Source organism: Nicotiana tabacum, chromosome 20 (genome assembly GCF_000715075.1).
Source record: "Nicotiana tabacum cultivar K326 chromosome 20, ASM71507v2, whole genome shotgun sequence".
NCBI classification, from domain to species: domain Eukaryota; kingdom Viridiplantae; phylum Streptophyta; class Magnoliopsida; order Solanales; family Solanaceae; genus Nicotiana; species Nicotiana tabacum.
Window position 1 is genome coordinate 164,307,791 of NC_134099.1, and position 72,089 is coordinate 164,379,879.

A 72,089-nucleotide genomic window follows, 5' to 3' on the forward strand; every position below is an offset into this window, starting at 1 on the left:
CATACTAAATTGGATCGATGCCGGAACGGTTAAATATGCCTGATACATATATACTAAATTCGATCGAAAATCAACAAATTAAAAGGATTTATATAGTAGACTTCAACTTGTTTAATAGTTATTTTTGTACGCACTTAGTATAAATATTTATTATGGATTTAAAATTTAAACTCGATGGATTCGGCCGTTAAAGTTAATTCTTCGCACTAAACTTATTGAACTTATGAAATTTTGAGTACAAAATATATTATTTGTTAAAAGTTTAGTAGTTGTTCACATATGGAGTATATTCTAGTGTTTAAATAAGTAAATATTGGTTTCCATTAAGAGTACTCCGCTAATAAGCTACATCAGCCACTGATTAAATCCCTTATAATTTTTCAGGTTATTAATCTCATATATTATGAACATATATCAATAGTTATCTTGAAATAACATGTTTAACGGTTGTATTTTTTTTAATTACTTTGTTAGTGTACAAAAGGTAAACTTCTTGATTTGCATATATATGAGAAAAATAAAAGGGATTAAATGGTCTCGTAGAGGAGATACGATTGTTATTATTCCATTTTTCATAGCATCGGACCTTCTTTACTGGTTATTGTTATTGTGTTGCATCTATTTTCTAGTTCTTATGATGCTGTTATTATTTCTATGGTTACTGTCGATAATACTCATATATTATCTCTTTTCCTCTTTTTCGTTTTCTTGAGCTGAGAATCTATCGAAAACAGCCTCTCTATTCCGATCCATCGAGGTAAGGGTAAGGTTCGCGTACACACTACCCTCTCCAGACTCCGCACCTGTAGAATTTTACTGGGTTGTAGTTGTAGAGGAGATACCCTGATTTGCTTTAGTGAAATAAGAATCTACTCCTAAACAATTGGTATTTGATTATAGATATGATAAGCACCTCTAATCACCTTTTTAGGTTAATGGGTTCCAATAATAATTCTTCATTTCACTCTGGCTAGTAATTAGAATTCCTGATTTATGTGAATGTATTTGGATTTATACGAAAGTTCAAAGGCATAGAAACATTGTTTGGTTATAAGAAAAGATATATTCATGAATAAAAACCGAGGACTATACTTTCCAAAAATGGAATATGGTACATTAAATGCATGGGAAGCCATCAACATCAAACTCCCTTACCCTATTTTCTCTTCTCCTATCAGGCGTCCGATATTCGTATTGGGATCTCGATCTAAATATATACGCACTACATTGGCTTTCAAATATTTCTTTTTGCAGGTACAACAGTTTCTAACATAAGTACCAACAACAATACAGCAATAACATATTCAGTGTATTCCTACAAGTGGAGTTTGAAGAGGGTAGCATATACGCAGACCTTACTCCTACATTGTAAAGACAAAGAGACTATTTTTGATTGACTCTCGGCTCAGGCAAGCATACTCATAGCAATATAGAAAAAGAAATACAGCAATAAAGAAGGCAAGAAGGAAAGGAGACAGTAACAACGACAAAATAATAGTACGACTAAAGCAGACTTTACTCCTACATTGTACGGGCAGAGAGACTATTTTCGATAGACTCTCAGCTCAGGCAAGCATACTCATAGCAATATAGAAAAAGAAATACAACAATAAAGAAGGCAAGAAGGAAAGGAGGCAGTAACAACAATGAGATAATAGTAAAATCAAAGCAGAAACATCAGATAGTAACCTAAATCTAGAACAATTCTAACATACAAACCATGAAATTAAACAAAACTCCATACCAAAAACTAGTTACAACACTCTGAAAACCAACCAAAACAAAAATACAACATTTCAAAAAGACTAATCACACCTAGAATTAATTAAGAATTAGTTATCAAAACATAAACCTTGTGATTTTTGTCTTTCTTATCACATGTCTCTAACTTCAAACTCATTGCGATTCTTGACAACAATATCATACATATGCATGGTTTTAAATTTGTTGAAATCTTTTGGGAGAGAAATAAGATGAGTTGTAGATCTCTTATGGTATTGAAGTAATTCTGGATCATCATAGTACCTTTCCCAACCAAGATTATATAGTTTAGTTTCAAGAATTGCATAGGATGTAATAACTTCATTTGTAGGAACATGAACCAACACTTTCCTAGAACCTTGGAAATGATCTCCTGGATTTTCTACGAGTCTGAGTACTCCATTCTTGAATACCCAAACACCAGACATGATCTTCTTCTTAATATTTGTGGAGATATTAAAATATAAAAAGTTTGTAGAAGAAAGGAGAATAATAATATATATGGGAATATATCTAAGTGTGCGCTTGGGAGATATATAAGAGGGTCATAAGGGTTTATATAGAGAGCTTGACTACATATAATATAGAATTAACATACTCATCATATTCTCACAAGTAGGGTCTAAAAAATATAATGTGTACGTACAGAGACGGAGCTGAGATTTCAACCTTATGAGTTCTGGATTTTAAAATGACGATTTTAAGTGTTAGTGACTGAGTTTAAATTTAATATTTGTACATATATATTTAATGAATTCTATATATCAAATACACTGTTTAAGCAAAAACTGCTAGTTTCACCCGAACCCGTATTGCGACTTGTACTTTCGCCTCTGTGTACGCAGACCTTACCCTTATCTTATGCAGGTGAGAGGTTGTTTCCAATAAATTAACCGATAAAATGATAGAGTTAAGAAGCTTTTGCATTATCTGTATATTTTAGCCAGTTATTTGTTATATTTTTAAATTATCAAATTAGGACAACTATAATTAATATATCTAATGTTATGGATCATCTTAACCTGATGGTGTAAAAATCGTACACTATAAGTGTACAAAAATTACTCTATAATATAAGTTTTAGTTATATGCTTCGACAATATATATATATACACTATCAAGTTAAGTTGAACTCTTCAAATACTCTACGTTTCTCGTAATACAGATAGACTATGGACACGTACGTATATCAAAAGTAAATTCGTATACAATGATGTAAGACAATGAAAATGTAGTATGTGACCACATATAATTAAAAGTCTAGAAGAAAGAATATAAAATTCTAGAAAAGGAATAATTGGATTAATTGAGGAGAATCCAGTTTACCTTTTATATCCAAATCCTTAACCCCACCAAAGGGAATTAATCTTTGATTGGAGAGGAAACATTGGAATTGTCTTGAGACTTTTCTCATGCAATTGCATGGCTTGAATTGATCATATTCGTATGAAAAGCAAGCATATACGAATTCAAGATTTTAAGTTTATAGGTTCTTATAGCAATTTCGAGTTATATATATATATATATATAATAAATAAGTACACCGTAAATTTTTTAATACAAATACAAAATTTAAGCAAAAGCTATTAAGTCGACGAAAACCCAATAGGCTTAAGGCTAGATTCGCCCCAAAAAGATTGGTTGGAAATTTGATGATGAAAATCACAAAACAAAAAGGAAGTTGTTTGGTGATGTCGAATATGTACAAGTAAAATCATGAGGAAATTAAACTACTTAAATGCATGAAATTATAGTATACTTTTAAATTTTATTGACTTCTTGGTCAAATACGTGAAAATTTTTGGTGACAATAAATGATGAGACTCAAACCAAAATCTCCACTTGCTTCGATATTATGTCAAATTTTGTGAATCATCTCATTCGAAAAATTAAGTAGTTATATTCAGCGTTTGGACCTTTTTTTTAATGATGTTATTAATTTGTTTAGAGAGAAGGGAGTCATAAAGCAACGATCAGGTTATTTCCGTGTAACCTATAGGTCATAGCTTCGAGCCGCGGAATGAGCCAGTGATATTTGTATCAGGGTAGGCTGTCTAGATCACACTCACTTAGATTACGATTCTTTTCCGAACCCCACGTGAACACAGGATACTTTGTGAAAGTACAAGAGGGGGGGTGAATTGTATACTTTTAAACATAGTCTCTGTTAGTTGACTGATTTTCCAATTAATCGACTAGATGCAATAAACTGATAGTTGTAATAACATAATATAAGATGCTGAAAGTAAATGCAGGAATTAAAGACACCGAAATTTTTATACTGGTTCAGATTCAATGTGAATCCTAGTCTAATCCCCTTGGGTTGCAAGGGAGTTCTCTTTAGTGAATGTGTTTCTTCGAGTACAATGGAAATGACGTGATAGCTCAGTTCCTATTTCACTCGTCTTTTTTGATACAATGCCTCACCAGTGTTGTTCTCTCTTTCTTCTCTAACTTGTTATACAACAGGTCCTAGAGAGCTACAATGTTTGTTTGCAGTAGAAAAAAAAGAGGGTGTTTGGTTCGATCAAAGTATGTTTGTCTAAGCCTTAAGGATGTGTATAAATACTTTGTAGGAGGCCGTTTGCTGAAGAGATTTGACAACCCAAGAGATTTGATCCTTGGAAAGAGATTGATTCTTTCCAAGAATAAGGTTATTTGCCGTTGCTCTTCCTTGATGAGAGGGCATTGATAGCTTTCCTTCTACAGATCTTGATGAGTGAGTTTTACTCCTTGATTGTTGGTCCTTCCGAAATTAGCAGCTTGCCATTGCTCTTCCTCATTGATAGCTTTCCTTCTACAAGCTTTGATAACGTGAGTTTTACTCCTTGATTATTGCTCTTCCTGAAAATAGCAACTTGATTGATTATCTAGCAAGATCTTTCGATTGCTTCTTTTCCATTTAAATCAATCTCTGATTGATTCTGAATCTCCAGATGGTTAATTGATTCATTCCTCTTGATTCCTTCAATCTTGGATGCTTTCCTTCCTCTTGATTCTTTCAATCTTGGATGCTTCCTTGAGTTCCTGCACAGATATATTATTTGCATCATTAAAATCAGATCTAACAATCTCCCCCTTTTAGATAATGACAAAATAATATATATGTATAAACAATTGTTGACTTCCCTATGTTTTACTCCCCCTCAATGTATACGGTTGACTGGTTTATGGTACTCCCTCTCAGTTCATGCAGTTGACTAGTCCATGGTTATAGATGTTGTGGCCGACTCCTGCCGTAGAGGATGCTAGTTGACATTTACCCTTCAGTCGATGCTAGCGTATATTTACCCTTCAGTCAACTATACCTGTATACAAATACATATACTCTTCTCCCCCTTTTTGGCATCAGCAAAAAGGGAATAAACATAACAACCCACGAACTAAAACAGAACATATAGCATTATGCAGCAGAGTTATAGTACAAAAGAAACAACCAAAACAAAACAAAAACAGAAATTGTCGAATGGCTGAGTTAACAGCACAACAAAAAAAATTTGTCTTAAGCAACCACATTAACAACGCAGAAAATAGGTAAGAGTGTTGCAGATGGCCTCTTTTAGTTGTTCAAAGCTATCATTGGCCGAGATGCTCATTCCATCCAACCTGTCATGAATTCCCCTAAAAGCCTTGACAGCATTCTCCCTTACTCTGGAATGACAACTCTTATCTTGGACACATCAGACCTTGTTTCTTTGGAAATGGCATGAATGTCACCAACAGTTGACTGAGTGGCTGTGAGGAAATTTTTGATTTCAGAGAGTTGAATGTCAATGGTACGACGCTTCTCGCCAAGATCAGGATCACCAAGGCTGGGATGAGAGGCGGATGGTTTAGGTTTGGGATCTATAGGAGCATGCTTTACATCACCTTCGTGCTTCTTAACCCAGGAGTCTTTCACACTCACATATCCCATACTTGCAAAGGCTCTAGAATTGTAATATTTTGAAACAGTGATAAAAGGATAAGCGGACAGAGAAATTTGGTGAGCTTCCAGGATGTGAGTGATGGCCATCCCATAGGGTAGACTGGTGGAATCTTCTGCACTTTCAATCATGAAATTAATGACCCAGGAGGATAACTTAACTTTGAGTTTGGTCACAAGGCAGTATACTAAGAAAGTGTCTCTTTGAGAGAAGGTGGAAAAGGAACTAGTGCGGGGAAGCAGAGTAGTTCCTACAATGTGATCCAGGACTCAATTTTCGAAACTAACATCACTGGGGCCTAACTGGTTGGGAAGGGATTCAGAGGGACACTCAGCAATACACCGTTAGCTTGATCAAAGGAAATTTTAAAATCATCAGGCCATGTATTTTTGAAAAGCATAGGAAAACCAGAACATTTATACTGAAAGGGTGAATAAAACATGGCACAATCAAGAACAATGTGCTTACCTAACACTAAAGATTCCAACTTATCAGGTTTACTAGAGCAAAGATTAGCATAAAATATCTTTACCAGGGGTTCATAGACCTTAGGCGGAGGAATAAAGAAGAACTTATACCACCTTTGATGAACAAAAAGAATTTTTACCTTACAATTTAGTTCTTTCATGTCATCGAGGTCGACTACCCTTCCATAAGCAATGGGCTTGTCTTTCAAGAAAATGAAGAGATCCATGTTTGGAGAATCCGAGAAATTTAGGTCAGATTCTAGAGAGACAGAAAGATCTATCTTGGATTTCTTTGGAGTAGGGGGGTCTTCCATAGGTCGTTTTCTAGGGCTTTTTCTTCTAAGATTTGAGAAGGATCAACAAATCTCCCTGCGAAAAGGCAAAACCCTTAGAGTGGTCGCACCCTAGGTCTACTTGTTCTGGGGCATAGAAAAGGGTTTTGCTTTGGAGCAGGTACTTTTTCTGGTGGAGGCGGATGGGTTCTTGGGTTGTTTGGCCATTGAACGATAGTGGTTTGAGCAGAGCTTTGGAGAAGGATTTTCTAGATGATAGGGATGAAAGTGATTGAAAAGAGATCTCCGCCTTAAGAAGAGAACCTTCTGATGGTTGAGTACAAAAAAGGAAAAGGCATCAGTTGAATAGACGTGATGATTGGCTTTCCAACTTTGAACGACGGAACTGATGTGAAAGAAGAAGAAAAGAGAGGGAAAATGGAGGCGTAATTAATGCAAGAGTAAAAGACAATTATTAAACCTACAAAAGTAACTGTATTATACATAGGTCCTACAGGTTATTATTCAAGCAAGTAATACCAAGTAATTTTCTTAAAGCACAAAATCTATCCTCTAATAATGGCTTAGTAAAAATATCGGCTAACTGATCAGTTGTTCCAACAAAAGATATTTCTATGTCTCCCTTAAGAACATGATCTCTAATAAAATGATGTTTGATATCTATATGCTTTACTCTAGAATGATGCACAGGATTTTTTGAAAGATAAATAGCACTTGAATTATCACAAAAGACTTGTTTAGGTTTAAAGGAAAGTTCATAGTCACCCAGTTGATGGGACATCCACAGTAAGTGTGCACAACATTGTCCAATAGCAATGTATTCGGCTTCAGTGGTAGATAATGCAACTGATGCTTATTTTTTACTGTTCCAGGATATCAATGTCTTTCCAAGTAATTGTCATGTACCACTTGTGCTCTTTCCATCTTCTTTATCACCTGCAAGGTCAGCATCTAAAAAATCTTCTAATTTAAAAGAGTTAGAGCGAGGATACCATAGTCTATAAGAGACAGTCCCAATGAGATATCAAATGATTCTCTTTAATGCAGTCAGATGAGATTCCCTAAGAGCTGACTGAAACCTGGCAGAACATAATATCTGGTCGACTTGCAGTCAAATACAATAATGAGCCAATCATTCCACGATACTTAGTTTCATCAACAGGAATTCCTTGTTCATCTTTGTCTAGACTCGTTGAAGGACTCATTGATGTGCCAATGGATTTTGCATTGCTCATGCCAAATATTTGAATCAGTTCCTTTGTGTATTTGGTCTGACATATAAAGGTTCTTTCTTCAGATTGTTGAATTTGAAGTCTAAGGAAGAATGTTAACTCTCCCATCATGCTCATTTCGAATTCACTTTGCATAAGATTTGAAAATTCCTTGCACATAAGAGGGTTAGCACTACCAAATATAATATCATCAACATAAATCTGAATAATGAGATTACCTTCTGATGATCTTTTAATAAACAAGGTAGTGTCTACTTTACCTCTTGTGAAGCCATGATCAATAAGAAAAGAACTAAGTCTATCATACCATGCACATGGAGCTTGCTTTAGTCCATATAGTGCCTTAGTTAGCTTATATACATGATAGGAAAACTTTGAATCTATAAACCGAGGTGGTTGTTTCACGTATACTTCTTCCTTAATAAATCCGTTCAAAAAGGCACTTTTGACGTCCATATGAAACAACCTAAATCCCTTAAACGACGCATATGCTAGAAGGATTCGTATAGACTCCAAGCGAGCTAATTGGAGCGAAAGTTTCATCATAGTCGACTCCTTCCTGTTGTGAATATAACTGAGCAGCTAATCTGGCTTTATTCCTTATGACCTTTCCATCCTCGTTCAATTTATTTCTAAAGACCCACTTTGTTCCAATTACATAACATTTTTAGGTTTGGGTATCAATTTCCACACTTGATTTTTACCAAACTGATCTAACTCTTCCTGCATTGCTCGTACCCAACTTGAATCTTTTAGAGCTTCCTCTATCTTTTTTGGTTCAACTTGAGAGATTAATGCTAAATTTGCTTTATTTTTGAGAGCTCCTCTGGTTTTCATTCCTTCATTTGGATCCCCTATGATGAATTTTGAGGATATTCAGGTTCGCTTCTCCATTCATTTGGATGCACTACATTAATACTCGACTTGATCGGATGATCTGGTACACTGCTGCTGATTTCATTAGCTGACTCTATCGTAGCAGATTTATCAGTTGACTCTTGAGATTTGCTTGTCTCCTGAGTTTCTTGAGCTTGGTCTTCATCATCTGCAGTAATTCCTTTCTCGACCAAGGGGTTATTTTTGTCGAATATAACATGTACAGATTCTTCCACACATAATGTGCGTTTATTATAGACTCTAAAAGATCTACTATTTAATGAGTAGCCCAGAAAAATACCTTCATCACTTCTTGGATCGAATTTTCCAAGGTTGTCCTTACCGTTATTGTGAATAAAACACTTACTTCCGAAGGGATGAATGTAACTGATATTAGGACATTTACCTTTCCATAGTTCATAAGGAGTCTTCTTCAGAATGGGCCTTCTGAGACATCGGTTGAGAATGTGACATGATGTACTTACACCTTCTGCCCAAAAGTGATTTGGCAGTGAATGATCTAGTCACATGGTTCTTGCCATGTCTTGGAGGGTTTTGTTTTTCCTCTCAACAACCCCATTTTGCTGTGGTGATCGTGGTGCAGAGAAATTATGAGTGTATCCCTGATCATTACAGAAATCTTCAAAAGCTCTACTTTCAAATTCTCCTCCATGATCACTCTGAATTGTTGAAATCAAATATCCCTTCTCTTTCAACCTTTTTTGCAGAAAATCTTGAAATTTCTTAATGCTTCATATTTATGAGATAAGAAAATTACCCAAGTGAAACGTGAATAATCATCAACAATAACAAAAACATATCTTTTTCCTCCTATACTAGCAGTTCTAGTAGGCCCAAATAAGTCCATATGAAGCAATTGCAATGGTTTAGAAGTAGATACAATATCTTTAGTTTTGAAAGAGTTTCTGGTTTGCTTACCTATTTGACATGCATCACAGATATGAGTTCTAGAAAAATTCACTTTGGGTAGACCAATAACTAACTCATGTTTGGACAATTTTTCTATCAAATGCATGCTTGCATGACCAAGTTTCCTATGCCATAACCATGGATCATCAGACATAGATGTTAAGCAAATATGACCATCTATCTTTTCAAAACCATCAAGGATATAAACATTTCCATACCTTTTTCCTGGGAGGACTGTTTTACATGTCTCGTCTTCAATAGCACATCCTGTTTTCTTAAAATTTACCTCATATCCTGAGTCGCATAGTTGACGTATACTCAAAATATTGTAGTTGAGTCCATCGACGAGATAAACTTCAGTAATGTCATAGTTGTTATTGAAGGGAATTGTTCCAATACCAATTATCTTTCTCTTTAAGTCGTCCCCAAACTTATCGCTTCCTCCATCAATTTTTGTAACTTCTTTGAACAGGTTTTTATCACTTGTCATGTGACTGGAACACGCACTGTCTAAGTACCATTTTCCTTTGCGGCTTATTCTGTGGTGTTCCTGCAAAACATAATGATTACTTTTTTTTTAGGTACCCAAGCTTGCTTGGGTCCTAGAGGGTTAGTATTGCTAGATTCAGAATTATTTTTTGGTTTCCAAACCCATCCTAAAATATTTGCTTTACGAAAGTGACAAAAAGAATATTTATGTCCACTTTTGTTACAGTAGTGACACGTAACTCCTGACCCACCTTTAGGTCTTTCATTAATATTAGTACTAGTGGACTTTATTCTGGCTGGTCCTTTTTCAGTTGACTTGTAATTCGCCTGGTTTGATCTGTCAGAACTGTGACTGGTGGATTTGCGCATGCCATTGAATTTCATTTGCAATTCCTCAAATTCTTCTTGAAGTACTTCTTTTTCAATTTCACATACTTCATATTTGAGTTTCTAGTCTTTAACTTCTTCATTTAGTCTCTTAAGCTCATTTATCATTTTTTGAGACTCTTTCAAAGTTAAATCAAAAATATCATGCAATTCATTGCATCTTTCACAGTTGTAAGATCTTACCTCACTTGTTTCACCTCGTGCCATGAAACCGTTCTCATAGTCATCTTTGCATTCGTCATTTGAGGTGTCCTCGTCCGTGCAACATCCGAGGATTTGTTCATCTCGTTTTCCAGAATCGTCATGAAGCAAAGATTTGCTATCTTTTCGTATTCTGAACTGTCTTCATCGCTCCAACTTCCAAAAGATTTGTTCTTGTTAAAGCCTCTGAAAATTTTTTTTTTTAGATCTGGGCACTCAGCTTGAATGTGTCCAAATCTTCCACACTCATAGTATTTTCCATCATTCTTGTCTTGTTCGTTGTATTGCCTGGATCGCCTAGGTGGAATTCTTCCTTTTCTCGTATTTCTGAATCTTCTCGTTAAGTCATTCATGTTTCTTGATAGCATAGCAATATCTTATTGTAGAGCTTCAGGATCATCATCGATTTTATTTTCAACTACTTCAGTTGAGGCCTTGTATGCGACTGTTTTCCTTTTTTTTTTCTTGACTAGTCTTCTTGAGATGTGTCTTTTCAAAGGCTATGAGTTCTCCTCGTAGTTAATCATAGGATAAATTATTTAGATCCAGAGATTCAAGTGTGACTACTTTAGTCTGGCAAGTGGTTGGTAGGCTTCTGAGAATTTTTCTAACTTGATCACCACTCGTATATGGTTTTCCAAATGCTTTTAGATCGCTAATTATTTTGCTGAATCTGGAAAACATCTCTTCAATAGACTCTCCTTCTTTCATTGAAAAGAGTTCGTAATCATGAACCAACATGTTGATATGTGTTTCCTTTACTTTGTTGGTTCCTTCATATGTAACCTCAATCTTGTCCCACATTTCTCTGGTTGTCTCACAGCTAGAGATTTTCTCATACTCTTCACCACTTATGGCATTATAAAGCAGGTTTCTCGCTTTATTGTTAACTTGTATCACTTCCATTTGCTCTTTTATATTTGAGTCTATATCTTCAGGATCAACAAGTGGTGGAGTAGCAACTGGCAGGGGATAGTTCCCCTTTTTGATGACTCTCCAAACTTTAACATCATATGCCTTGGCATAGATCTCCATACGCACTTTCTAGTGAGAGAAATATTGTCCATTGAAATATGGTGGTCTAACTTGTGAAGTTCCTTCCTGGAAGAGAGCTCCTATGATAACTTGATTTGCCATAATTTTTTCTCACAAACTGTTAAGCAAAAGAAAAATGTGAGCCTTGCTCTTATACCAATTGAAAGTACAGGAGGGGGGGGGGTAAATTGTATATTTTTAAACTTAATCTCTGTTAGTTGACTGATTTTCCAATTAGTCGACTAGATGCAATAAACTAATGGTTGTAATAACAAAATATAAGATGATGAAAGTAAATGCAGGAATTAAAGACACCGGAATTTTTATACTGGTTCGGATTCAATGTGAATCTCAGTCCAGTCCCCTTGGGTTGCAAGGTATTTCTCTTTAGTGAATGCGTTTCTTCGAGTACAATGGAAATGACGTGATAGCTTAGTTCCTATATCACTCTTCTCTTTTGATGCAATGCCTCACCAGTGTTGTTCTCTCTTTCTTCTCTAACTTGTTACACAACAGGTCTTAGAGAGCTACAATATTTGTTTGCAGTAGAACAAAGAGATAGTGTTTGGTTCGATCAAAGTATGTTTGTCTAAGCCTTAAGGATGTGTATAAATACTTTGTAGGAGGCCGTTTGCTGAAGAGATTTGACAATCCAAGAGATTTGATCCTTGGAAAGAGATTGATTCTTTCCAAGAATAAGGTTATTTGTCGTTGCTCTTCCTTGATGAGAGGGCATTGATAGCTTTCCTTCTACAGATCTTGATGAGCGAGTTTTACTCCTTGATTATTGGTCCTTCTGAAATTAGCAGCTTGCCATTGCTCTTCCTCATTGATAGCTTTCCTTCTACAGGCTTTGATAATGCGAGTTTTACTCCTTGATTATTGCTCTTTCTTAAAATAGCAGCTTGATTGATTATCTAGCAAGATCTTCGATTGATTCTTTTCCATTTAAATCAATCTCTGATTGATTCTGAATCTCCAGATGGTTAATTGATTCCTTCCTCTTGATTCCTTCAATCTTGGATGTTTTCCTTCCTCTTGATTCCTTCAATCTTGGATGCTTCCTTGAGTTCCTGCACAGATATATTATTTGCATCATTAAATTCAGATCTAACACTTTGTGTATAGGTTGTGCCTTTACTTTGTTCGAAAAGATGCAATGATAACATTAGAATGTACTATATAGAGAGAAAATTACATTAATCTATAGGAGATATTTCATATGTCAAAGGGAGACGAAATTTCCAACATGTTGTAGCAGAAGCTGGAAAGGAATAAGAGGGACTCTTGATTCTGTATAGCCGCTTCAAAATAATAGGCGAAAAATGTATATTTTTATATATATACACATTTTTGTATATTATCCACAAAAAATATAATACAATTATTATACATTTTTATGGTTATCGGATGTATGGTAAGACCTTGGTTCCCTCGTTAGGGAAGAATTTGGCTTATCTCTGTGTACAAATTCCAAGCTCTCCCCTAAAAGCTAAGCCAAAAGTTAAAGCCACACGAAACAAGATAATATTCTTGCACAATGTATACATTACGCATTCAATGATGTAAAACAAGTGGCAAATATGTATCCCACTTAGTGTCTTGTACTATTTGGACAGAAGCGGAACCAAAACTTCAAGTTTATGGGTTCGGAATTCTAGTTGTTTTAAGTTACTTATTTAATTAATATTATATATATATATATATATATATATATATATATATATATATATATATATATATATATATATATATATATATATATATATATTTAATTTTTAAAGACAAATATAGGATTCGAATCAAAGCTACTGGGTTCAGCCGAACCTGCTCGGAACACTCTAACTCTGCCGGACTGACCCTGTATTCAGATTATGACTAATCGGGATTCGCATAAGGTAAGGTATAGGGAAAGCGCATTTTATTAGAATTTTTTTCATTCTAAAGACTCGAACTTAAAAGGATGGAGATCAGGGTCCTATTCATCCCATCACAATCTTTGGTAGTATAAATATTTTATTCCGTTAAAAAGACAGCTTGGTGCACAGGGCATCCGAGATTCACACTGGATCCGAAGAGGGCCGCACCCAAGTGGTATGATGTAGACAAACTAACCTAATGCAAACATTAGTGGCTACTTTCACGGCTCGAACTCATGACGTATAGGTCACATGAAAACAACTTTACTGTTACTCCAAGGTTCCCTGCAAACATTTTATTGTGTTATTGCAACATAGTCACTCCGTTTTGATGTTTTATCTTATTCTCAAGGTATAAAAACGAGTTCTACAATTTCCTTAACAATTTGATCATCTCCTTATTATTTGGAGATTTATATAAACCTTATATTCTACAAGCAAAAAAGTAGTGATGCATTCTTAATCGAAGAAAAAAGGGTTTTGAATTTTGATGCCCTCCTGAAAATTACATGCATGCAAAGTTGGCAAAACTTTACCTTTTAAAAAGTGGTGTACTCACTAGACAAATACCAAAAGAAGAAAAAAAACAAATTTTCAATATTTTTCACGATCACGATATACAATAACAACAATAAACAAAAAAAATTAGTATAATCTCACCGGTGGGGTTTAGGGAAGGTAATGTGTACGCAGACTTTATTCCTATCTTATGAAGGTAGAGAGATTATTTCCGATAGACCCTCGGCTAAAAAAAAAAAAATAAAGTAACAAATAGTATCAATAACAATATAATATAATAGGATCAAATGGCACAATATGTAATCACGATCAAGATATACATTAGCAAAATGATTCTTGCGTATAAAGATTTTAAGGCATCTCATAATTAGATGATGATTACATACTCTAATCTCATATATTAGAAGGCTTGATTCACAAGCTAATTGCTTTTTGCATTGGTAAAAGAGAATTTTATGATACCTTTACTTTCTTTGGCCAGCTATACATATATGTTTTGTTTAGTTAACGAATGGAATTTTCTCTTAATAAAGTGACAAATAAGCATCAACACTCTTTCTTAATCGTATTCTTCACCTTAAATTAGTAGTGAATCTATTCTCCATATTATACTGTATAAATCTCATTGGATATGCAAAAAGTGAGAGCTTTTTTAAAAGATACGTATAGTATTTGTTCAAGAATTTGATTGGGATTTTTCCTTCTGTGACACCCTACGCGAATTCCACATTGACAAAACACGGGAGAGATACTGAGTATATAAGTAGACATATTTTAAACTCTAGTGACGCGTTTTAAACTCGTGCGGGCCTAGGCCCAAAGCGGACAATATCACTAGTAGGCTAGGCTATTACACAGGGTATTAGAGCACTAGATTCAAGTATCCTATGGAGTTTATGAAGCTGTGTCGCTAGTGTATATTTGGCTATAAAAGAGAATAAGCTAAAAGAGATATTGATTTGGTTTGTTTACGTTTATTCCCCCAAAATCAAATTTTTAAAAAGTTAATTTGATTTATTAGACCAATTACATTCATATATTGAGAATAAAGTAATATACATCTAGGAATAAAGGATCAATTCCCTTGATATATTAAACATAATTAACACAACGGAGGGGAATTGCCTTATCCCTTACATTCTCTAATCTCAGTGATAATGACCCCTTGATTGTGTCACTAACAAAGTGAAAATGAGGATTAATGTACGCAAACTAAAGCCAATTAATGATATTCCTAGTTGGTTTAATTTCTTCTTTGAATGAAGTTCGTTCACCTCGTTTTCCCTTTTATTATTGTTTTTCTTTTAAATTCTAAAAGGATGTGCCCAAGTGCGCTAAAAAAATGTTTTTGATTTCTTTCCATTCGCCTAAGTCTTTATGGGCAAATTTAATCGGTACTTTTACTCGTGGGAGGTAGCAGGCATAGATGAAACTAGAGAAGTTTTTAATAACGGTAGTAATTGGACCGAGTTGCACGCACCTCGACCATTTCATCGGATATCTGTTATACAACTAGTACGGTTACTAGATAATTCTGCTATGCTTAGACAGATGCGAAAAATCACCTAGTATTTTTTTGTCGCAAGGATTCGACTCCGCTTGAAATCGAAAAGATAACTATTGTATTACAAAAAGGAGAAGAAAAAACAAGAATCTATACCGATCAAAAAATCCTTTCATGATTCTATTGAATGCATCTTAAAATGAAGTCTTTTTTGGCAAAAAAGACTTGAGCTGTCTGCAGAAATTCAGGACATTATATTCTACACTAAGGAAACAAAACATTAGCAAATGCTGAATAATGAGAATTTTTCTTGAACAAGGAAGAAATTCATTAATAATGGGGGATAAACTCCCCTATAGAAGTATACCAAAATGTAGAGAACCTACAAAAATGAATGGTTCTCTGCTGAAGACACCCATTCTTCAATTTAAATAGGAACCTTATGGGTGTACCAAAAAGATATCAAAGATAAGAAATTTTCTTCAAATGTACAAAAGCAAACTCACTTCCCTCAAACGCTCTCTTATTTCTCTCACTCCGTACAACTCACATTAAAGCCAACGGAGCAATATCCTACGCTCTATGTCTTCTCTTCTCTTCTCTTCCGTCTTCTAAATGCCTAGCTAAATCGAGCATCCTTCATTATACTCAGCATGGTCCACACTAACCCAAACCATCTCAAAATCTCCCACCATAATCAGAATGCCATCTCACAATAGAAGGTGATCCACATCCTCTCAAATTCGTGCACGTGAAACACCAACTAACATAGGAGACCCTCCTCTAACTCAAATTTTTGGCAGTCAAAATCGCTCCTCTAGCCGCCAACCATAAAGACCTCTGTAGGTGCCCTTGGGATCCATATTGATTAGTGTAGGAAGACTAAATTATAAGGTAAACAATTTTTATTACTGATGGAAAACCCTGTATACAAGCAAATTAAAGATTTTGAACAAAAAATTGGTCTTGCAATCATACAAGACTCCAGAATTCTTGAGAATTCCCTGCGGGTCAATGGTGCACGGTTCAGAACTCGGCCAATAATGAGCCCACCCTTCTATACTACTCCACTTAAATACCAGACTTTTGTATGCAGAAGGGTTCGAACCTGTGACGTGCGCCTAACCCACACATGTATGTGCTATGCTCTTATAACTGGACCAAAGCCCCCCATAAGACTCCAGCATTCTTTCTTTAACTAATCAAGTACCTGTAAGGTATGAGCACTGTATCACTCACATAGCTGTAGATAAGTTTCATAAAGAACTTTAGTCGTCACTCCAAGAGAGTAACTTTAACAAGCTCGCAGCATGACCAAAGTATACCAACACAATGCTCTATCTAGGAAGTTAACATGATCGATCTATCAAATATTAAGAACAAGACTAACTAGATAAGCTTACCCATTGGCTCAGAGATCAAAATATCAGCTTTCTCAGGTAATTCTACCTCTTCAACCTTTTCTTTTGACTACCTAAACATCATGAATAGAAGACATACAAAAAAGAATAAGAAGCACAACCAAGATACTATATGAATATGTAGAATAGCACTGGAAAAGACACCCAAATAAGGCAAAAGAACAATCAATCAATCAACAACACCTCAATCGCATACTAGTTGGGGTCAGCTTAAACAAGTAAAAAAGAACACTTACAGTAACTTTTTACTCGGTGATGGATTTCCAGCAATAAGTCTCCTGGCATAGTCAGCCATTTCAGAAGCCTATATGGCATAAACGTGCTTTGTACCGGCCTGAGAGAGTTTTTTGGTTTGAGAGATAGGTGGGAAAAAGAAAAGATAGAGTATATCAGCAGATGTTGATATCGTTCACCGAAAAGCACAAAATGCATTGCTACAAGTAGATCGCCTGAGCTTCAAATAATGACAAAATGCAACTACCAGCACCAACATCAACCACAATGTGACCAAGAAAATAGCATGGTTCTCAACTGCAGCAGCTTAATAGGTTCCAGCAAGTTTTTTAAGGAACTCATATTATACACGCTAATGCCACAGACTCGCTCTCTTCTTCTTCGTGCTCCAAATACTTCAGCTCTGAACCAATCCATTCTGCCATCCTATATATCTCCTCGGTCTGGGGGTGAGACTTGTCATCCGATGAAAATCCATGCAAATTTAAAGAACAATCAATGCTACCTATTACATCTACCCAGCTGAATCCTATCTCTTTCCTCACTCCCTTGTCTCTCATTCCTTTTCTGATGTTTGCTACCTTTTCCCATTGCCCCTTCTCTGCAAACAAATTCGACATCAAGACATATGAACCTGACTGCTCCGGTTCTAATGCAATCAAAGTATTGGCTACTTTTGTTGCCATCTCCACATTTCCATAAATCCTACATGCACCAAGTAAGCTTTGCAACACAGACAATCCAGGTCCTCCTGGAATCTGAACCAAAAATATTTCAGCCTCCTTTAACCTCCCCCCCCCGACCAAACATATCCACCATACAAGAATAGTGCTCTGAAGATGGTTCAATGGAGTAATCTCTAACCATGGAATTGAAAATATCTACTCCCATATCAACCATCCCTTTTCGACCACATGCTGTGAGTATAGAAAGAAAAGTTATTGAGTCAGGACTCACGCCTTTCTTCCTCATCTCCTTAAACAAAGCCATTACCGATTCATAATCTCCATGCCTCGAATGAGCAGAAATAATAGCAGTCCACGAAACTTGGCTCCTGTCAGCTATCTCATAGAAAACTCCTCGAGATTCAGCGATACTCCCACGTTTAGCATACATGTCAAGAAGAGCACCTGAAACAATTGGATTCCTGTTGAAACCCCGCTTAATCAAACAAGCATGGCATCGCTGGCCGTGCTTTAAAGAAATGCACTCAGATGAGGCGATCGCGCTCAAGACACTGCCAAACGTGTATTCATTAGGTAGCAACTTCATTGATGCTGACAAGAATGTTTGTAAAGCTTCTCGAGACATTCCATTTTGAGCATATGCAGAAATCAATGCGTTCCACGATATGAGATCTCTCTGGTCGAGCTCTTCAAAAACCTTAAACACGTCTTCCATTAATTCAAACTTAGCATACATGCTAATGAAGCTATTAGCAACATTTAGTTCTGAGAAGAAGTTCGTTTTTAAACAACATCCGTGAATCATTTGGCCCTCTGGTAACGAACTCTTGACAGTTATAGAATGAATTAATCCAACAAAAGTAACGTGATTAGGGTAAACCCCATCCCTCCGCATCCCATTAAAAACAGATACAGCACTTTCATCATTGATGGAAAGCATTGTCGTCCAAGACACTACGTTACGTTCCGTCATACTTTGGAAAACCTTATTTGCATCTTCGGTGACATCACACTTATAGTACAATGATATCAAAACATTACACACTGAAACATGAGTACCATACGCCATCTTAATAACCAAACCATGTATCTGCTTCGCAAGATCCAAAGATCTTTCCTGTCCACAAGCAGATACAGCACTGGTGAATGACACATGATCAGGTTTCACTCCTGCCTTCATCATTTCCCTAAACCCCAAAGTGGCTTGGCACGAGTAACTCCCTTCCTGTGCATAGCCCGAGAGCAATGCATTCCACGAAACCAAATCTTTATGCAACATTTCATAAAACACTCTTTCAGCTTCCGCCATATTACTACCCCACTTCGAATACATAGTCACAAGTGCATTCCCAACGAAAACGTCATTCTCCAATCCGAACTTCAGAACAAGAGAATGCAATTGGATACCAAAGCGAAATTCCTCTTCATTCGTGCAATGACTAAGAGCAGTAGTATAACTCACAGCATCAAACATAAACCCAATGGAATGCATCCAAAGAGCAAAACTCAATGCCTCTTTACCATTTTCAAAACCCGAAAGCAGGGTATTATAAGAAACTCTATCAGGAAAATCAAGGCTGTTAAACACACACAAAGCCTTATTAAAATGTCCATTTTTACAGTACATGCTCATTAATGAATTTGGGACTGTTGTAAATGAAATGAACCCACTGGTAATGGCCAAGCTGTGGATTTGAGACCCAAGATTTACATTTTCACGACAACCCTTTAGAGCTAAGGCTATTGCAACTTCATCGATTTCTGAGATACCCATTTGGAGCTGATTCTTGAATAGCTTAAGAGCTTCAATTTTACGGTTTTGGTGTATCCAATTGAGCATGGATTGGTGAATGGAAACAAGAGCTGGTTTAAGACTTTTATCAAACACTTGGTGTGCATTGTGAATGGAACGGAGATTCCGAGCTGACCACTGCCGGTGTAAGGAGACTATGTAGAGGGTTTTAGGAGGAATTAGACGGCGGATAAACATGGGAAAGAAACAACCGTCAAAAGCCGTAATCCTGAAAACCCCTCCTAAACCCTTGTGATGCTTATTGTTGTAGGAAAGCCATAGAGTTCTAATTGAGTTCCATCAAGTTAAAATTCTTCAATTATGGTCCTTCCATTCAATTTATGTGACTATATTTTAATAGATTTGTTTTTAAGTATATTTTTTTTAAATGACTCTTTTATAATTTTGAAAATAACTTAACCTTAAATTCTCACGGGAGAAAAGTTAGAGCCCGTTTGGACATAATTTTTTTTCGAAATCAGTGTTTGTTCATAAAATTTCCAATTTTCACTTGAAGATGCATTTTGAAAATTTTTCAAAAATTTGAAAAACTCCAAAAAACTATTTTTCAAAATTTTCACTCAAATTACTCACAAAACTTCAAAAACTGAATTTTATGTCCAAGCGCAACTCTAAATTTCAAATACCATTTTCACTTGAAAAAAATTTCACCATTTTTTGGAATTTTACAATTCTTATGTCCAAACACCTACTTAAAGCTTTATGAAAATGAAAAATCTGGATCAATCGTGGAAGCTTGAAAATAAGACCGTCCGAGAAAAAAGTCACAAGTTTTATAGCCACATTAAATATTATGGCACCAAAAGACTCAACTATTCTTTTTTTTCTTTCTTAAACAGGAGTCCAAATAAGATCATATAAAATAAATCAAAAGGAGTATTTATGTGTTATGTTTATTGTTCAAGGTTGAAGAGGGAATTTAATTTTTAAAGGAAAATTGATATTCACCCTTCACAAATGATAGAATTAATTTAATCGCCCTTTACAAATTAAGGTTGATTTTAGAAATTTTATGAAATTAATCATTAACGGGCAAGAAATCTTTTTTATAATCACATCAAATTATTGCAAGTTTCTCTAACAGCTTGTTTGGATGATTGTTATCTATCGTTTCATAATGTATCGTATTGTATTGTATTGTATTGTATCGTTTGATGAATGCAATGTTTGGATGGATTGTGTTGTTTTGTCGTCGTTTCATGGTATCATGCACCAGTAATATGATGAATAAACTTGCAATATTATAAAGAAAAATTATGAGATGGTATATAAAAGGGTAGGGTTAATGATAAAATAAAATTATTTAATAATAATGAAGGGTGAGATTGAGAGAAAAATACAAGGAAACGACGCGACCACACCAAATCGGTCGTTACATAAAGTGACACATTTCATCGTTACGTAACGACGGATTTAACGATACGATACAATAAAATTTAAATAACATTCAAAACAAACATTGTATTTAAAGTAACAATACAATACGATACGATACAACTGGTAACAACCATCCAAACAAGCTGTAATTCGACTAGGAAATCCTTAGCTACTTAAGCCACGTACTTTGAGAGGGTAATCAAGTTGTAAAAACTAGTTGGACATGCATATTGTACAGAGTTGTATGCAATGAGTGAGAATTGAATTCGTTGGAAAGTTACACTACGTAAACAAGATAACATTAATTTTTGTATATATGCATAAAATTTTGAATTTGATTCTCTTAATTTTTTTGATTATACAACAACAACATCAACAACAATCTAGTGTAATCTCACTAGTGATGTCTGGAGAGGATAGAGTGTACCCAGACTTTATCCCTACCTTAACATAAGAAAAATATAGGTTGAAATCTCAAATGTAACGTTTTTGAATTTTTAGGTCATAATTCATGACTCTCATAGTATTTGCATGGAATAATATATAAATTTTGTCTAGTGAAATTACATCCGAACTAGTTATAACATGGGCGAACTCTATAGGTCCAAAAAATTAATTACTTTTATAGGCTTGAATTATATGTATTAATATAAAAAGAAATTTAACATGTATACACATCATAAAATCTTCTTGATCAATTCATGTCGTTTCCAGGAAGTTGGAGTACACATTAGTTGATTTATTCGAATCCCCTTTCCGAAAATTAAAATTACATTGTTTATAAAATGTTAACTTTATTTCATGTATATATATGTTGAATCCGGACACTTAATTTCTTCGCATATTTACTTCTTTTATTTTTGAATCTTATTACTTGGTGCTATTTTATGAAGAAAAAACAGCTATACAGAAATGAATATTAAATTAAACTTGCCTTCAAACAAACAACAAAGTCGTTGTAGTATAGTGGTAAGTATTCCCGCCTGTCACGCGGGTGACCCGGGTTCGATCCCCGGCAACGGCGTTTCCCGTTTTTTATTTTATAAACATACACGTAAATATTAAATATTAAAGCTAGAAATTCGGCCAAAATCAACCGACCGGCTTTAGTTTCGGTCGGTTTTTCAAAATATTTTATCTTTTTTTTTTTACGAAATCGATAAACTTCGGTCGGGTTTTTTTTGCGCAAAAATGCTGAAAACTATTTTAACATTCCGCGAAATTTATTTTTAAGAAATCGGTCGGTTATTCATATAAACTAAATTTAAATTTAAATTCAAAAAAACTGACCAACATCGGTCGGTTATTTCAGTCAGTCATTTTAAAAAACCGACCGACTTCGATGGTAATTTTATATTTTTAATAAAACCGACCGAAATCAGTAGGTTATTTTCGCGTGAAAATGCAATTAAAGAGTACAAATAAAATAAAATAAAATGTTAAAGCAAAATGTACTAATGGTCTAGCGGTAGAATAGTATTTTTTTCACAGTACAAACCCGGATTCGATTTTCAGATGGTGCATTTTTTAATTGCATAATTATTTTTCCGACAGATTTTCTTTTTTGGGTCGTTTGTGAAATTTAATTAATTGACCGAAATCGATCGAAAATTGCGATCAATTTCGGTCTCTATTTATTACCGATCAGCCTAATTTCGACGGACTAAAGTCTATCAGAAATTAGTCGGTTTTTTCAATTTTCCGACCGATTTCGGTTGGTATTTCTGGAGGCAGTTTTCTGGTAGTGTGATTTCATAATATTTAAGATTGTAATAAACAATATCTCGGAGGTGATTCAAACATTTAGAATATAGCAGAGATATTAATTGTAACTTAGCGACAGATTTTTTTTTCATGAATTTATTATTCATACTAACTCTCCGATCCTCTATATATATTTTTAGAAAATCACTCAGAAAAAGAATTGTCGCTGACATTTTGAAATATATTTGTATGGTGAATGTTTCGATTATTGTTTACAATCGGATATTGTATTTGTTTAAAATTCATTAAATGAGTACAAATTTCGAACCTAGTAAACTAATGAGTTGTGGAAGAGTATAATTCCGAACTTGAACATTCAAATCTTAGATCCGTCTTTGCAATAATAACAATAACCCAATAAAATCTTACTAGTAAGGGTATGAAGAGGGTAGTGTGTATGTCAGATCTTATCCCTACCTCGAGGGAATAGAGAGGATATTTTCGAAAGACCCTCGGCTCAAGAACACGAAAAGAGAAAAGAGACAATATATCGATATCATCAACAGAAACCAAGGGAATAATAAGTGTATTGGGAAAATTTAAGTTCATGTATAGAATTAATTATGAGGTGACATGTCATGGCACGTGGACTGGTAAAGGAATGAAAGTTGGCGAAGGATATTTGAAGAGGCACGAGCTCTAGCAGGCACGGGCAGAGATCCAAGAAAACAAGAAGGGATAGGTGCTCACTAAGGGAAACGATTTGACCAAACAAGAAATTGAATCTGTATTGGTCAAAAAATTCGGTGAAACACTCACTAAGGGAGCATTAACATGGTATTATTTTTTACCCGAAAAATCTATAAATTCTTTTGCTGAGCTTGCAGATTCATTTATCAAAGTAAACTCGGGAGCTCAAAAAGTCGAAAAAGGAATGGAGGATATTTTCAAAATAAAGCAAGGAGATTTGGAGCTGCTCAGAGAATTCGTAGACAGATTCCAGCGTGAAAAGATGACGTTGCCGCGTGTACCTGATAACTGGGAAGCTATGGCTTTTGCCAGTAATTTAAATGAGAAAAGTTCAGAAGCCACGAGACGACTCAAGGAAAGTCTAAGTGAATTTTCAGCAACAACTTGGAATGATATTTACAACAGATACAATATGAAGTTGAGGATAGAAGAAGATATCATCTCTCGGTCTCAAAAAGAGGAGAGGGTAAGTTCAAGACGTGCTGAAACTGAAAAAGGTCTGATAAAAATAGATACGAGCCCTACATGGGACCAGCAGGAAGAGACTCGCGTTCAAAGCAGGATAATTCAAAGTACGATCATAGATCGAGAGATAGAGAGTCAGGCTCATCATCAAGGTTTGGAAAAAAGCGAAACGCATGAGAGACGCGAGATGATGATAGAGGCTCGAAGGAAAAATGTGGCGATTACAATTTCAATGTTAGCACATCAGAGTTAGTAGCAGGATTAAGAAACATGGGTGATAAGGTGAGGTGGCCAAAGGAAATCAGATCAAACCCGAATAGACAAACTCCTGATTTCTGGTGCGAGTTTCACAATGATTATGGTCACAAAACGACAAATTGTAGATTGTTGCAAGGTGAAGTTGATCATTTCTTAAAGAAAGGATATCTAACCGAATTGTTTAGTGAAAAAGGTAAGCAAGCATATATGAAGAACAGGCAGGAGCCCCCTAAACCTCCTTCACCAAAAAGGACCGTTAATGTTATAAGCGGAGGAGAAGAAATTAATGGCATGACATATACGGCAGCTAAGAAAGTTTCAAAGGTTACAGTCACACACGGGAAGCGGGTTCGACATATTTTGGAACAATAAAGTATTACATTCGATGATGCAGATGCAGATGGCGTACTAATTCCATACAATGATGCACTAGTAATATCTCTACTTGTACATGACACTAGTATATTATTATATCTTCCATCTTTTTCGTACTTTCTATATTTCTTATATTGTTGTTATTTTATTTTATGTTATTTTATTATGAGTCTATTGATAGTACTAATATATCGTCTCTTCGCTTTCTTGAGCCGAGGGTCTCCTAGAAACAGCCTCTCTGCCCCTCGGGGTAAGGGAAATGTCTACGTACATATTACCCTCCTCAGACCCCACTTGTGGGATTATACTGGGATGTTGTTGTTGTACATGACACTAGTGTGAAATGAGTTTTGATTGATCCAGGTAGCTCCGTGAACATCATTTTGCTAAGAGTGTTAAACGAAATGCAAGCCAAAGATAAGCTGGTACCCAAAGCGCATACTTTATCTGGTTTTGACAATTCAAGCGTCGTAACAAAAGGGGAGGTGATACTCACAACATTCGCAGAAGGAGTTGTCAAAGATACAAAATTTCAGGTGGTAGAGATGGATATGGCTTATAATATAATTCTCGGAAGACCATGGATTCACGAAATGGATACTGTGCCATATCCCCTACATCAAGTTATTAAATTTCCTTCACAATGGGAAATACCTCAAATCCGTGGTGATCAACAAACATCTAGGAGCATCAACTCAGTAGCAGATTCAAGCACAAAAAATGAAGAAAAATAGCAATTACAGAATCTAGTTGAGGATGCTGCAACACAAGCCTCTACTGAACACGGGCGGAAATGTAGACTCGAGGCCCGATTCCATCCAAGAACTGGAAGAAAATGAAAACATCAAAATGATGATTGAGGAGTTGGAAGCTGTAGAATTAGTCACACCTTGGCCTGAAAGGAAAGTCTACATTGGGGTCAACCTAAGCCACAAAGTGAAAGGTAAGTTGACTGAATTCTTGAAAACTAACGTGGATTGTTTTGCTTGGTCCCATTCTGATATGACAGAAATACCCCCGGAAGTAATGACTCACAAATTAAATTAAGATCCACCATATCCACCTGTCAAACAAAAGAAAAGAAAGCAAGGATATTTCAAAAATCAGTTGATTCAAGATGAGTTGCAAAAACTTTTAAAACTTGGGTCTATCCGCGAGGTAAAATATCCAAATTGGTTAGCTAATACTGTAGTAATACCAAAAAAGAATGGTAAGTGGCGAGTTTGTGTAGATTATACTAACCTAAATAAAGCTTGTCCTAAAGATTCTTTTCCATTACCGCATATAGATCAACTAATTGATGCTACTGCAAGACATGAATTGTTAAGTTTTTTAGATGCATATTCAGGGTATAACCAAATAAAAATGGATCCGCTAGATGAGGAAAAATTTCATTTATAACAGACAGGGGGACTTGCTATTACAAAGTAATGCCACTTGGCCTCAAAAATGCTGGAGCCACATATCAAAGGTTGGTGACCAAAATATTCCAAGAACATTTAGGAAAAACTATGGAAGTCTACATAGATGATATGTTGGTCAAATCTCAACAGGCAGGGGATCATATTCAACACCTGTCTGATATATTTCAGATTCTCCGTAAATTTAACATGAAGCTAAATCCCGAGAAATGTGCATTTAGCATTTCATCAGGTAAGTTTTTGGGATTTCTTGTTTCTAACCGTGGCACTGAAGTAAATCCCACATAGATTAAAGCTATTGAGGAAATTCCTGATATACTTACAAGTAAAAAAGAGGTATAGAGACTAACGGGAAGAATTGCAGCCTTGGAAATATTTATTTCCAAATCATCAGAAAAATGCTTTAAGTTCTTTTCAGCTCTAAAAAAGCAGGATCAGTTCGAATGGTCTGAAGAATGTCATCAAGCACTCAAAAATTTGAAAGTATACTTGTCAAATTCACTGTTGCTTGCAAAACCAAAAGATGGGGAAAAGTTATTATCTACCTTGTTGTTTCAGAAGTAGCGGTGAGTGCTGTTTTGGTTCGTGAAGACCAAGGTAAACAGTCTCCAATTCACTATGTTAGTAAGTCATTATTAGATGCTGAGACTCGATATCCTCATCTAGAAAAACTTGCACTTGCATTAATTATGACATCTAGGAAATTAAGACCTTATTTTCAATGCCACCCCATATCTGTAGTAACTGTCTGTCCCCTGCGTAATATATTACATAAACATGAGTTATCAGGTAGGTTAGCCAAGTGGGCCATAGAATTGAGTGAATATAACATTACATATCAACCTAGAATTGCAATAAAGTCACAGGTGTTGGCAAACCTTTTGGCCGATTTTAGCCAAGGGATGCAACTAGAAGTAGAAAAAGAACTACAAGTATTCAACGGGTCTAATCAAGGAACTTAGATTTTATTCACTGATGGTTCATCAAATGTAAAAGGGGCAGGTCTAGGAATTGTTTTGGTACCATCTACGGGTGAAAAAATATGACAAGCCATAAAATGTCACCCTGTTACTAACAATGAGGCAGAGTATGAAGCTGTGATTGCAAGTTTAGAACTGGCACGCGAGCTTATCATAGAACAGGTCGTAATCAAAAGCGATTCGCAACTCGTAGTTAACCAAATGCTGGGGACTTATACAGCTAGAGAGACAAGAATGCAGCAATACCTGGAAAAGGCACGTGATCTAGTTAAGCAATTCCAAACTTGGAAAGTTGTGTAGATACCAAGAGAAGAAAATGTTGAGGCAGATGCCCTAGCTAATCTTGCATCTACAGTAGAAGTGACAAATGATGAAAATGCTTCTGTAATTCATCTATTTCAATCAGTACTTGATCAAGACAAAAACGAGGTAAATTTCAATAATTTAACTTGGGATTGGAGGAACGAGATTGTCACTTTTTTGCAGTATGGAATTGTCCCTGAGGATAAGACAAAGGCTCAAGCACTTCGTAAAAAAGCTGCTCGGTATTGTTTGAAGCAAGGTAATCTTTATCGTAGAATGTTCGGTGGTCCCCTAGAAAGATGCCTCGGACCTTATCAAACAGAGTATGTGATGAGAGAAATACACGAAGGGCATTGTGGAAATCATGCTGGAGGAAGATCCTTAGTGAAAACCATGATTAGAGCTGGCTATTATTGGCCCAAAATGGAAGAAGAAGCGAAAATATTTGTGGCTAAATGTGACAATTGCCAAGATACGGAGACGACATGCATAGACCTGCAGAATTATTACATTCGGTCATTGTACCGTGGCCTTTTATGAACTGGGGGATGGACATCGTGGGACCACTACCGCTGGCCAAAGGCAACGTAAGATTTTTGCTAGTACTCACTGATTACTTTACTAAGTGGGTAGAAGCAGGTGCTTTTAAACAGGTATGAGAAAAAGAGGTTAGAGATTTCATTTGGCAAAACATCATATGCCAATTCAGCGTACCAAAGGAAATAGTATGTGAAAACGGCCTGCAATTTATAAGTGCACAAATCACATAAATTTTTCAAAGTTGGCAAATTAAAAGGATTACTTCAACGCCTTACCATCCGGTGGGTAATGGACAAGCAGAATCAACGAATAAAGTCATTATCAACAATTTGAAGAAAATATTGGAGGAATCCAAAGGCAATTGGCCAAAGGTGTTACCTGTTGTTTTGTGGGCTTACCACACAACAACAAAAACAAGTACGGGCGAAACACCATTCTCACTTGTATACGGAGCTGAAGCCTTGATCCCAGTCGAGATAGGGGAACCAAGCACGAGATATACACAAGCAACTAAGGATTCAAACGAAGAAGAAATGCGAATAAACCTAGATTTACATGAAGAAAGGAGGGAAGCAACACTAATAAGGATGGCATCGCAAAAACAAGTTATGGAACGATATTATAATCGGAAAGCTCGTCTAAGATACTTCAAGATTGGGGACTTCGTACTCAAGAAGGTTTTCCAATCAACGAGAGCAGATAATGCAGGAAAGTTAAGTCAAACTTGGGAAGGACCTTACAAGATTCACGGTATCGTAGAAAAATGAGCATACAAGCTGGAAATAATGGATGGCAAGATTCTACCTTCACATTGGAATGTTGTTCATTTGAAGAGATACTATTTCTAAGGAAAGGAAATATCACGGGCAAGTACCCTCATTTTAAAATTTTATTTTGAATTATTAAAATTTTACTAACGATTTTAGATGATAGGCAAAAAGCTAACCCATACTAAGAGATGAATCACGACCTGCAAGACACGTGGAAGAATATAAATTCCCGGTCTAAGGTTACAACTATTCTGATAGAAATTTAAATGGGTTAAGCAGTCTTCATCTAAAATCATACCTCTGAGTCCCGTATGTTTTTCCTTTCCAGGAAAAGGACCGCATGGAAGGAATAATCAAGTGCTCGAGATTTCATTCTTCAAAGCTCAAATACTTGGGGGACTATATAATATACATAGGGCATATGTATAAAGAAGGCAAAGAAGATTGAATGCAAGTTAAATTCGAGTCAAGCCCAAAAGTCTACTCATCAAATGTATAAGTGCAAAGCAAAATCATGAGCCAATAACACAAGCCAGTCAAAAAACATTCATATAGATTTCAAAGTTTTATGATGTCTAGGTTAAAGACAATGTTTAGTCATGAGTATAAAAAAAATCCCTTGCATTTTATTTATTTTTTTGCAAATCTGTTGTAATAAAAACAGTTACGAAAAGTTATAGAAGATGTTTAAATACATGTAAGATGTTACTTAAACTTGACAAAGCTCAGATAAAAACTTTATCAAAGTTATTTCAAGAAACATGTGTGTTCCTATTTCTTTTTTCGTATATTTACACCATTATGAAGTTGAGATGTCTTCTTCATTAAGTGCCAAGTATAAAGGGACCTCTTTCATAAAAAAAATTCATGTTTGATTCAGATATCCATGAAGATAATAAAGCCTTTTAGAAAAAAAAAAAAAGGTAAGACAAAAACCCACGAATTAACAAACAGGATCTTGAATATAAAGGCAGGAACGAACAAAACAGAAGCTCAAGAAATTAAGTTAAACAAAAACTTCTTAATATTAAAGTTTAGACTGAGTATGAACCTAGCTGTAAACTATTTGTCATTTATACAAAATGCTCCGAAAAGGTCTGGGGACTTGTCATTTCCAAAAAACTAAACCCCCAAATAGGACCGAGTGTTAAAACCACATTCCACCAAGAAAAAAAAAGAGTCACACTTTATAAATTTTCACTGAGGGGCTGAAGAAGGATCTAAAGCAGTATCACTAGCAGCAGAAGGTTCGAGCTGGCTTGAAGGAGTTGGGGCATTTACCGTACCCATATCATCTTTAACATGCTCGGGAGTATCATCCATGGGAGAATGAAAATATTGGTCTTGCTGAGTTTTTTCAATAGTCTCCTTTATCTTGGCTAACTCAGCATCCAAGTTGAAACCCTCTTGGCTAGCCTTCATAAGGGTATCGTAGCGTGTGTTTAAAATCGCCCAACTCACTTTAATAACAGTTTTGTCCTCAAGAATCTCATAATCTTTCTCCCATTGATCAATCTCGTTTTAGAGCTTTTCATTCTCAGCCAAGGCAGAATAATACGAAGCTTGCAGAGGAGCAAGTGAACTTTCTAAAAAACTGACCTTATTAGAAGACTCATGGAGATCTTCTTGGGTCTGAGTAGGTGTTTGCACAAGTTCACCAGTGTAAACCTCTTTCTCACTTAGCAAAGCCTTCAACTCTCTAATCTCTTCACTGGCTTTGGAGAGTTGCTCAGAAAACGATGTCTCGAGGAGATTTTTGTCCTTGTCAACTTGATTTGAGGAAGCCTTCTCAACTGCTCTCTAAAGTCAAAACCTTTAATTGTTGCTCTAAAGTGCACTCGTTTTCTTCTAACACTTCCATATTAATTTGAAGGCTTTCATATTGTCCTTTCCAGTTGTCTGCTTCAATTTGATAATTGTGCATTAACTGCTCCGTATGAGAAACTCTCTTCATCATCTCTGTGCTAACAAGATTGATCTAAAAAAAGGGGGTAAGAACCTTAATTAAATAAGGATGTAATAAAGTGTGAAAAGTAACAAATACCTTTAATGATGACTGAACTATGTCATTCATCCAAGTCAAAGAGTTGTGACTCTCGAGCTTGGATTTCTAAACTGGACCGATCAGAGGTTTCAACCACACGTCAACCTGACCTGACTTTCTCAAAAGGTTGACATCGGTAGGAACCTCGATGATAATCTGCTTTATAGATCCACTTCCACTCGAGGAACCAACCCCAGTATGAAGGACAATAGTAGAGGGAACTATGGAAGAAGTTAAAATAGCTTGGGGCAGAGCAGTAACGGTAATAGTTACAACTGGTAAAGAAGACGCCACAGGAACATGCATGGTAAATGAGGCAAGGGGTACTTCATCAGAAACTAAACCCAAATTATCACTGTCAAACCTATGGGTGTGCATTCGATTTATCGATTTGATTTTGACCCTTATCCATAATTACTTATCGATTATCGATTTGTACATATGCTTATCGTTATTGTTTCAATAAGGTTTCGATTTTTTCAATTTTGATTTATCGATTTTTGGGGCTTATCGATTCGGTTATCGATTACACCAATAAGAAAATTTGGGGGATTCCATGCAAAGTATATCGCTATAAACACGCCTAACTAATATGGACGAAAAGATCATTCTTGTCATATACACCGTGAATGGTTCTGGCTACTTTTGTAACTACCAAAAACGTAGGATTAGGAAAATGCAACTAAACAACTTGTAATAATTAAGACTAAACAACTTCTACCAGTTAACTATTGCTAAACAGAAGTTGACATTTAATTCTCGCCAAGTAGAACATGGATGACGATATTAGGGTGACAACATATCACCCTAATACTAAAAGAACTTATGGTAATTCAAGCGGCGAGCATCAGCAATCCAACTACTACTTTTTAAAGTCGCAAGTGAAAATTGTATTGGGAAAAAACTGAGTCTGTATATTGAAGATGACGTGTCATGACACGTGTGCTGGTCAGAAGGTCAAATCGCAATAATTAGTCAAGAGGCACGGGTGACAACAGATATGAGTTAGAAGAAAGCAACATAGGTATAGACCATTACTTAAGTGGCACGAGTCTCGTACCTATTCTAGTTATTTAAAGACCGAAGATCGGAGGGGATTGAAGATATGAATCTGATGACGCAAAAGAGTCCAAATTCAGCATTAAATATCAAATACGTAGGAATCTTTGTATTTATTAAAAATTATTGTGTAACGTTTCTTTTAATGGCATTTATTGCTCATAATTGTCTCATTAAGACAAAGGCATCACACCTTCTCCTAGAATCAACTATAAAAGGAGAAGGACTCAACATCTGTAGGGACACGAAATACTATTGAGATCTTACCGAAATACAAAACTATTTACTGCTTTATCATCGTTCTCAAAAATATTTTATTATTTTCGTCTCCTGATTATCAGTAACCCGAATTTCTTTTTATTTCTAGCTTTGACCAAAGACTCAGATTTTTGGTTAAACAAATTAGTTTGGTTACCGGGAATCTGATAATCTTTTCTTTTAAGCTACATCTTGTCCATTGTCATCACCATGTCAAACAACAACACCAACAATAACAATGAAAACACCTTGGGAAACCATGAAAATCAAATCCATCAAAATCAAGGAGATTTACAGAACATTGAAGTGGTTCCCTCCCCTCAAAATTCACCACGTCAATCTCGTGAAGGCACTCCTGAATCTCGTACTGATCAACAAGAGCAATCTGAACATTTTGAAGGGGTAGATGAAGCTTTACAAAAAGAAATCGATGCACGGGTTAGCAAAGCTCTTCAGGCTCTGGTTAGTTGATTACCTGTTACTCCATCCACACCTACGCCTAATAATAGTACATTGGAAAATCCTCGTTCTGGCCTTGCTAATTCTGGAAATGGAGGAACCCCCAGTGAACCACAGGAAGGAGAACCAGGTAATTCAAATAATTCTCATTTGCAAAATTTAGTACTAACCTTGCAGAAACGGCTTAAGGAACAAAACGAACGCATATAGCAAATCCCCGGAGTTCCACCTGTAATTAAAGGAGTGGATATAGACAAATATTCACAACAACCTTGGAAGCCAAGTGCTGCTCCCCTTCCAATTCCTAAAAAGTTCAAAATGCCTGACATCCCGAAATATGATGGTACTACAGACCCACGTGACCATGTGACTGCATTTACAACAGGCTTGAAAGGCAACGACTTGACCAAACAAGAAATTGAATCAGTACTGGTCAAGAAATTTGGAGAAACACTCACCAAGGGTGCATTAACCTGGTATTCTCTTTTATCTGAAAATTCTATAAATTCTTTTGCTGAGCTTGCAGATTCTTTTATTAAAGCACACTCGGGAGCTCAAAAGGTTGAGAAAAGAATGGAAGATATTTTCAAAATCAAACAAGGGGATTCAAAGTTGCTCAGGAACTTTGTTGATAGATTCCAACGTGAAAGAATGACTCTACCCCGTATACCTGACAACTGGGCTGCAATAGCTTTTGCAAGTAATTTAAATGACAAAAGTTCTGAAGCCACGAGAAGACTCAAAGAAAGTCTTCGAGAATTCCCTGCAACCACTTGGAATGATATTTACAATAGGTACAGTACGAAGCTGCGAATTGAAGAAGTATCGTACCTAAGTTTCATCATGAAGAAAGGGGCGGTTCAAAAAAATTAGAAACCGAAAAAAGATAAGGAAAAAACAGGTACGATCCATATATAGGACCTGCAGGAAAAGACTCACGGTCAAAGCAAGATAGTCAGCAATATGATCAAAAATCGAGGAACAGGGAATCTAGTTCCTCATCAAGATTTAGAAATGATCGGAACAGACAAGAGTCACGAGATGATGACAGGAGTTTAAAGGCAAGGTTCGGCGGATATAACTTTAATGTCACTATCTCTGAGATTGTGGCTATTTTGAGAAGCATGGTAGATAAGGTACGATGGCCAAAAGAGATGCGGTCAAATCCAAATAGACGCAATCCAGATCATTGGTGCGAATTTCACAATGATCGTAGGCACAAAACTTCAGAATGTAGATTCTTGCAGAGTGAAGTGGATCATCTATTGAAGCAAGGGTACCTCACTGAGCTATCTAGTGAAAAAGGAAAACAAGCCTATATGAAAAATAGGCAAGAGCCACCAAAGCCCCCTTCACCCAAAAGAACCGTGAATGTTATCAGTGGAGGAGAAGATATTCACGGTGTAACATATACGGCTTCCAATAAGGTTTCTAAAGTAACGATAACACACGGGAAATGGGTACGGCAGGTTTTAGAAAATGAAAGTATTTCATTCGATGATGCAGATACCGAAGGAGTAATAACCCCACATAATGACGCACTGGTAATATCTTTACTTGTACATGATACTAATGTAAAACGAGTTTTAATTGATCCAGGGAGTTCCGTAAATATTATACTACTAAGGATATTACGTGAAATGCAAGCTAAAGACAAAATGATACCCAAGGCGCATACCTTGTCAGGTTTCGACAATTCAAGTGTGATAACAAAAGGAGAGGTAATTCTAACAACCTTTGTTGCAGGTGTTGTTAAAGAAACTAAATTTCAGGTAGTAGATATGGAAATGGCTTACAATATGATCATGGGGAGACCGTGGATACATGATATGGATGTTGTCCCATCAACTCTACATCAAGTTATTAAATTCCCATCACCATGGGGAATTTTCCAAATTCGTGGGGATCAGCAGACAGCTAGGAGTATCAATGCTGTAATAGGTACGAGCACCGTAAATAAAGAAAAATAGCAATTACAGAAACAGTTGAAGGAATCAAGGATCAAACCTCAGCTGAACAAGAAAAGATAGATTTAGACTCGAGACCTGATACAATTCAAGAACCTGAAGAGAATGAAAATATCAAAACAACAATTGAAGAACTCGAGGCTGTGATATTATTCGAGCAGTGGCCTGAACGGAAGGTTTACGTTGGAGCCAATTTAAGCTCAGACATGCGAGGTATGATGATTAAATTTTTAAAAGCTAACGTGGACTGTTTTGCTTGGTCCCATGCTGATATGACAGGGATACCACCGGATGTGATGACTCATAAACTAAATGAAGACCCATCCTTCACACCAATAAAGCAAAAGAAAAGAAAGCAAGGAGCTTTCAAAAATCAGGTGATTCAGGATGAGGTCTAAAAGCTATTGAAAATTGGATCAATCCGCGAGGTAAAGTATCCTAATTGGTTAGCAAACACAGTTGTTGTACCTAAAAAAATGGTAAGTGGCGGGTTTGCGTGGATTATACAGATCTTAACAAAGCCTGCCCGAAAGATTCTTTCCCTTTACCACATATAGATCAATTAATTGATGCAACTGCAGGACATGAACTTTTAAGTTTTTTAGATGCATATTCAGGGTACAACCAAATTAAAATGGACCCTAGTGATGAAGAATAAACTTCTTTCATCACAGACAGGGGGACTTACTGTTATAAAGTAATGCCCTTTGGTCTCAAAAATGCTGGGGCAACCTATCAAAGGTTGGTCACAAAAATGTTCCAAGAGCATTTAGGAAAGACAATGGAGGTATATATAGACGATATGCTCGTCAAAACCCAACAGTCTCATGATCATATTTCTCATCTATCTGTTACATTTGAAATTTTGCGAAAATTTAATATGAAACTCAACCCAGAAAAATGTGCATTTGGAGTTGCATAAGGTAAATTTTTGGGTTTTCTTATTTCTAATCGTGGTATTGAGGTAAATCCTTCTCAGATCAAAGAAATAGAAGAAATTCCTAATATCCTTACTAATAAAAAGGAAGTTCAACGATTAACGGGAAGAATTGCAGCTTTGGGGAGATTTATTTCCAAATCTTCAGAAAAGTGTTTTAAGTTTTTCTCTGCACTCAAAAAGCAAGATCATTTTGAATGGAATGAAGATTGTCAACAAACACTTAGAAATTTGAAAGCTTATTTGTCAAAACCACCGTTATTGGCAAAACCAAAGGTAGGAGAAAAGCTTCTCATCTATCTGGCTATGTCAGAAGTTGCGGTAAGTGCTGTTTTAGTCCGTGAGGACCAAGGTAAACAATCTCCTATATATTATGTAAGCAAGTCTTTACTAGATGCTGAAACACGATATCCACAACTAGAAAAATTAGCATTAGCTTTGATAATGACATCTAGAAAATTAAGACCTTATTTTCAATGCCATCCCATTGTTGTAGTTACTGCTTTTCCATTACGAAACATTTTGCATAAACATGAATTGTCAGGAAGGTTAGCAAAATGGGCCATAGAATTAAGTGAATACGAAATCATTTATCAACCTAGAACTGCTATAAAATCTCAAGTATTAGCCGATTTAGTAGCTGATTTTAGTTAGAGGATGCATTTAGAAGCAGAAAAAGAATTACAAGTTTTTAATGGTGCAAACCCGGGGACTTGGATTTTATTCACTGACGGTTCATCTAATGTAAAAGGATCAGGCCTGGGGATAGTCCTCATACCACTTACGGGTGAGACTATTAGACAGGCTATAAAATGTCATTCTATAACTAACAATGAAGCAGAGTATGAGGCTGTAATTGCAGGTTTAGAATTGGCACGAGAACTCGGCATAACACAAATTATAATCAAGAGTGATTCTCAACTCGTGGTCAATCAAATGCTGGGGACTTATACAGCCAGGGAGACACGAATGCAAGAATATCTCGCAAAGGTACGGGAACTAATATAGCAATTCCAAACTTGAAAAGTAATGCATATCCCAAGAGATGAGAATGCGGAGGCAGATGCTTTAGCTAATCTCGCATCTGTAGCAGACGTAGCAAACGATGCAAATGCTTCAGTCGTACATTTATTTCATTCCATTCTCGAACCTGATAAAAATGAGGTAAATTTTAATCATTTAACATGGGATTGGAGAAACGAAATTATTGCTTTTTTACAGCACATAACCGTGCCTGATGACAAAGGAAAAGCTTATGCACTTCGCAAAAAAGCTGCTCGTTATTGTTTACATCAAGGAAATCTTTATCGAAAGATGTTCGGTGGACCATTAGCAAGGTGTATCGGACCTTCTCAAACAGAATATGTAATGAGGGAAGTACATGAAGGACATTGTGGAAATCACGCAGGAGGAAGGTCGTTAGTAAAAACGCTGATTCGAGCAGGGTATTATTGGCCTAAAATGGAAGAAGAAGCAAACGGTTTTGTGTCCAAGTGTGACAAATGTCAAAGATACGGCAATAATATGCATAGACCAGAGGAGCTATTACATCATGTCATAACTCTGTGGCCCTTCATGAAATGAGGAATGGATATCGTAGGTCCATTACCACAAGCAAAAGGTCAGGTGAAGTTTCTACTTGTACTTACTGATTATTTCACTAAATGGGTAGAAGCAGGAGCATTTAAACAGGTACGAGAGAAAGAAGTTAAAGACTTCATTTGGAGGAATATAATATGCCGCTTTGGAGTACCAAAGGAAATCGTGTGTGATAATGGTCCGCAATTCATAGGATCTCAAATCACAAAATTCTTTCAAAGTTGGCAAATTAAAAGGATAACATCTACACCATACCATCCAGTGGGTAATGGACAAGCGGAATCCACAAACAAGGTTATTATCAACAACTTGAAGAAAAGGTTACAGGATTCAAAAGGTAATTGGCCTGAGGTATTACCTGGAGTACTATAGGCTTATCGTACAACGACAAAAACAAGCACGGGAGAAACACCATTTTCAATGGTTTATGGTGCGGAGACCTTAATTCCAGTTGAAATAGGAGAACCAAGTACACGGTACGTTCAGGAAATGGAGAAATCAAATGACGAAGAGATGCGGGTGAACCTTGATTTGCTCGAAGGAAGAAGAGAAGCTGCATTAATAAGAATGACAACACAAAAACAAGTAATCGAACGGTATTATAACAGGAAAGCATGCCTCAGATTCTTTAAAATTGGGGACTTCGTACTTAAAAAGGTGTTCCAATCTACAAAAGCTGCTAATTCAGGAAAGCTAAGTCCAACATGGGAAGGACCCTACAGAGTTCGTGACATTGCAGGAAAAGGAGCATACGAGTTGGAGACAATGGATGGCAAGATTCTACCTTCACATTGGAATGCAGTCCACCTAAAGAGATATTATTTCTGAGAAAGTATCTACGATCAGGTATCGCTATATTAGAATTTTTTTCTTTGAATTATTAAAACTCTACTAACGATTTTAAATGCTGGGCAAAAACCCTAACTCGTACCAAATGATGAGTCACGACCTGCACGGCAAAGTGGAATATTCTAAAATTCCCAGCCTAGGGTTACAAATTAATCTGATAGAAATATACACGGGTTAGGCAGTCTTCATCTCTAATCGCACCTCCGAGTTTCGTATGTTTTTCTGTTCCAGGAAAAGGACCAAAATTGATAGAAACAAACAAGTGCTTGAGGCTTCATACTTCACCGCTCAAACACTTGGGGGACTACATATTACATACACAGATACAAAGTGTCAAGTGTTGAGCAAAAGTTACGGAGTTTCCAGCGTTCATCATAGTGTTCTTTCCCATTAGAACAAAGGGAGATTGATATCATCATAGTGTATCAAACTCATGAGAACAACAGAGTCACCTCTCAAACCCTTCTTAATACATGAAGATAGGGTCATGACTATGTGCTGAAACGGGTTATGAGGAAAAACCTTGTCTATTTTATATTGTAAAAATCTGTTACAAGAAAAATAGTTACGAGAAAGTTATAGATGTATTTTAACACATGTAATATTCAAAAGCTTGTCCAAGTTCATGAATAAAAACTTGTCAAAATTGTTTTGAACAAAACATGTGTATTCCTATTTCTTTCATCGTATTGTAACACCATTATGAAGTTGAGACGTCTTCTTCATTAAGTGTCGATATATATAAAAGGGCCCTCTTTTATAAACCTCATGTTAATAAGTCATGAGAAGAATCATAAAGCATTTTCAAAGGATAAAAATGCTAAACTACTCTATAAGTCCTAAATAAGTAAGGAAAAGACAAGAATAGAACACATTGAAGTATTAACAAAACTTCTTAATATAATTAAAAAGACTAAGTAGAAACTTAGTCAATAAAAGTTTATACAAGTGCCTCATTATGATAACTGAGGACTTTCACCAAAAAATCCCTTAAAAACTAACTAAGAGATAAAACCATCATCCAATTGAAGGGTTTAGCACATCAGAAGTTGCAATATTAATTTCACTTTCAGCCACAGGCACGGTGGCAACTTCTGAAGAAGCAGCAACAAGAGCGGTTTCAGCTGAGCTTGAAGTGTTAGGATCAACGAGGGAAGCAAGAGTCACGGAAGCTTCAACTTTCACAAACTGAGTCATAGAAGTTTCACCCTCTAAGGCTGGAATTGCAGCATTTTCAACTTCAACTGCCACATCAACGACTTCTTCATTTAAAGGTTCTTCAGCTACGAGAGCTTCAATTGACGGAGAGGGAAAGTCAAGTGGTTGTTGGGTTCTCTCAATGGTCTCTAAAACTTTGGCCAACTCTGAGTTTAAATCAAAGTTTTCTTGACTGGCCTCCATTAAAGCATCACGATGAGAGTTTAGAAAAGCCCAACTCACCTCTATGTTAAAATTCTCCTCAAGAAGTTCATACTCCCTTTCTCACATAGCAAGATCATTCTTTAACACTTGATTTTCAACTAAAGAGGAATCAAAGGATGCTTCAAGGGAGTCATGAGAACTCTCTAAGGCATGTACCTTATCAGGAGAGATTTTTAAATCAGCTTGAGCTTGAGTCAAGCTTTGCACTAACTCCCCTGCATACTCTTCTTTCTTGGCCAAGAGTGCCTTAAGTTCTCTGATTTCTTCACTGCAATTTGATAGTTGTTCTGAAAATGAACACTCAAGGCGCTCCTTATCTTTTTCAAATTGGTTTGAAGAAGCCTTGGCAACTGCTAACTCAAAAGTCAGACCTCGCTTCTGTTGCTCCAGGAGATTTCTACTCTCTAGAAATTCTTCTATAGTTCCCTGAGCATTCTCAAACTGCTCTTTCCAATTGGCTGCTCTAGCTGTGCTCCCCTGACTATTTCCTCAGCCTCGTGGATAGACTTTTCAAACTCACGGGCTTTCCTTTCCAGAAGGGAAATTCTTCCCATCAATTCTATACCAATGAGGTTAGCCTGCGTGACAACTCATAGAAATAAGAATTTTTTTTTTTAAAAAAAAACTTGTTAGTAAGTAAAGGAAAAATACCTTCAAAGTAGAATGAACAATATCATTCATCAAAGTTAAGCAACTATGGCTGTCCATCTTCTTGAAATAATGTCATTTTTCAAGGCTAAGAACGCATGACAAAACCAAAATGACATTATTTCAAGGCTAAGAAAGCATGACAAAACCAAACCATGAACTAGTACTCTCTCCCTGCTGTAGGGCAACCAGAACTAGCAACATCTTTAAAAGGTGACTAATCCGTTAACAATATTAGTTTAACAAAACAAATAGTATTTCCAAAGCATAGTTCCAGAGGTAGTTGAATCAACTCTTAAAATGCCTCATTCTCTCCAAATCTTATACCAAACTGGTAAGTTCTAATACATTTTCTCTAAGCAAAACAAAATACATCATTAATTTGAACTTCATTCCCTTGAGCTTTAAATATGATCATTCCTTAAATGTGGTATCTCTTGCTGAAAGTCCTAACCTTTAAACCTGGAAGAAATTAAGACAAATATTAAGAACTTTGTAATACATCACATTCTTTTACAAGTATATTATTTAAAATAGAGAACTTACATAGCAGCTAACAAACTCTAGCAAACATCATCGGTGGAAGCTTCTTTGCCAAGATTAGTAAAATCTAATAAGAATATATATTAACAAGTCAAGCAATTAATATATTATTTAAATATCTTAAGCAATACAATAAAGTTAATTAAAATATACATACCTTCCTCAAGTGTCTCGAGAAAATCTAAATCTTCCTCAACATTTACAGGAAGCGATTTACTCCTAAGCCAATCTTGAAGGCACACTAGAGTTTCAACCAATTTAGGAGTTAATGAACTCCTAAATTGGTCAAGAATAGGTCCTCCGGTACTAAATGCACTTTCAGATGCCACACTTGAAATATGAATAGCAAGCACATCTCGAGCCATCTTAGAAAGAATAGGAAATCTAGGTGAGTAGTTGTAGCAGTAGACTCAGAACCTCTACTTTCATCAACCACTTGATCAATTTTATCATTTTTAGCCATATTAGACTCTTAAGTGCAAAGTTGTTACTGATACCAAACTATAACAAGGAATAGAATACATAGCAGAACTTCATGTGCCTTTCATTAACACCCGATGGACAGCAAGAAAGTGCATCTATTACTTTCAATGTGACGAAGCTACTTTTTCAAATTTCCTACTTTAAATAAGAACTCGGACATGTATGGTGTTCTCTACCGTGTTATTTGGTGCAAGATTCAGGCAACACTCTCTAATACTATAACAGCAAAGTCATAAACCCTGACCACAAGCTGCTCACAGCAATCAAAATTTCAAGGAAGACCTCCCTTATCTCTTGATGTTCTAGATAAAGGAACCATTTTTCACAACTATTTTTAGATATAAAACAAGACAACCCAAGACTTTCAGCAATTTTCAATAAAAACTGAATTTAAAAGAACAAAGTCTTACCAAGTGAATCTCGTCTTAGAGAGAGCTGTCAAGTGAGCGCAACTGCAAGTAAAAGTTTTAGCTTTGGTTTGTATCCACTTAGAAGAACATTAAGAATTAAAAAGGAATTATGTATCACTAAAACTTTGTCATTGCTATCTATCAAAAATATAGAACCTTTTTTAGTATTAAAATGACTATAATCTTTATATGGTACCTGCTAAGAGCTTTCCGAAAAGGCGATAATCAACGGCGACAGTAGCGAGTTTTGAATCATCAACAGAGCTAGATTTGTACTTTGTAAGTAGAAAGTGAAGTGAAGATTGAAGAGAAAGCGGCGCTGAAGAAGGGAGGAAATAATAAGGTTAGCTGATTAGGGACTTAAGTGAAGGAAAAGGTAGTATTATAGAATAAGGGTATATTTTTTTTAGGATAAACCGATAACCGAAGAGGACGAAATTGATAACTTGATAAGAAAAATTTCAAAATCGAAATCGAAATCGATAAATCGATATTAATAAACCGATAACAAATAATCGATTCGATTTATCGATAAACCGATTCGAATACACACTCAAACACACGGGAAAAAAGCTGATCATCAGAGTCACGAACGATCGCAGGAGTGTCATCATCAGAGCTCACCAAGGTGGCTTCAACAGGCTCGGTTATGGGAATAGAACGGGGAGGAGTTGCTTTATCGTCTGAAAAGACGCGTCTTCTGGCCAGTGGCCTTTTAATCAAGGAACTTCCATCCTGTCTTCTTCTTTTTCTTCAGAATCCTGGGTCGTATCGGCCTTCCTTTTCGATGAAGAACCCAAGATTATCTCTTGAGCTCTTTCCAAAGAAACTCTAGAAGCTACGACAACATCAACACTAATGCCTCGAATGAGAAATCCTGATAAAAAGAAGGATCAAAACAAATTCTGAAGAAAGGGTGAATAGAAGAAGAGATGAGAAAAGCCTTTACCATGAGTTTTCACCTTCCAACCAAACCTATGTGACAGGTTTTTCTAAGATATACCTTCCATTGGAGCAACATTCAATAACTTTCCTACCAACCACGGAAATTGGGAATCTCATCAACAGTTCCCATGGTTGCTGGAAAAAGTTAAACGGTAGCGAGAAAAATAAAGAGAAAGGATAGAAAAAGTTGTAAAAGGAAAACTTACGTGAAAAATTCCACTTCTCATAAAATGGAACATTCTCTTCACCCACTAAACCAACAGTAGGGGCATCAACAAACATGGCATACCAGCCACGGTCCTTATCATCCTCTAGGCTAACTAACACTCTCTTACTTCTCGATACTAAAGTGAAAATCCCATGGATGAAAAGTTTAGGAGAGTAGAGGTGAACCAAATGGAAGAAATTAAAGGGCAAATTAGCCATATTAGTTAAATTCCTTAAGCATGCAACAACCCTCCACACAATGGGGTCAATCTGTCCTAAACAAACATCGAAAAAATGGCAGAATTTGATGATAACAGGATCAATGAGGGGTTTAAAATTCAGTGTAAAAGGGTATGTATACACAAAATAAAACCCAGTCAATTAAGATGTAATCCTTTGGTTCGCATTGGGAATTATAATGGGGAAATCATGTCTCCAGTGGCAATCCATACGAACAATAGAGATCAGACCTTCAGTAATTTGAGATGGGTAAATATCAACACGATCTAAAGAAGACATAGAAGAAACTTGGTTTCTGATCAATTCTCTATCAGTGTAAAAAGATAGTTCAGCAGGAACATTTTCATTTACCAAAGGCTCACGAAGGGGTTCATTAGAATCTTTACTTCTAGACGAAGATCTATGGGAAAGAGAACCCTTAGTTCTAGAAGGTGGAGTTCACTGGAGGTATAGAAGAGCCCGTATCGATGAATACCCTAACCTACGAAGTCTTCCTCCTCTTTTACTCCTAACAGGAGCAAGAGGAAGGTCATCAACAATGGGGACTCTTCGAGGGTTAGGGTTTGAAGAAGACATAGTACTACGAGGAAGAAGAGAACAAGTGTGAATATTCTAAACTTTTTTATGAGAAAGACAAAGACGAAAGTTATATTTATACTCAGAAGCAACCGTCAAAGGAAAAGGTGTAATGTTGGAAATGTCATGATGGAAGTTGTCGCTTCGTAATTGATGAAGCCGTAAAAAAGCCCTAAAAGGTGCTGAAAAGTTGCAGAACCAATCAGGGGATGCCACACGTCATGAACATTAAATGGAAGTGACATATGAGACGTCAGTTCCAGAGAAGAAATAATGGCAGCAAATATTCCTGCTTTAATGAGATCTACTTCCCAAATATTTTATTGATGAATAAATGGCAAGTGGGGTTGGCGAAGGATAGTGTCACGACACATTTTCTGAACAAGCCGGGACCGACACTCGATCACTAACATGACCGAGAGAATCATCTCTACTTATCAAATCTATTATAACTCCAAACTTTATATGCAACAAGGCAACATCCAACCAAATACTTTTGATTAATTTAAATATTTAAATAAATCAACTCCAAAACTTTGTTCATAGTAACTACTGAATCACTGCTAAGTTATTATCAAAAATATCTAAATCTTAACCGAATGACTATGTCTATGAAGCCTCTACTGATAAACTGACGCACTGCTCAAGACATGAGATTTCTTGGCCAGTTCTCTAAGTAAACAAAGAAATAACTAAATAAAGATGACTCAAAGGAATACTCCACGAACAAAAGTGGAGCTCACCAATAGCACTGGAAGAGAAGGAAGTCCTAACCTGTAGCCTGCTCGCCTGCAAAATTGGTTCCTACGTTGTACCGCAGACCAACGTAGGTTCCCAAAAGAGAACGTCAGTACCATCCATTGTACTCAGTGAGTCTCAACAACTGGGAGCGAAACTTTACTAACATATACATTACGAGCAAAAGTTCTAAATGCATGTAAAATAAAGCTTATAAGAATAATTCTAAAATAATTGCATACTAGCAGTTTATGAATATTCTAAAAGAAATTCTTTTCTTTTTCAAAAAAATACTTCTCATTATTTTTTGGGAGTTCCAACTATTCTGACCTATTTCTGTCTTAGTCACGGAGTGATCGGCACGGGTTCGATCCCAACCTGATCGAATAGGCCCAATCCACGAGGCGCCACTCGCTTCATGTTTCTCAGCGCTCATATATCATACCTTAGCCCGGCTAAGTGAATTCTCAGCAACGAGACCCTCGGCTCGTGTGCTCCCTACTTTGGCATAAGTAGTTTCAGGAAGTCAACGCCTTGGTCAGGACCCTCGCGACCTGGACGATAACCCCTTCTCAGAATAAAGGATACTCCCAAAAATCTTTTCTTTCTAAAACTTCTTCTTGTGACTTTTCAAGTCTAAATCTTTCGAACATACTTATTCTAGAATTCTTAAATGTAAGGTAAGGCATAAAAATGAAATAAGCATTCAAAATTATTTCTAAATATTCTTGTTTTTTCATGAATTTTCAACATGAAAATGGCACTTAAGAATAACACAAAAATATAAAAATTTATGCACATATATCAAAATAAATCACCTAACTTTAACTAAAATAATTCTAAGCTAATAGGAACTCACTCACTCCAATTAAGTACATATTCACTCTTTTAGCCAATTTATCAAATACCGTGTATGCATACTTTTGTGAGTTAAACCACTTTGGTAAATGGTTATATCAACTCACCTCAACACTTCTCGAACCAATACGTAAGCCCCAGTCCAATTGACACCAATCAAACAATCGATTCTACAAAAATCAATGCATTTTAATTAATTTTAAAGTTTCGCACCTAAACACGGAACTTTACTGTTAATATAGAGAAAGAAGGAAATTAACTATTTAATTCTTATCTATTACTACTTAGGGTAATTGACAATATGAAATTTTATATACCTGAATTCAAGAATAGGTGATTTGTAAAGAACCCTAAAAATTTTTTCGTTGCATGCGTGAGTCGCTGGCTCGCTGCCTCTGTTTCGTCGCATTCTGCTTCAGTTTATCGTATAAGACTTCTCAGCCCTTTTGCCTTTGTTGAATGAACGTATAAGCCTTTTGTTCTGTTAAGGCTTTTTAGCCTTCAGGCTTTTTAGTTTTTTGTTTAAGGCTTTGCCTTTTGCCTTCCCACTTTATGGGCTTTATACTTTTCCTTTCTTTTTTCTTTCTCTTTTTCTTTTTAACTTAATTAATAATTAATGATACTCATTCTTAGTAATTAGTAATATTAAAAATATTAATATTTCATAATTGTATATCCAATTATATACAACCAAAGTAAAAGAAACAACAATAGTAAAAGAATTGAAGAATAAGATAAAATAATAATAATAATAATAATAATAATAATAATAATAATAATAATAATAATAATAATAATTTAGTTCTATAATTAGCGTGTCTCGAAACTTTTATAAATTTGAGGAGTGTTACAGATAGTTTAAGAGGCACGAGGTCCAGCAGACACGAGCAGAGATCCAAGAAAACAAGAAGGGATAGGTGCTCGGACCTCTTGGAATGAACCTAAATAGCAAAAGGGGTATAGATACGTATTATTGGTAATTAATAGGCATTAATTACGAAAAACATTATGGAATCTGTATTGAGTCAGTTATGATTACCAATTATAACGTTACATTAAATGCCATCAATTGTCCATAATGACTCTATTATGAAAGGAGAAAAACATATTACTTAGAAATAACTATAAAAGGTGAGGACTGAACATTTGTAAGGACACGAAATACTATTGGAATATCCTGATTTACTTTACTTTCTATTCAGTCATTATTTACATCAATTATTCCTATTTCTACTTGATTATTAGTAACCCGAGTTCTTCTAAAAATAAGCTTTGACCGAAATCTCTATTTTTGGTTAAACAATAAGAGCATCATAAAAATCAGAAAATAGATGAAAAACAATGGCAATAACTAGTAAATAATTAAACCCGGTACTATAAAAAACGAAAGAGTAGTGAGAACTTAGATCCGCCTCTGCAAAGAATAATTACCAAACAATAACAATAACAAGCCAGTGAAATCTCACAAATGGGATCTAGAAAAAGTAGTGTGTACGCAGACCTTACCCCTACTCCGAAGGAATAGGGAGGCCATTTCAGATAGACCCTCGTCACAACCAAACAACAAATATAAACATGAATTTGCAGTATTTAAATACCAAAAACATAAAGCTTTATTTTTATTAAAAAACAAAAACATTAATCCAACACCAAATAATACTAGTCTGCACTACATGCATGCAGATAAACTAAACAAATTTGAAACAAAAACTCAAAAAAATTATTACGAAGAGAAATACTATATTATTAGGCACCACCACTAGGTGGCATTCTAGCAAAAGAAGCAACAATAACAATAACTAGTAAACCAATACAAATTAATGGCATAGGGTTTGTAGTAGAAGTTGCTGCTGCTGCAACTGTTGCTGGTGCTGGAATCATTGATTTAATAAAAACTACTACCAAAAACAAAAGCCCGAACAAACCGACGAACAACGCGGACTCGTCCATGGCAAAGAGCGATTAGGGTTCAGGGTTTAGAATTCGGGTTAACGAGTTGTGATGAAGAAGAATGAAGTTAACTTTGTTCATGCAATGCAACTATATATATAGGAGTAGTTGTAATGTTTACTTCCCATAATTAGATAGTCATGTGGAGAAGGAGAATAATTAAGACGTGGAATTAATATATGGAAACTTAAGGATTATGAAAGCAGAAAATTATCATAAATTATATTCTGAAAAAAATTTACGACATATTTTGGTTCAAAAAATATCTAATTATGGAAACTAAACCATAAATTATATTCTGAAAAAAATAATATTTACTTGCCAAATAAGGGTGTGTGTATATATATGTGTGTGATAACTTACTAATATTTCAGCAAATATCAAATGTGAACCCGTAATTTTAATTGTACAATAAATTTAATGTTAAAGTTTGAATTTTAGATAAGCCTCTTCACTTATAAGTTTATTTGAAATAGATATTTATTATAAACATTAATTGATACTCCTTCTGGTCCGCTAATGATTTTTCATTGTTTTCACACGTATTAAGAAATTCTCTTTTTAGCATTAATTAATAATAAAATTGATTATATTAACCTTAATTTGTTCATTGGAATTATAACAAATACTCCTAAACTCTTTACTCCAAAGGCAACTTTGAAAAAAAAGAAGAAGTTAATTCCTTCTTAATATCTGAAAAAATTAAATATTATGGATCATAAAAAAAAAGAATAAAAAATTAATTAAAATGGACCGGAGGGACTAACATTTAAAGTTTGGTGCAATTGATGTAATACACATTAATATATCTGATAGAAGTTACTCGTTTTGTTTCCCTTTATGTGATATATTTCAAAGTATGTAGTAGGGTCAAACTAACTAATTTTCGTGTGAATTAGATCATAAAATCTTCAACTTATTTCAAATGAAATTTACATACTTAAAACTATTGACATATATAAGTTTAAATATATAGAAATTATTTGATTGAGAGAGGACCGAGAGGTGATACCAGCCTTCATCTTCTTCTTATTTTTTGGTTTCATGCAAAGTTCAATTCCTTAAACGAAAAAGGGTTAAAATACCCCTAAACTATTGGAAAAGATTTAAAAATATTCTTTATTTATTTATTGGACTAAAAATACTCCTCAATCCATCTTTTTGGTTCACTTATGCCCTTTGACTGTTAGGTCACTGCTGAATTAAAAATAATAATTATTTAAATCCACGTGAAAACTTCTTATTGGTCGAAATTAAAACATCTAATCTATTAGAAAGACTACCCCATATTTACCCCTTTTTGGGACCAACCCGCTCCAAACATTGACCCGGCCCAGATAAAAAGTTCAACTACAAAAAAGACGCCTCACTTCCATCTAACTCCGTGGTGTCCGAGCATCAAGTACTTCTATTTTTTTTTATAATCGTGGTGTCCGGATTAGCTTACATGCACCTCGACTAACATTAAGTATTTCTTAAAGACCAATTAGATAACACAAGGGCATGACTCAATGTATCACTGATTATAATCTCAAACAAATTTAGCTAATCAAAATAAAACCAAGACGAGATAATTATACTTCCATATCGCAACAATTATGAAAAAATCGCTAACGCTGAAACGTTATACTACAGGGATATGGTGATATATCTTGTAACCTAGCACTCAAAATGTTTCGACAAACTTCTAATGAATTTTTCCAAAGAAAAACTAATGATTCGAACGAGTTTCTGCAGTTCTATAAAAAAATCAAGTCATCAAACTTTCTCTGTTTCTAGTAACTTTTTTTCATTTGTTGTTCGGAAATTCGCCATCAGTATTGACTATCAGGAAGAAAATGATCATTTCTATCCATTGAACTATAACAAAATTACTAGAAATATCAAACTATACTTCCATAGATAGAATTAGTACCTCCATTCGGGAGAAGAGAGAGTTTCCCGTGAAGAAATTGTGGTTAGGAAGTGGGGCGTCTATTTTTTAGTTGAACTTTTTATTTGGGTCGGGTTAGTATTAGGGGTGAGTTAGTCCGAAAAATGGATAGATATGGGTAGGTCTTTCTAATAGGTTAGATGTTTTAATTTCGATCAATAAGAAGTTGCCATGTGGAATTTAAATAATAATAATTTTTAATTCAGCATTGACCTAACGGTCAAAGGGCACAAGTGAATCAAAAAAGTGAATAAAGGGGTATTTTAAGCCCAATAGATGAATAAAGGATAGTTTTAAACGTTTTCCAATAGTTTAGGGACAATTTTAACCCTTTTCTGTTCCTTAAAAGAAAAGAAGGTATAATTCCTCATTAACATATAAAGCGTATAATTATTACTTTCAATTTCTCATCTTCCTCCGCTATCTACTTTTTCTTCTTCTTTTTCATACGATGTTTGGTACCTGCATTGAAACTCTAACTAATTTGGATTCACGCTATATATAACAAAACGTTTGGAAAATTACTTGTATAGTGCCATTGCTATAAAGAAAAAAATGAAAGGGATTCAATAATATGGATGAAAGCAAATGCTAGTCTTGTCTCATGATAATAACCAATAAAAAAATAGAAAGAGATAAAGAAATCGCAAAAATAAGACTAATTAATGCTATATATATTATTAGTACTAGTTATTAGAGGTCAATAAAAAGAAGAAAAAGAATAACAAGAAATAAAGCAACCCAAATGACTAATGCTACAATTCCTGCAGTAGTGAACGAAGTAAAGAAAGCAAGAAATACAATAAAAGGCACAAAACCTAAACCTGTTGCTAACTCTTGCATGGTGACTATATTAATTATTAATTATAATTACTAATAATTAATAATATTAATCATCACAACTCAAATGAACGTAGAAAACTATTTAACCACAAGTGCTTTATGTATAAATTTTTGAAATATAACTTACCATGCACAAATTTAGAAAAAAAAAGTACTGAGAATTATTATATTATTTACTTGCCAAAATTATTACTTTTGAAAGATTTCCTACATAAGATCTTAAAGGTTTTGGATTCTGTCTTGCCAACACGAAAAGAAGTATTGTAAATTAAGACATAGTTTTATATAAAATTACTTGCTACAGTAATAGACTACATTCACATGTTGTTACTGGACTTTAACTGCTACAATAGTAAAATGAAAAATTATTTTTATCATATTAAAGTAGCTTATAATGTACTCCTTTTATCTCAATTTATGTGGCAGTATTTAACTAGATACGTAATTTTAAAAAAAATATTTTTTTTAAAACTTGTGGTTAGAATAAATCATAAATATTTATATGAATATAAATATTTGCTAAGTATACGAAAGTGTCACTCTTTTTAGAATTTACAATAAAGAAAAGAGTTTCACATAAATTAGGATGGAGGGAGTAACAAAAATAAAATATTGAAGAGTTACCTAAATAGCTGCCCACCTAAAAAGATTAAACTAAATAGGATTCATATGTATAATAATATATAATATGTGTATAATCATGTAAAACTAATATATAATTTATGTATATCGGTTAGAAAAAATTAACAGTAAATTCGATCGACTATTTCTATGAAGATCTCAATAATATATAACAACAACAACAACAACAACAACAACAACAACATTTGGTGGAGGAGCAGCAACAATGGGCCTACTGTTTTGAAAATGGACCAAATTACAGTGAAAATAGCTCGGGCTAGCCGGTTTTCGGATTGATAATTGAAAAATAGTCAGCGTTTGCAAAGTCGTTGAAAAATAGACACTATTTTACTGTAACACGGAAAGTTCCAGCATAATATACCGGAGATTGATGCACCTGTATATGAACTTCCAGCATATTATGATGTAACTCCAACACATGGAAAGTTCCAGCATAATATACTAGAGATTAGAGCACAAGTGTATGAACTTCCAGCATATTAAGCTGGAACTCCAGTATATTATGTTGGAATATTTTTCGTATTTTGAACAGTATTTTCGTTTAGATTTATCTTTATATAAAAAGTGGCTAAATTTGGATTACTTTTGAAACCGTGACTATTTTTCAATTACCACTTATAAATCTGGCTATTTTTGAATTTCACCCCAAATTACATCCTAAAAGGCCCATTTGAGTGGATTAACCACAGGCCCAAATCCTCATTTCCATTGTAATTCTACATCTTGACCCGAATTTCTACAGATTTTGTCTTCAACTTTTGAATTCTACCTCATTGCTGTAGTCAATTGCTTGAATTACAGGTTTCCCTCTCACCCTTCTTCGATTTATTCTATCATTTTGCTTATTTTTTCTTGTTTCTACATCAAATCCAAAACTCTTATTCTCTTTGAACAGCTCGGCAAAAATCTGTGCTCATTTCTTATTTGCATTTCTCTGTGTAATCTGAATTTTGCAGGTCCAATTGTTAATTTTTTCTGTAATTTGCTTACTGTGGCCTTTTTAGACAGAATTATTTGTTGAAAGATGTTTTCTTATTGAGTTTATGATCTGTTTGAGAGGAATCCAAATGTTTAAGTCAGTGAATGCTCATAATTGCTGAACCCATTAGCACTCTATGTGTGTGTGTGTGCACATTTATATATTTACATTGCTCAACTATGTGTGGGTACACATACACATTTGTATATTAAATTTCTCAGCTATATATAGGTCGAGTCGAAAGCAATGGCACATATACTACCTTAGCCTATATTGGAAAAGGAAATCTTTTTGGGGGTTTCTAATAGGGGCAGATGTAGTGCATTGTCATGGGTTCAGCATCTGAAGCCAGTAGCTTTGGGTCAGACTTAAAAAATACACTCTGTACAATAGATTTCGTACCCAGTTAATCAAATAGGCTGTGGTAGAATCTTGAACTCATAAAGTTCGAATCTTGGATCTGCCTGTGGTTTCTGACCGGGGTTTTGCCCCACCTTGAATGAGATATCTGGTTGATAAAAAAAAGGGCAGTCCGATGCACTAAGCTCCCGCTATGCGCGGGGTACGAGGTCTATTGTACGCAGCCTTACCCTACATTTCTGCAAGAGGTTGTTTCCACGGCTTGAACCTATGACCTCCTGGTCACATGGCAACAACTTTACTAGTTATGCCAAAGCTCCCCTAGTCGATAAGCATATGATATATTCTTTGTCAAATACTTGAATTCTTTTCTTGTGTCTCTCTGGGTGTATATATATTGCATTTTTGTGCTATAGACTGATATTGTTTCTTTAAATGTTGTTTCTTAGGAAAATATTCGAACTCAGTGAAGGTAGTTCAAAGTAATGGATAAGGAGAAAATAGAGCAGTTGAAGATTCAAATGCAGCAGTGGTTATATGAAGTTGAAGAATATGTTCACCATATACCTCCTACCCAACTTTATGCTGCAGTTGGAGTCGTCTTGTTTACCGTGATTTTGTTTCTAATAAGTAAGCTCTTACTGTATTTATTAGCACATTTCTCACTTAAGAGTCTCTTTTGGGTTGTTCTACAACAACAACTACGCCTCATTCCCAAACAAAGTTGGGGTTGGCGATATGAATCTTCACTTCTTTCACTAAGCTCAACTCATATCATCGTCACGTTAAAATGAAATAAGAGTAGTAGTGAAAATAAGTTAAATATATATAAAAATAGTAGTGGTATAATAATAACTTTACGGGAATGAATCGCATATGTTGGTTGAGAATTGCTCGTGAATTCATTGATAATGACTTTGCCAGGTTCTAGGAGGCTACTCTTCTTTTTTGTCGATCGAGCCGCTTTCCCTCATTCCACTCGTCCAGCCCTCTTCACGAACTTGTACAATCGATGCCACAAAGATAGCCAACTCTATTATCAAAGAAATAAGGAAAGGGGCGACAATTTGGCACCAGATATCCGGAGGTGTGGAAAGAGCAGCTGTGAGAAGCGGAAAAACCATCAAAAAACGACGATTGTTCGTGGAGGTTTCTACAGAAAGACCCCTTGGTTCTGGCAAACGGATCACAATTACAGGTACCTGGGAGCATACCGATGGAATGAGTATCACCTATATGGATCTTTTTCTTCCATTGTACCCTATTATTAGCTAAGTCTGTATTGACTCCAAGGATGTGTAGGTGTTTCAAGACAACTTCCTTCCATTTGCTTTTTAAGTCTATCTCCTCTCCTTCTACCACCCTCACTCACCATAGTTTCACACCGACGGACCGGTGCCTCTTTTTGTGCTCTTCGCATATGCGATTTACTCTTTAGATCAAATGTATCTCCCTCTGTGTTTGACAATCCGACATGTGGGGGCGAAAAACAAACCACTATAAACAGAATGTGACTTTGGTAGAACTGTACCCTTGTGGTTGTACCTTAAAGTGTTGAAGATTTTCCAAATCTGGTGAACTATTAATGCGAATGTTGGCTTACTATATCCAGTTATTTACGTAATTCAAGCAGTAAAAACATCAGCTATGTCTTCTTTTGTAACTTGGAAATTATCTTACTGTTTAAGAAATCTCTGTAATGCAACTTAATTTGCATATTGTGAAAAGGAAGTACCTCGAATTTGGAGAAGGATCTCGAAGGATAAGTATTTTAGGAGGTACAGAATAGAGGCGAGATGATTCTACCACATTATTGCCATCCTTCAAAGTCTGAATTAGGTTTTGAGCCAAGATTTGGCAGAAGATTCCTAATTATTCTGGACAATTGAAAATTTTCGTCTTCTGGTACTGGATGGTGGTCAATAGGCTAAAGGGATCTTAGTGACTCTATTGGAATTTCAACCTATCTATCAACACTGTCCTTGCTAATGTAAAGCAACCAATACTGTCCATTTTCAGCATATCATTTATATCTTAATCAGATCCAATTGCTCTTGACTCAAAGCCCCCGAGTCCCCTATATAATGTCTCCTGTAGTTCATAGTGCTACTGTCCAGCATATCTTCTTCTTAAGTCATTAGGTACTTGCGGCTTCTTTCTAACCTTAACGAAATATTTTTGACTTACTAGTATTCTTCCTTAAGGATGTGTATGACCAATGAAGACAACAGAACCAGCAAGTTCATCAATGGCTACTATTCCCTCTACTGTTTTAATCTATAATTTTTAAAGTGTTATCAAACGTTTGATGCGTTTTGAAATTGCTTTACATATGCTGGATCCATGCTGGGTGATAATGTGATAACAGAAGAAAGGAGTTGTAGTGGTGATGGTCATAGAGGATATTGATGTCAAAAGCAATGCAGATTGATTAAGGTTGATGTAGGTGTTGTAATCAATAGTGAACTCTATTCTTTCTTTTCCTCTGTAAAGACAAGTCATTATAGTTCTGACAGCAGTAAGAGCATTTGTTACATATGTTCGATGAGTAGATGTCGTTCGTGTGTGGGTTTGCAGTGGAATATGTCAGTGGGAATACTAAGAGTTGGCTTGGGTATGTAGTGGATTGTGTTAGTGGAAACACGAAGAGGTGTAAAATTGTGATGCTGATATTAACTCTTAGCAACTGTAGTATGTCTCCTGGTATCAGCAGCTCGGAACAATATATAGTTAATAAACTGAGTCACGTGATTGTAATAAATGATTCATAGAGAATTGGATATAGAAATGAACCACGTGCTGTTGAATTAAAATTGTCCTTGAATTACATGCCTCGCTCGGTCTTTCTGTTATTTTCTCCCAAAACATTTTTTCTTCTCTGCGCAAGGAACTTATAGGTTACGTCTATTTTTAAAATCTACTTCCTTCTTGGTCCCTTCCCTAAGCTTTTATGTCCCTCTTCTGTCCTTAAATGCTCCATGTTAGCTGCTGAATTTTTTCTCATCAAAAGCTGAAATTCAGAAATTCTTAGTGTCTTTTTGCAGTTCGCCTTTTTAAACGTACAACATCTAATACAATTTTACTCACTGGACTGAGTGGAAGTGGCAAAACTTTCCTCTTCTACCAGGTAAGTGCTGTTGAATGAACGAATGCAGGACCTGATATAAGCTTTTTTTAAAAGGTTATGTGACTTTATCTTTTTATGATGTCTATTATAGCTTAGAGATGGCTCAGCCCATCAGGGTACTGTGACATCGATGGAACCAAATGAAGACAGTTTTATGCTACACTCCGAGAGGGACAAGGTAGTGACAGCCATCTCTTTTTTTCTGTTTCTTTTTTTTTTCCGTGCCTTTTAACTAGATTATCATTCTCTCAGCCTCCACTAAGATGGATAAGATTTTATTAATTGCTAGTAGCCCACCTTCGATTGTATCTTTAGTTTTTTTCTTAATTGATTTGCTGAAGTGCCAATCTTTCTGCAAATGGACTTCAAAATTCAATTATTCAGACCTGTTTCTATTTGGCTGCAGAAGGGGAAAACAAGACCAGTTCATATTGTTGATGTTCCAGGGCATTCTCGTCTACGTCTGAAACTAGATGAGTTTTTGCCTCAAGCAGCTGGCATTGTGTTTGTGGTGGATTCGGTGGAATTTTTACCAAATAGCCGAACTGCTGCAGAGTATTTACTTTTAACTATTCATCTTCATATGGATTATATGCTTGATAACTGATTCTAACATTTTAACACCCTCTCACAAAAGGTACCTGTATGAAATATTGACGAAAGCAACTGTGGTCAAGAAAAAGATTCAAGTACTTCTCCTGTGCAACAAGGTTGATAAAATAACTGCACATACAAAGGAGTTCATAAGGAAACAACTGGAGAAGGAAATGTAAGATAACTCTACACTCCCATTTTAGTCAATAGTAGCGATATCGTTAGCTGCTATTTGCATCAGCAAACTACTCAAATCCATATTCTTAGAGTTCCTGAAACAATATCATCAGTTGATTATTTCAAAAAATAATAATTAATGTCAGTTGACTAAGTTAGGTGTAAATATAGGATTATATTTGGTTAAAAAAGCGCGTCCTCTACCAGGACTGCCTCATGGGAAAGCTAACTCAATAGTTCTGCATTATATCCTGTCACGTTTGTTTTCCGTTTTTTCCCTTTTTCTTTATCACAAACTTGGCCTTATGTTGATGCACTTATCTAAAACTGCTTTAACTTTATGTTGAACTGGGAATTTTCTGTTTTCTGAATGTGTTCCACGGTTGTTTTACCATTGTTATTCAGCGACAAGCTTCGTACATCAAGAACTGCAGTGTCTGAGGCAGACATTTCTAACGAGTTTACACTTGGAGTACCCGGAGAACCATTTGGATTTTCTCAGTGCTGTAACAAAGTAATTGTTGCCGAAGCTTCTGGTTTGACAGGTGAAATCTCTCAGTTGGAGCAGTTCATCAGGGAGAATGTGAAACCTTGATTCAATAGTCAGTCGACGACTCAAAGTGGTTTCCTTGTACCCTTTTCTTTTCTTCCTCATTGATGGAGGAGGAAGAAAAAGACATAGATGGGATGATCAAGATAAGAATAGAATTTGGACATTTTTTTTTTCTCTTTTGTAATTTGATTCATTCAAACTTTGTTAGTTTGTTATGTCTTGAAAAACTTGTTAATGGCAAATGCCTAGCTAGCTTGGACTATCTTTGTGTCTATTTTTTTTGCTCATTCCAGATTCCCCTTTGCTTGTTATTGCTATTGCCTGTGGAGATTGATTAGTTAATATTTGGTAATTTAGGAATTTCTTAGGGGAGACTTTGAATTCTTTTATGGTACGGCGACGACCCACTAAAATACCACTAGTTGGGTTTGGGGAGGGGGTAGTGTGTACGCAGACATGACCCCTACCGTAGGGAGTAGTAAATTGATTGCAAAAATTGAGATTATTTTGCTGACGGTTTTCACTCTTTAGGCAAATCAACTAGACTAATTGGAAAGATTTTGTTTTTTGTTTTTTGGGAGGGATGAAAGTGTCATCGGTTGTTAATATTAAAGTTTAAATAATATTTTGGAAAAGCTGAAGGAGCCATAAAATGGTCAAGAAAAGAAAAGATTAAAGCAAAAGCCAAAAAACATGAAAAGACAATTTGAAACAAAGTCGTCCTCAAAATTGGTACCTATAATAGGAGCTCAATAACCACAAACTTACTTTCCAAGATTGAATGTCCAGATGGCAAAATATCATTGGCTCTGAACTCTTTGTTTAGATAAGAAAATGGATAACATACCTCATGGAAATTCACTATTTTCTTTCTGTTCCTTACATGTATACATATTTTTAACACACCAAACCATTCCTTTGCACAAAACAGAAAGCAAGTAATAAGCAATCAAACTAGGAAAATTTTTGGGTTGATCAAATGGCTTCAATGACAATGACAACCTCCTTGGCCGGCGGCTCCGTCGCGGCCTTGACCAAAGTCCCGGCCGCGAACCGCCGCGGGGTTGTCATGGTGAAGGCAAGTTCAAAGGTGCCATGTGAGGGAGAAAATATTGTAATAAGCAACAAGAAAGAGAGCAACAACAGTGGCCGGAGAGAGTTGTTCTTTGCCATGGCGGCCGTTGCCGCTAGCTCAGTGGCAAAGGCCGCCATGGCCGACGAGGAGCCGAAGCGCGGCTCCCCAGAAGCCAAGAAGAAGTACTATCAAGTTTGTGTGTCAAATCCAACTGCTAGAATTTGCCACAACGCAAATTAAGAGAGGGGAAGTGTTGTCTTTATTCTTGTTATTATGCATGCTTTTTTGTTAATGTAAAAAGGAAAAAAAAAAAATTAAATAAGAATTGTTAAAGCTTTCTCCTGCAAATTTAGTATTTCAATTACCCTTCTTCTATTAAATTGCTTTTTTACTTTTCTAATATATATGTACTACATTGTACAAATGTGTATATATTAATAATCAAATCCAAGAGCGAGATAGTGCACGATTAAAAACTCGGTGAATAATGAGTTTGTTCGTTTCCCAAATTATATAATAGTTTGAAATTAATCAGTGACGAAATCATGGAGAGGTATGGTGGATGTAAAAAGTTTTTATTGTTCATCAAAATTTACCGGAAATTAGAACATTTATTAAAAACTACTCAAGAAAAGACCATCTAAATACCATAAAAAACAATTTAAACTATGTGAATGAGTAATACATAAAATAACATAATCTTTAAATGGATAATAAACTATGTAAAAAAACACTTTGGCCTTCAAAATTTTCCAAACACCAATGAGTAATTCTGGCTGGAATTTGGCATTTGCTTTCCTTCATTTTTCTCTAAAAATTCCATTGCTTCTGAATGAGTTTTGAACCAAAGAAAACCATAGCCCATAGATTTGCCAGTTTCTTTATCCCTAATCACCTCCACAGAAACAAACTGAAAATAACAAACCAATTAAATAATCAAAATTTAATGTTAAATAACATAAAAATATGAATTAGATAGTTAACACATGATTTGGATAGACGTTGTTGGGCGAGTTTGAACTTAGGTGTGTTTAGGGCGCATAATCTAGCGCTTGAGACATAAGCCTCACAAAACTAAGTCTCGGGCATTTTGCAAGTGTCCCACCTAAGGGTGAGCCCCGGCAATCCCAAAAAAGATTTTTAAAATACTGATTGTATTACCGATCTAAAAATTATATATGAAGAAATATAAAGAGTAAATTAGGTTTAAAAATTACCTTTTTGAATGTGTAACAGCACTTATAATAAAGATAATTCTCATCCATCCAGTCCTGCAAATTATTAACCTTAATACAGCAATGTTTCTCTTCCACACATTCTGCAACAAATAACCCCATATTAAAAGAAAAATTAAAATATAATATGACCAACTAAATTTTAGGTGAATATTGTTTAAAACATAAAAATTATTCCATACGTTTAAACAATAATAGCCTTTCACTTTCTCAAGTCAATTTTATCAAATTAGTATCTTTTGAAGGAAAAATACTAAGAGTTTTAAGAAATATGAAAAATAATTTTATTTTTTTAATCTCCTAAACAATTTTACAAGAATTTCTACTCATAAACTGAATAAGAAAATGGAGTGTTATTTTTAGTAGAGTTTGACTTTTATGTATCAATATTGTACATACTATCATGTTTAGCTTACCTACAATAGCATGTTATTCGCTATAATAACCTAATTTATTAATGTAAAAAATAACGTAAATAACATGTTATAGCAAGTTAAAATATATTGATTTTGCAAAGATTCACTACTAAAATAACGAAAATTTCTAATGGACACTCCATCGAAAATTCCTATTTTTAGTAGTGATTCTTATAACGTCAGTATATATAAGTTAAATTATTTTTGATAATAAAGAGTATTAATTACCTGAGAGCTTTGGCATATAAGGGGCAAATCGAAAAATCTCAACTTTATAACCAGTGTTGATTTTTTCCCAAACCTTAGCTTGATAATGAAGAATTTTCCTAGAAAATAAATCCATGGCTTCCAAAGAAATATAATAAATTGCACCAGCAGTAGGTTCAAAATTAACATTCATAATTCTCAATAATTCCAACTTTGATTTCTCTGATTTCTCATTGTATTTATCTACTGCAAAAGTTGTAGCTTTCTTTGCTTTTTCAAAAGCTTCAGAATTTTTGCCAATTTTCACTATTCCACATGGTGTTTTCCAACCAAAATCGTTCATCACATAGAAACCCTACATATTTTCAAAGAAAAATAGCAAAAAGAAGGAAGAAGTTAGTATTCAACAGGAAAAAAAAAGGAAATAACAAAAAACTTACGATATATCAAAACTATAAAAAGTTAAAAACCATACAGCTACATGAAAATACACAATAAAAAAAAATTAAAAAAAAAAACATGAAATATCATATTGGATTGCAAGAATAAATAAAGAAATTACAACGTGGATATTTTTAATTCAATAATAATAATAATAATAATAATAATAATCATGCCAACAAGTTCAATTGAACTTTTAGTATTTCTACATGTAGAAATTAAAATCACTAAACTTTTAGTGTTCAAACCGAACGAAAAACCGCACCAAACCGAAAAACCAAACCAAACCGATTAAAAAATCCGACTAAGTTTGGTTTGACTTGGTTTGGTATTGAGTAAGAAAACTCGAACTAAACCGACATATAAATATATAAATTTTATTTATATTTTTAAAACTTTATAGTGAATTTTCTTTAGAAATGTAGAAATATTTGGGATCCTCTCATGTATTAACCTTGAAAGTGTAAATTAATGAAAAATTATTGTTAGACGACTAAGAAAATAACTATCACGTGTTACTAAAAAAAAATTCCCATTAGAATATTTTAATAGATCATATGTTTGTCAATTTTTTTCATATTTACTAAACATATATTCACTTATCAAAGTTTTATCTATAATTTTAACAAAGTAAGATTATTTGAAATAATATTCATGTAACAAAAAAATCGAAAACCCAAAAAACCCGACAAAACCGAACCAATCCAAACCGATATAGTTGGTTTGATTTGGTTTTGATAAAAACCGAACCAACCCGATCCATGTACACCCCTAACCCTAACAAATACTATGTTCTGAACTCATAATTACAAGAAAGAGATTCGATAGTGAGGACATAAATATATATTGAACGTATCAAAGGTAAATCCCTGAATTCACTTCTGGCTATCTTAGAATAACAACAACAATAACTTGTAACAATAAGAAAATTAGCAGCTAGGGGTATTCACGAAAAATTTGTAAATACTTGATAAAATTAATTTAATAAATTTTTTAAGCACCTTAACTATTTAAAAAACGGAAATTAATGACAGATAAATTGTGTAGCTAAACAACAAAATCCATCGATGATCCTACTTAGCTACGAATTATAACAAATTATCAAAAAATTATGTTAGCTGCGAGCGATTTAACAACGTATTAGCAACAAAGTTTGTACCTGACTCTCAATCACATCTTCCAAGTATTCGTTTTGTTCGAAAGTATACGTTGCCATAATTGGTACTGAAGAAAGAATTGTTCTTATTCGTGAAGAAGAAAGAGATTATTTGTAGATGTGTTCTTAATTCTTATTGGTGAAGAAGAAAGAGATTAATTAATTGAAGATGAAAACAAGAAGTATAAGAGGAAAGAACCAAAATATATATAATAGGTGTTATAACCAACATTTATATGATAAATCCCATGCCAACAAGGAGTAGGAAGCAAGAAATTAAGTTTTATTCCTTTTAGGATTTTAACTAATAATTAGGGGGCCAATCCGACCTAATGCGTGTATAGAATATTGAGATTTTTACATAAATAGCCGGCCACTGCTTTTTACTTTTTCGAGCTGGTATACATAAATTATACATTAATTATATAAAATTAGACACATATTATATATAGATAATACACATATTACACATTCGCCGACTATTTTTATTTTAAGTAATTGAGTGGGATGCTAGTTAGGTTAATTCTTCTAGAGTGAAATTCAAAAATAGCCAGATTTACAACTGGTCGTTCAAAAATAGCCCAGTTTCAAAAGTAATCGAAATTTAGCCATTTTTAATGTAAAGATAAATCTGAGCGGAAACACTGTTCAAAACTCGGAAAATACGCCAGTACATTATGCTGGAGTTCCAGCATAAGTATACTTGAACTTCAACATATTATACTGGAGTTCCAAGATAAGTATGCTGGAATTCCAGCATAATATGATGGAGTTCCAGCATAATATACTGGAATTCCAGCAAGTATACCGGTCCAGCATAATATACTGGACTTTGGAACACCGGTGCTCCAGTCTCCAGTATATTATACTGGAGCCAGCAAAGTTTATTGGTCCAGCATAATATGCTGGAGTTCATACACAAGTGCACTGAACTCCAGTATATTATGCTGGATCGGTCTCTGCTGCATCAAAATAGTGGCTATTTTTCATTGACTTGGTAAACGCTGACTATTTTTGAATGACCAGTCCGAAAACTAGCTATACCGTGCTATTTTTACATGTTTTAGGTGTGAAACGAACAAAAAATAAATTATATATAATTGTTCTTTGGTTGGTCGAAAAAATGTTGAAAAACTCCAACTTCCTCAAAACTATCCAGTAATCTGTTGAAAAATAATTTAAAACTCTAGTTAACTTTGCTAACAGTACTTTTGTAATATTTGAATTGTTTTTTTCAATTATTATTGTAATTAATTGACTTCATCTTCAATATAGAACAACAAAATAAAAAAGAAAGTCAAAGGAAAAGTAAACGATATAGAAAAAAAAACACATTCAATTATCCTGATTCATGCCATCACCTGTCCAAAGTATTTGTTAGGTTTCATTAGTTAATCAATTATCTTTTTGGTTTTAATAATTTTTTTAGAAAATAGAATAAGAAAATTCAATTAAAGTATTTCAGGCATTTGTGGTTGCGTAACATATTGAAAGAAAACGATACAATATTTTCCAAATAGCAAGAAGAAAATACATTCAATTAATCATGATTCATGCTATTAATAAAATAGACAAGTAACTAAAGAGATATAAATTATTTAACAATTTGCTAGTGCAAAAATATCAAAAATATTGCAACACTCGAAGTAACACATCTCAAACAATTATAAAAAGATATATAAGGAATCAACCTCCAAAAACAATAACAACAAGAGGAGAACGTTTTAGACATTCTACACATTTGATAGTTTTTCTACATTTCAAGACACACTGGTGGTGTGCGGTTATGATGTTAACTTCAATACCATATCAGAGGGAGTGATTTATGTTGTCTAATTTTTCGATTAAACTGATTATGGAAGGATCTGGTTCTTTTAAGTGTTCCTTAATCTACTATGGCAAAAATAGTAAATGCGGAAAGTAAAGAACACAAATATTTTACGTGAAAAACACTTGGCTCAAAAGGTGAAAAAATCACGACCTACTTTCCAGTAGGATTTTTTCAAACTCTTCACTAAAATCACTGAGCCAAAAACTGCATTGACAAACCACTTTTGTAAACCTAGGACTAACTTCAATCTCGTTGTAGCACACAACCTCTAATTGTTGCGACAACTTCAAATTAACTCTAACTTGAATACTCTGAGTACCTATTACAATTGCCTCTAGATAAAGCTGAAAGGTACAATGTAAAAACACCTACTACAATTGAACTAGAATAAAAGACAGACACTTAGAACTGGTTCTTCTATCTGGTTCATGTAGCCTCAGGTTTGCACACTTGAATCACACACGAACTGCTTGCAAAAAGCCTTGCTATTTTGCTCTCAATTCACGTTTAACTTCTGCGTTTATGCATTACCTGTAAAAGAGAACAACACTGATATTTATAAAGTTAGTAAATAAAGATTTACTAGATTCTGATGCTACTCTTCCTTGGTGGAAGAGTTCTAGTTGATCTCAATATCTAACTCCTTCCTATCATGGACAGTGTTCTCTTTGAGTAAGGAGTCCTTCTCCTTATCCATTATGCAACCTTATCGATTAGGAGATATCAATTCTGTCAAGTTATGTTTATCTCTTTCACGTGCATCCCACATGCTCAAATCTGCCCGTATCTGTGCTCACAAGGGATGGACCTGGTTTATGCCTGAGTTCCTTTGTCACTCTTCAAAACTAACCTTTACTTGGGCCAACAAACTCCTCTTTTTTGATGATGACAAACTATGTGCTTTTCATACACTTAGGCTCTATTTAAACTCGGCGCAACATCAATACAATGTTAGAAATATTTTTCCTTTTTATCACTTATCATCAAGGACCAAGTTCATTAGGTTATACACAACACTTGTTCAAAGCTAAACATCACTTGTTTAAAGCAAACCTATTTATTTTCACCCTTTTGGCATCATCAAAAGGTTGCATAAATATATACAGAACCCAGGTTATAAAGCTTACTCATGGCCACTGGGGCTATCCCAAATGCAATCATGGATTAATCATCGTAGATCAAGCTAAGAATTTCAACCATCAAAGAAATAAAAACAAACAGTTAAAGCAAAAATCAACAGATTTTATTGATTTCATTGAAAGTTGATATGATTTTACCACAATGCATAAAAAGAAATAAAAATACTGAAAACATGAGCAAACAACAACAAAAGAAACATCCCAAACTGGGTTACTGAAGGAACTACACTAGGCTAGGATTTAAGCTTGGAAGAGGTAGGGGCTGTGTTATTTGCTTGGAGAAGTTTCAGCATGTCTTGAAGAATTCCACCATTCTTCTCCTTTTCCCTTGCAAGTTCAGTTCTGAGAACATCTCTCTCAAATTCTACCTCAACCAACCGTGTCTTCAGCCTTGCTGTCTCAGCATCCTTTGTCTCACTCTCCTATACCAAGACTCTGACCTTGCTATTAATTGGTGTCTTTTTAGATGAACCAGGTTCATTAGGAGCGGCAAGAACCTCATAGTCACAAGCAATCAAAGTTCTTGCCCCAAAATAATCTTTGCTTGTAGCTAGCTCCCACTTCTTTAAAGGCACCTTAAAATGAGCAAGCATAGTAGTAAGAATGAACTCATAAGGAATAGCATGAGACTTGGTACCATTGATAACCCTATCAAGAAGCTGGACTATAAACCCAGACCAATTTATCTACTTCCCACTGTCTAGACACTCCATCGGAACTAAGTTCATGAAGCTAGCAATGTGCCGCATCTCCTGCCTAGGCAGAACACATTTGATGACAAATTCAAACAACACCTTGTGGGAAGGCTTCATTTCACTCTTGTATACAGCCTTGGGCTCACTTTCCTGCTTATGATCACTGAATTTTCTGGTGATGGCAGGGGGAGTCGGATAGCCATCCTATCAATTTCAGAAGTAGGTGAAGAATCAGCCACTTCTTTCCCTTTTCCCCTCTCATCACTTCGCACACCCTCACTCTCTTTTTCTTTTTCTCTTTTATTTTTACCTTATCTCCTTCTGGACTCAGGCATTTCCACATCCACTACAGATCCATCTAAAAAGAACCGATTCTCCAAATTTTCAACTAACACAGAAATAACCTCATTCATAGTATTTGTTCCAGAAGTTACCTGTTCAGAATCAGAAGACCCAGTTTCTTCCCCCTCAGTTGCAGACTTGAAAGAGTCGTTAGAGTTTTGGGGTTCTTGGGCTTGACTTGCTTGTAACTGTGTGTTGAGTTTCCTTGAAAGCGCACCTCTAGCCACAGTTTTTCGAGCAAGAATTTTTACTCATCGTTTCCTAGGTTGAGGGGTAATAGAAGATGAGGAACATGGTGGGGTTGTACCAGGGTTATCTTGAGGGTTAGTTATTTTTCTTGATTCTGTGATGAAGGAGATGAGTAGGTTGAATTTTGGAAGAAGAGAGAAGAGAAAAAGTTTGACTGTTTTTAGAAATTATGCGAGAATGGGAGGGATGATGATGAATGATTTAAAGGAAGGGGTAATTAATGAGTAACGATAGGTTTAGCCGTCAAATAGAAGTGTAATCAAACTGAAATTTCAATTTTGAAAAGACTGTTGAGACGTCCCTAGAATCTAGGTAAGTTAATTTGGGTGGGAGTCTTTGAACAGAACCGGTTCACTTATTGGATAAGTTCAAAAGAAATTTAGCTTAGGTAGGACTCTGCTTATGATTCAAATAATTATTTCAAAATATGTAGAGTGTAGAAAACATACCGTGTTATCTTGATGAACCAGGTTCTTCACTGATAATTCTCTTGTGTAAGTCCAAATTTGTAGAAATAGATAAAATATCATTAGAGATTAATGAGTCATTTTAACACATGGCACAAAAGTATACTATTGAAAGTATGAGACGGGGCAAGATTTAGTCTACTTATGTACAATTTACAGACTTACTAACCATTTTTTCAATTTTTTTTTCCATTTAGCATTGAACTGATCCTTTTAGGTGATCTTAATCATCTCTAATTCCAACTTGTTCCTCTCAAAATGATCTCTACTTAAGGCTTTTGTGAAAATGTCAACAATTTGCTTATCAATAGTACAAAACTCCACAGTGATCAAGTCTTTCTCATAGTTGCCCCTCAAGTGGGACTCCTTTAGATTTGCTTGAAATCGAGCACAAAGACCTACACTGATGTCACGACCCGAATTCCCCACCCTCAGGGGTCGTGATGGCGCCTACTAATAGGAGCTAGGCAAGCCAACTTAAATTACTTTCCATTAAGCACACATTCTTTTTCCATAATTATCAACAAGTAGTAAAGGCGACATAATTAAAATTTCAAACAGAAGTCTTACTTATATAAAAAACTGAATAGAAATGCGGAAAGTTTAACAAAATCCTCTACCCAAGATTGGTGTCACAATGCTCACGAACTTCTAAGATTACTAAATACAATCGTCTGAAAGAAAAATTATAATCTGTTTGTTTCGGTACAAGAGATAACAAACTGAATGAAGAGAGAGAGACTCCGGGCATGCGGACGTCAGCTAGGCTACCTCGGTGTCTTTGGAATGAAGGCCTGCTCCCGATCTACTGCTGCTGCCCAAAGGCTGCTCCAACTCCGTGATCTGTGCGAAAGAGCACAGAGTGTAGCATCAGCACAACCAACCCCATGTGCTGGTAAGTATCTGGCCTAATCCCGGCGAGGTAGTGATGAGGCTAGGATCAGACTCCAGATAAACCTGTGCAGTTATATGATATACGACAAAGAAATAGTAGGTAATAACAAGTAGACTGGGGAGGGGAAACATGCTCTGGGGTTAGCAATTAAAAATAAAATATCAGAGGTAGAAGGGTAAACCTCTACAATCTATCTTCTAGCACAGAATAAAGGAAATAAGACAACTTCCATGTTCAACTCATCTTGTTGCAGACGTGCAACCCGATCCCATTTCATCATGACTCGTGGTAGGCGTACCACCCGTTCCCATTTCAATCAATATCTTGTGGTAGGCGTACCACCCGCTCCCATTTCAGAATCATATCTTGTGGTAGGCGTATCACCCACTCCCATTTCATCATATCTTATGGAAGGCGTACCACCCGCTCCCATTTCATCATATCTTGTGGTAGGCGTACCACCCACTCCCATTTCGTTATATCTTGTGGTAGGCGTACCACCCGCTCCCATTTCATCATATCTTGTGGTAGGCATACCACCCGCTCCCATTTTATCATATCTTGTGGTAGGTGTACCACACACTCCCATTTTATTCCAACATAATATCATAAGATAATCCCGACAAGGGGGCAAGATAATATAATAAGTTTCCCGGCAAGGGAACAAGGTATCAAATCAACTATCCCGGCAAGGGAGATCCAGCTATAACCAATCTATTCAATTTCTACCTAACACAATTAATACAAATGCTCAAGCATAACATTTACTTGCTCAGTTTCAAAGATCTTCAACCAAGTTCTCATAAGCATTAATTAGGAATACAACAATTTAGCAATTTAGGACTCACGGTCATGCTCGACCCCCAACGTATAGATACTCATCACCATCCCTATACGTCGGACACAACACAAAGCGAGTAGCAAGTAAGACTCAACTTCTAATACCTCAAGCTAGAGTTAGACCGAACACTTACCTCGAATGCTCCAAACTCAACTCAAGCCTCTAGTATAGCTTTACCCCTCGAACTCGGCTCCAACTCAGTCAAATCTATGAAATATTGATTTTACAATGTTAATAATAGCTAAAGAAACTAAACCCAATGCCTAAATATGCATTTCTAAGCTTTCCTCCCAAAATTCCAAAAATCGACCTCGGGCCCGCTTGGTCAAAACACGAGGTTCGAACCAATTCCATGTTACACATTCCCCCACAAGCCCAGATATACAATCTGTTTTCAAATTCGACCCTAAAACGAGGTCTAAATCGAAGAAAATCGAAAAGCCCTAACTCTACCCTTGCCCCCCAATTTCAACCCTAGATTACATGATTTAGGTTTATAAACTCATTAATTAATGAAGGAAGATGAAGGAAATGAGTGGGAATTTACTTACCCAAGAAGCTTTGGTGAAGAAGTGCTCAAAAATTCGTTCAAGAGCTGTGGGGAAGAAGAACTTGTGTGAAATATGGACTAAATCCTGTCACTGTTCTGTTTTGGGTATTTAAAATCGCTGGGCAAAAATGCCCTATGCGATCGCGAAGAATGTAATGCGATCGCATAGGGTAAGGGGAAAGCTGGTCATTGCGATCACGGAAGGGCTGCTGCGAACGCATAGAAGAAAAGGCTGCAAATCCCAAGTTAAGCTTAATGAACTGCGATCGCGTAGAGAGGATGCGATCGCATTGAAGGAAATGGGGCTAAGCTACGCGATCGCGGATAAATTCTTGCAATCGCATAGAGCAAATTTCGGGGCACCTGAGACTTACACTATGCGATCGCGGAAGCTCCTATGTGATCGCATAGAACAACATATCAGACACCAGCAACCAACAAAACACCAGATTTTTCTAAGTTCAAAACACTCTGACGCCTATCCGAAACTCACCCGAGCCCTCGGGGATCCAAACCAAACATGCATACTAACTCAAAAACATCATACGAACTTATTCGTGTGATCAAATCGCCAAAATAACATCATAAACAACGAATTAAACCTCAAGATCCATGATTTCTTCCAAATTTTATAAACTTTCAAATTTTCCATTTTGAGTTCGAAACACGTCAAACGACGTCTGTTTTCAACCAAACTTTACAGAAAATGCTTAAACAATATATAAGACATGTACCGGGCGCCGGAACCAAAATACGGTCCCGATACTATCACTTTCTAATCAATTTCATTTCCATTTTTCTTAAATATTTTCAGAGAACAATTTTTACTCAAAAATTCATTTCTCGGGCCTGGGACCTCGGAATTCGATTCCGGGCATACGCCCAAGTCCCATATTTTTCTATGGACCTCCCGGGACTGGCAAATCATGGGTCCGGGTCCGTTTACCCAAAATGTTGACCGAAGCCAAATTTATTCATTCTAATATCAAAACTTAGCAAATTTTCACAGAATTTTATATTTGAGCTTCCGGCTACGCACCCGGACTGCGCACGCAAATCGAGGCGACTACAATGAGGTTTACAAGGCCTCGATAGCATGGAATGGATAAGAATACAAGTGATGACCCTTTGGGTCGTCACACCTCGATAGCACGGAATGGATAAGAATACTGGTGATGACCCTTTAGGTCGTCACATTCTCCACCTCTAAAACATTAGTTCGTACTCGAACGGACAAAAGAAAGAAGTATCTGAGTCGGGAAATAGATGAGGATAGCGGCTCCGCATATCGGACTCGGACTCCCACATCGATGCCTTAGGAGGCTGACCTCTCCACTGCACACGCACAGAAGGAAAACTCTTCGACCTCAACTGTCGAACCTGCCGGTCTAGAATAGTCACCGGCTCCTACTCATAAGACAGATCCTTGTCCAATTGGACAGTGCTGAAATATAACACGTGCAATGGATCGCCGTGATACTTCCGGAGCATAGATACATGAAACACTGGATGCACTGCTGACAAGCTAGGCGGCAAGGCAAGTCTATAAGCCACCTCTCCCACACGATCAAGAATCTCAAATGGACCAATGAACCTAGGGCTAAGCTTGCCCTTCTTCCCGAATCTCATCACGCCCTTCATAGGCGACACCCGGAGCAATACCCGCTCACCCACCATGAAAGCCACATCTCGAACCTTACGATCTGCATAACTCTTTTGCCTGGACTGAGCTGTACGAAGCATATCCTGAATGATCCTGACCTTGTCTAAGGCCTCCTGAACCAAATCCGTACCCAATAACCGAGCCTCTCCCGCCTCAAACCATCTGATTGGAGACCGACATCGCCTGCCATACAACACCTCATAAGGAGCCATCTGAATGCTGGACTGGTAGCTGTTGTTGTAGGCGAACTCTGCTAAAGCCAAAAACTGGTCCCACGAGCCTCCAAAATCTATGACATAGGCTCGGAGCATATCCTCAAGAATCTGAATAGTCCTCTCTGACTGACCATCCATCTGGGGATGAAATGTTGTACTCAACTCAACCTGGGTGCCTAACTCTTACTGAATTGCTCTCTAGAAATGCGAGGTAAACTGCGTACCTCAGTCCGAGATGTAGATACTGACACACTATGAAGGCGAACAATCTCCCGGATATAGATCTCAACTAACCTCTCGGATGAATAGGAGTCTACCACAGGAATGAAATGCGCTGACTTGGTCAGCCTATCAACAATGACCCAAACCGCATCGAACTTATTCCGAGTCATCGAAAGTCCAGTAACGAAATTCATGGTAATCCTCTCCCACTTCCACTCGGGAAGCTCAATCCTCTGAAATAAACCATCGGGCCTCTGGTGCTCATACTTAACCTGCTGACAGTTCAAACATCGAGCCACATATACAACTATATCCTTCATCATCCTACGCCACCAATAGTGCTGCCTAAGATCCTGATACATCTTCGCAGCGCCCGGGTGAATAGAATACCGAGAACTATGGGCCTCTACTAGGATCAACTCTCGAATCCCATCAACATTGGGCACACAAACTCGCCCCTGCAATCTCAAAACTCCATCATTACCTAAGGTAATCTGCTTGGCACCTCCACGTTGCACCGTGTCTCTAAGGACACACAAATGGGGATCATCAAACTGCCGATCACGGATACGCTCCCATAATGAAGAACGAATGACCGTGCAAGCTAATACTCAGCTCGGCTTAAAAATATCCAACCTCGCAAATCGATTGGCCAAGGCCTGAACATCCAAAGCAAGCGGTCTCTGGCTGACCGGAATATAAGCAAGACTGCCCATACTGGCTGACTTCCTACTCAACGCATCGGCCACCACGTTGGCCTTTCCCAGGTGATATAGGATAGTGATGTCATAATCTTTCAATAACTCCAACAACCTTCTCTGCCTCAAATTCAACTCCTTTTACTTGAACAAATACTGAAGGCCCTTATGATTAGTAACACCTTACATGCCACGCCGTATAGATAATGCCTCCAAATTTTTAATGCATGAACAATGGCTGCCAACTCTAGATCATGAACTGGATAATTATTCTCATGAATCTTCAACTGCCTCGAAGCATAGGCAATGACCCTGCCACCCTGCATCAACATTGCACCAAGCCCAATACGGGAAGCATCACAATAAATGGTATAAGGCCCTGAACCTGTGGGCAAAACCAATACCGGTGCCGTAGTCAGAGCTGTCTTGAGCTTCTGAAAGCTCGCCTCACACTCGTCTGACCATCTGAACTGGGATCCCTTCTGGATCAACCTGGTCATCGGGGCTGCAATAGATGAGAACCCCTCCACGAACCGACGATAGTAGCCTGCCAATCCCAAGAAACTCTGAATCTCTGTGGCTGATGCTGGTCTAGGCCAGTTCTTGACTGCCTCAATCTTCTTTGGATCAACCTGAATACCCTCTGCTGATACAACATGACCCAGAAATGCAACTGATCTCAACCAGAACTCGTACTTTGAGAACTTAGCATATAACTGACTATCCCTCAAGGTTTGAAGAACCACCCTAAGATGCTGCTCGTGCTCCTCCCGGCTGCGGGAATATATCAAAATATCATCAATGAAGACTATCACGAACGAGTCCAAATAAGGCCTGAACACTGAATTCATCAAATCCATAAAGGCTGCTGGGGCATTGGTCAACCCAAATGACATAACCAAGAACTCATAATGCCCGTACCGAGAGCAGAATGCTGTCTTAGGGACATCGGATGCCCTAATCCTCAACTGATGGTAGCCAGATCTCAAGTCAATCTTTGAAAATACCTTGGCACCTTGAAGTTGATCGAACAAATCATCAATCCTCGGTAGTGGATACTTATTCTTAATTGTAACCTTGTTCAATTGCCGGTAATCAATGAACATTCTCATCGAGCCATCCTTTTTATTTACAAACAGAACCGGCGCACCCCAAGGCGACACGTTGGGTCTAATGAAACCCTTCTCAAGCAAGTCTTGCAACTGTTCCTTTAACTCTTTCAACTCTGGCGGGGCCATGCAATATGGCAGAATAGAAATGGGCTGAGTGCCCGGAGCCAAATCGATGCAAAAATCAATATCCCTATCGGGTGGCATCCTTGGCAAGTCTGATGGAAAACCTCAGGAAACTCACGAACCACGGGCACAGAATCAATAGAGGGAATCTCCACACTGGAATCACGAACATAAGCCAAGTAGGACAAACACCCCTTCTCGACCATACGCCGAGCCTTCACCTACGGAATAACACTACGGGTAGAATGGCCAGGAGTCCCTCTCCACTCTAAACGGGGAAAATCCGGTAAGGCTAAAGTCACAGTCTTGGCATGACAATCCAAGATCGCATGATACGGGGATAACCAATCCATCCCTAATATAACGTCGAAATCCACCATATCTAAGAGCAACAAATCAACACGGGTCTCAAGACCCCTAAACACCACAACACAGGAACGATGAACCCGATCAACCACTATAGAATCACCCACTGGTGTAG

General features: G+C 36.0%; 4 protein-coding genes, 1 long non-coding RNA gene and 1 other non-coding gene across 7 annotated transcripts; 3 read left to right on the plus strand and 3 right to left on the minus strand.

Moving 5' to 3' along the window:
- Positions 1-15,843: 15,843 nt before the first annotated feature.
- Positions 15,844-20,015, minus strand: LOC107813516 (pentatricopeptide repeat-containing protein At4g32430, mitochondrial-like). Its single transcript, XM_016638795.2, is given in 4 exon segments — positions 15,844-16,749; positions 16,943-17,013; positions 17,197-17,991; positions 17,993-20,015. Coding segments are annotated over 2 exon segments (2,337 nt in total). The 5' UTR covers positions 19,871-20,015; the 3' UTR covers positions 15,844-16,749; positions 16,943-17,013; positions 17,197-17,532.
- Positions 20,016-22,022: 2,007 nt separating this feature from the next.
- Positions 22,023-22,094, plus strand: TRNAD-GUC (transfer RNA aspartic acid (anticodon GUC)). Its single transcript has one exon. It is a non-coding gene; the product is annotated as a tRNA-Asp (tRNA).
- Positions 22,095-43,850: 21,756 nt separating this feature from the next.
- On the minus strand, positions 43,851-45,351 carry LOC142174188 (uncharacterized). Its single transcript, XR_012703532.1, has 3 exons — positions 45,196-45,351; positions 44,986-45,048; positions 43,851-44,086 (listed from the first exon to the last, which is right to left on the minus strand). It is a non-coding gene; the product is annotated as an uncharacterized LOC142174188 (long non-coding RNA).
- Positions 45,352-50,910: 5,559 nt separating this feature from the next.
- On the plus strand, positions 50,911-56,298 carry LOC107777467 (uncharacterized). 2 transcript variants are annotated; one of them, XM_016597494.2, is made up of 7 exons: positions 50,911-51,047; positions 52,035-52,215; positions 54,630-54,712; positions 54,804-54,890; positions 55,119-55,267; positions 55,350-55,481; positions 55,889-56,298. In XM_016597494.2, the coding sequence occupies exons 2-7, from the start codon at positions 52,071-52,073 to the stop codon at positions 56,076-56,078; spliced, it is 786 nt and encodes a 261-aa protein (XP_016452980.2). In that variant the 5' UTR covers positions 50,911-51,047; positions 52,035-52,070; the 3' UTR covers positions 56,079-56,298. The 2 variants fall into 2 exon arrangements, with proteins under 2 accessions (XP_016452980.2, XP_016452981.2); XM_016597495.2 differs by lacking the exon at positions 50,911-51,047 and adding an exon at positions 51,059-51,202.
- A 717-nt stretch (positions 56,299-57,015) lies between these two features.
- Positions 57,016-57,351, plus strand: LOC107777466 (photosystem II 5 kDa protein, chloroplastic-like). The gene has a single exon (XM_016597493.2). It carries the CDS (start codon positions 57,016-57,018, stop codon positions 57,349-57,351), a length of 336 nt encoding a protein of 111 aa, XP_016452979.1.
- A 362-nt stretch (positions 57,352-57,713) lies between these two features.
- LOC107777465 (uncharacterized) lies at positions 57,714-60,687 on the minus strand. Its single transcript, XM_016597492.2, has 4 exons — positions 60,570-60,687; positions 58,991-59,324; positions 58,329-58,429; positions 57,714-58,021 (listed from the first exon to the last, which is right to left on the minus strand). Exons 1-4 carry the CDS (start codon positions 60,624-60,626, stop codon positions 57,854-57,856), a joined length of 660 nt encoding a protein of 219 aa, XP_016452978.1. The 5' UTR covers positions 60,627-60,687; the 3' UTR covers positions 57,714-57,853.
- Between the last annotated feature and the right edge of the window lie 11,402 nt (positions 60,688-72,089).

What these genes read in the sequence shown, in the direction of transcription:
- LOC107777467 (XM_016597494.2), top strand. Translation starts at nt 52,071, where the DNA reads ATGGATAAGGAGAAAATAGAGCAGTTGAAGATTCAAATGCAGCAGTGG. An exon ending in CGTGATTTTGTTTCTAATAA is followed by an intron (nt 52,216 to 54,629) that starts GTAAGCTCTTAC and finishes GTCTTTTTGCAG; the next exon opens with TTCGCCTTTTTAAACGTACA. An exon ending in AAACTTTCCTCTTCTACCAG is followed by an intron (nt 54,713 to 54,803) that starts GTAAGTGCTGTT and finishes TGTCTATTATAG; the next exon opens with CTTAGAGATGGCTCAGCCCA.
- LOC107777466 (XM_016597493.2), top strand. Translation starts at nt 57,016, where the DNA reads ATGGCTTCAATGACAATGACAACCTCCTTGGCCGGCGGCTCCGTCGCG.
- LOC107777465 (XM_016597492.2), bottom strand. Translation starts at nt 60,626, where the DNA reads ATGGCAACGTATACTTTCGAACAAAACGAATACTTGGAAGATGTGATT. An exon ending in AAGATGTGATTGAGAGTCAG is followed by an intron (nt 59,325 to 60,569) that starts GTACAAACTTTG and finishes GAAAATATGTAG; the next exon opens with GGTTTCTATGTGATGAACGA. An exon ending in GCTGTTACACATTCAAAAAG is followed by an intron (nt 58,022 to 58,328) that starts GTAATTTTTAAA and finishes TGTTATTTTCAG; the next exon opens with TTTGTTTCTGTGGAGGTGAT.